Below are 72,089 nucleotides of genomic sequence, written 5' to 3' on the forward strand. Positions count from 1 at the left end.
CCATATAGCAATCTGATATTTCTCCGTAACAACCACACATCCACATATCAGACCGCTCATCTGGATATTTGAGCCACCTTCTCTGCCTCTCGGATCAATATGCGATCTCTATAAGTAAGCTTATAAAATAATTTAAACTAAAACAGTCAGACATTTATTAATTACAAAATTAGCAGCAACAGAACTCTGACGCAAATAGGAGGTTGATTTCAGCTGTTCAGTGATTTATTTCTTGTCACATAATTACATAATTTGAATGCAAATCAATATTTTATGTCCATATATTTATTTATTTATTTAGTTAAAAGCCATGTAAAAAGCAGGATAACGTACAGTCAGCTGGTTGTTTTCAGAAAATAAACCCCTTCAGGCTGATAAAAGACCCCTCCGCATCGCGTCGGGATCCTGATCACCCTAACGGGTTTATTTTGTGATAACAACCGGCTCATTATGCATCTTATGACAAGACTTGCCTGCAAAATAAATAAATGGACATGAAACATTGAATTGATTTGTAATTGTTTTATTAGCTTACTTGTAGAGATACACAGTGATCAGAGATGCAGGAAAGATGACTCGCAAAACCCAGATTAGCGGACTGATATTTGGATGTGCGGTTATTCCTCAAAGATATCAGGCCACTAGATGGCACCACTGACCAATCAGAAGTGAGTATTCCAGAGAGCCGTGTAATTAAATAATTTTATTTGCATAGAGACTTACTCCTACTTCAGGCCCAACTAGACACTGCATATTCCCATGGGTGTATAAGAATTTTTTTATAATTTAGTAAGTGTAGGTTCTCAACATAGTTTTGAAAAGTTTGTTGATGAAAATTGTGTGTTAATAAATGTTAATAAATTAGAAGCAATAAATGTGAGAGCAACAAAAACAACTCATCAACATCAAAGACCTGGAAACCAGAGAACCCCTCAGAGAAGTCCCACCACTACTCCATGGAAATATCTACACTTCAAACTCAAGGCTTTTTGCAGTGCACAGAGTACAGTCTCAGAACTTTGGCCAGAGGAATCATTGATCAACTGGAACAAACTATCCTTTCTATATTGGGATAAAATTAGTTCAATATTTCAGGCTTAAAAGTGCATTCAACTCATGACAACTCATATGAGATGAGGACATACATGAGTCATATCAGTAACCTTATAAAAGCTGTGTTATTCTGCATGGAGCAGGGGTGCCCTCATTGGGGCTGCCATCTTAGAATTACATGACCAGCTGTATACTACTTACTTAATCTCAGTAACCGTCTTTTTATTGGCCACTTTCACTCTTGGGTTAAATGAATCATGGCTGGTTGTGAATTTCTACAATGGCATCTGTAACTGAAAACAATTGATTTTGAATGATGCTGCATCCACACCACTAGGTACCCCTGTAAGTCCAAGATGGCACAAGCTAAAATTTACTGAGTGCATCTTTAAATTCTGGACCATTGTTCATTTGCTTAATTTAATTTTCATTTGCCTGGTCAAGCCAAGAACATGAATATTCAAATCAATATTCTTCCAAACCAAGTTTCACACACATGGCCCAAGGCTGTTACATTTATGTCAGCAGCAGATGGACCATCATGGTAAAAGTTAAAAATAGAGCAGTACAACAGAATCTGAATGCTCTAGATAACAACTTTAGTAAAGGTAGAGGGAACAACATTTGTAGAAAAACAGCTGTTTATACTTGCCAACTTCCTAAGCCTCAAAAAGGAAAGCAAAGCACATCAAGTCCTCTGTAGCGAGAAAGAAACATACAAGAGCTCTCTTAACCAATGTCAAATTCTGATTGTTTTTCAGAGCCCTGAAGCTATAGTAATTAGCAATAAAACATTCACCAGTTCCTGTATACTGTATATTTCTGTATATGATTTTTTTTTTAAAGATAAATATTTTTCAAACACAATGAGGAATTAAAATTTTACTACGCTTTGTAGTGTGCATGTAAAGATAAAAAGTGTGCACTTTAGTGTGCAATGTAAAAATAAACCTATAAAAAGCAATCTGGGAACAGCAAGTGTTTATTAAATAATAAATTATGACATTTACTTCTTGCCATGAAAATGAATTATAAATGAGGACCGACACATGTTCAGCTTGATATTTGGCATCAAATATCTCTCAACATTGTCTACATCTTCATATATTTATGCCTGTTAGCTAATGCAAAAAGGATGGATGGATGGATGGATGGAGGAATTTGTCGATGGATTAATAGGTTAATGGATGGATGGTTTATTGGGTAGGTGGATGAATAGATAGATGGGTGGATGGATGGATGGACGGTCTGTTATATTTTTGGAGTCATCCAAGTTCACACAAGTTCTTTTTACAGATATAAACTCTTGTGTTGTTTTAGTTGAGCTGGGGATGTCCTCTACCGACTGACCCTGATCAGACTTGTGGCATAGCAAGAGGATTTATTGAGTGGCAATGCTCTTTCACACTGCGGCTCTTGTTGTCTTTGGACGTTCAGACATGCTTACATAATATCTGCTCATGCTTGAAAGTGCACAGACCTGATTGGCTCATAATGACGGCAAGAACTTCTGACTGTATCAGGGAGTGCTATGGGACAGAGTTATGGGGGAATGTCTGATAGTGGGATTTGCGTTTGGGGTTTTTGTAAGGGCACTTGTTTAGTGTGGTATCGCTCTTTCCCACAAGGGCTCAATCCAGCAGCCCACTTTCCCACATGCAGTCTATAGATCTGCAGCAGTCTTGCAAGGAAGATTGGATTTTCCACAGAAATTCTCAATGTGGCATTTTTTTTCTAGACATAAAAACAATGTCCTCAATCACTTGTTTATATGCTTGTTTTGATATAGAAACATCACAAATAATGTACAAATGCGGTTGAAAATATTAAAATGTTAGCATAACAAGGAAACCAAGCTTAATAACCATTATAAGACTTTTAGCAGTTTCAAGAAAAGTTAGCTTAAAGGATAATTTGCCAAAAATGAAAATGTCCTCAGGCTATCCAAATGTGAATGACCTTCTTTGTTCATATAATTTAAGAGTGGATTTTCAATAAATGAAGAGGGAATTTTCATTTTTGGCTGAACTATTCCTTGAAGTGGATGTAAAGTACTAAGTGGTGTAGTCAGAGTAAAGGCAACATGATTTTACAATGTTTCTACAATAAGAATGGCACTACTTTTCTGTCAGTTGACATCTACCAAATAAAGTTAGTATCCTGCATGCATATAAAGATAGTAATCAAGGCAATGAAAATTGTGTAAAAAAAAAATCAATAAAAATGTTGGCATCACACTGCAATGCATATGTATTTTTTCAACAAACAGAATATTTTTGCTTTGAAAAACTTTACTCAAGTTTTCCATTCTAACTCATCACTGTTGAAACTGTGTTTGAATATGCACACGTATGCACTAAAGTATGCACTATTAGGTTTTGATGCTGTAATTCATATTTCATTTAATGCAAGTGTCAAAAATAAATCTTTTGTAATCTAAAAACAATAAAACAATGTTCGAGCACAAAATGTACTCTTTCAAAGTCAAAACAGCACGATGTATGTATGCTATTATTAAAACCATATGATAAAATAGCAGTTTATGATCAAATAAATTGATAATGAACAGTCTGAAAAGTCATAGCTTGTTTCTCCAGTGAAGAAAAACACACATTTCTATTTGGCCTTTCTTCTTTTTACCTGTTTCCAAAGTCAAGTTAAATTTGAATATAACTATGTTACAGTAAACTGAAACCATGTGGAGGCTACTAGAAATGTATTTACATATTGCACTGACATGCAACTTTCTTTATCCAGCAGGTATAAACTTATTGTCAAGCTAATTCATTTATGGTGATCATATGATCATAATGTTTCTCATTCCAAATACATATAAAATCAGAATCTAAAATCTCATTTTATTCATATTTCAGGAATATCATAAAAATGTCTTGATTTTGCATTGGAAAAAGATTTTGATTACAAAATCATGCTGTTGGTGGCACATCCCACTGAAAACGGAAATAAAATTAGGTGAGACAGAGAAAAGCTGTGTCAATATCATAAACGCTCACCCATTTTTGCCTGGTACCCTGTAAAACATACACTCGCATATGCTGGGTGTGGAATACACATCATAAAACCAAATACATTTTTCTGTGTTTGGATAAGATGATGTAAGAGCTGGAGATGTGGTTCATTAAAAACAGTAATATTCATTTTTCTTTATAACTCGACATGAAGCAGCTTCTTGAAAGTCTGTTCATCATGGCAAATAAGGCACAAATATGATTCACTTGATAATAAAAGCTGTTTTGTCATGTTTTGATAAAGAATATTGACTTCATCGAATAGTATCCTAATCCCAACAAAATGTAGATAGATTAATTATACAAGGTACAAGGCATAAAGTCACCATTTCAATGATTCTAATACATCGATAATGGTGATAATAGCACAAAACATCCAGTAAAGAAAGGCCTAGATATGAAAGTTTTTGATATAACTTTGAACTCATGCATAGATGTAGACCCATATATATATATATACAGTATATATATATTTCTGTTTCTATGGGCATCTGAGGCTCAAGTTCTTCAACCTTATTTGAGATGTTCAATAATGGAGATCTCGCCCCAATCAGGGCAGTCTGGGGTAAGACCGTTCAGGTAGAGGCTGCCGTTTTTGGTCAGAGTCGGGGGTGGTTCTTTCTCCAGTTCATCTGTGAAGTTAACGGACAAGGTCCTCTTGCATGGCATCATGTCCTGACCTGGATTTTGATCTATCTCTGATGACAGCTTGCGTTTGATGTATGACGCCCGCTGAAATTTGTCATAAATTTCCACGCTTAGACGGCGCCTTGTTTCTTTGAATTCTGCTGACACGTTGGCCGTCCATTCTGCAGCGTGAGCACGGAACTCTCCAACCTGGAAAAGAAGGAATACTTAGATGGGACCTTAATGCAAACTACAATCCAGTGTAACATTTATGAAAAATCTGTACTTTAAAAACAATTTCTGCTCATGAAATGAGAAGCACATTCAAATGCAGGCTGATCCAGCCACTGTACAACATGGAGCCTGATAGAAAGTCCCTTGTGCCTAATGCTTTAAGACTGTATAATTCATCAGTTATTTGAACAGGCAGCATTCACGGCAGCCAGTCATGTAAAATATCATATAATATTGACTCTTGTTTAAAATGTTTACTCTTTCCAATTTTCTGTATTCATAGTAACATATACCGTGTGAATTGTGGAACATATGTACCTTGTTATAATGCCATTCTAATGTCCTTTATGAGACTTTACAGTTTAGAATGGTCTGGTTGCCAATTTCCCTAATGGGATCAATAAAATAAAGACCTACCAACCAACCAACCATCAAACCTACCAAACAACCAAATAACCAACCAACCAACCATCAAACCTACCAACCAAACAACTTACCAACCTTCAAACCACAGCCTTCCAATCTACCACTGTACGTACCTACCTACCAACCAACCAATCTTTTTTATGAATTCACATGCTCAGTATTAAATATTTTTCAATTCAATTTAGAATTAATTGATCCCTAGCCTTTAACTATAACCACAACTATCGATGGCTGGTCCAGGATGGCTACAGGAGATATCTGCTTCTGTAAAAGTGCAGATGTCATCTTTTTCTTTCCTCACCACAGGTGATAGTAAAACAATACAAATAGCAGGTTTGCTTCTTAAGAAATCAATCAAGCATCTTTTATGAGCACTCTCCCGATGAGCAAAAGACATGAAATGAAATACAGAGAGCAAGAGGAAAGGCACTGGAAAGCAGGAAACAAAAAACTATTAGAAACCCACCCATCTCCAAAACTACTGTCTCATTATTATTTTCAGCTGTTTTTTTCCCTTTCTGAGCAAATCAGTGTAATAACGGGCACAAGCTCATCTTTTACCTTGTTTGTTGATGTGTTATCATAAATAAACACTCCCATTGCTATGTGCTTAAGTTTGTGAATGAATTTCAGGATCATAGTTTCAGTCGTAATTATGGTTTTGTTTGTTGATCCATTCAGTCTGTGATCAGTTCTGTAGTGTGCGCTTGGCTATAGTATGTGCACTTCTGACCATTTGTTTAGTGTCTCACTCTGTCTCTGCCACACACATTAGTGCCACTGCACTTCTGCAGTTTAAATTGAACTTGATTTCTTTTTTTTATTGATTCAGAATCGTTGGAGAATTGCAACGCATCAAATAATACATTTTATATCCAACTAAATTAAGTTATATTATATTGACTATTTTATTAAAATAAATAATCACTAAACTACCAACCAACCAAGCAACCTACCAACCAACCCACCAAACTACCAACCAACCCAACAAACCAACCAACCTAGCAACCTACCAACAGTTATATTTGATTTTCTAATTTATTACAATTAAATAAATGTTCAACAGATATTCTACATCGAAATATTCTCCAATATTCTATCTGCTTTGTGCTTGAAATCTCCAGATGAACTTTTACCAGGAAGCCCCCTAACATACATAAAACTACCACTTAAATTTATACTGGAATAATTGATTCCAGCCTAAAAACACCAGTTGTAGAGGTAGAAAAAGTAATAAAAAGAGTCAAACATATTAATATACAGTAACAACACAATGTGATATCAAAGTTAATAAGTAGTGCTTTCTTTTTACTTTATGAGTTGGTGGCTAACAGGAGTAGAGAAGTTCTAAACTGAGAAGCTTATTCATGATGCAACGTGCAGCGAGCTAAGACAAAAGTGTTCTACACTTGGCAGCATTTGAAAGACTCTGAAAAGAGATGTATTATAGATGAGAATCTGACAGCAGAACTGGGTCAGTCAGACCTTTCACTGACATTAAACTTGAACTTCCCTTCCTCTCCATTCCCAGTGAGATGTGTTTAAAGAATTCAGTGTGATCCATTTTCAAGTTCAGATTTACTGTACTCTGCTGTTTCATATAGTTAATTTCTGAGCTGAATGTAGAGATGTAGAGACCTACATTTCTTTTTGTGAAAGAAATTTTCTTGTGAGGGACAAATTACAACTCCTTAACATGAATCATGTGCTTTGTGATGCTAGTTAACATCAGAAAATTGCACTTTTATGATTTCACAAGAAAAGCACAATAGGTCCAGTGAAAAAGCCTCATTATGTGTTTCAAACAAAGAAGACCTTCTGTTCCTGTTATTCCAAGCACATTCGTCTCTGGTCTGAAGCCAATTTACATGCTGTTGAGTAATTAAAAGTTAAATACAGGGCGAATCAGTGATTGGCTGTCTTTACTCTGTGAATTACATAGCAAACAATGTCACAATAACATATAATGACCTTCTCAACATGAATTGGAAAATGTAATGTATGAAGCTTCATAAACCACATACAAAGGTGCTTCCACATAAACTCTGGTAAAAGTCTTTATTATTTTGATCTTTCATTCCAAATATGGTGGTGGTGTAGTGGTCTAAGCACATAACTGGTTATCTGGTAATCAGAAGGATGCTGTTTTGAGCCCCACTGCCACCACCATTGTGTCCTTGAGCAAGGCACTTAAGTCCAGGTTGCTCTGGGGGGATTGTCCCTGTAATAAGTGCACTGTAAGTCGCTTTGGATAAAAACGTCTGCCAAATGCATATACAACACAAGTTTTATCAAAAATCAAATATTGTTGTCAATATATATGTGGCACAATTATTGGCACCCCTAGAAATTCTTATGATTAAAATATATCTGAAGTATATTCACATTCATATTTTAAAATTTGAGTACACCTAGGTGACTAGGAACATTACCAATTTCCATCATTAGGGCAAAAATTAAGAAGTTCCAGTCAAATGGAGATGTTAAGAATCGACCTGGATGAGGACACGTGTCTATATTGTCTCCAAGCACGGTGAGGAGGATGGTTCGACTGGCCAAAAATTCTCAGAGGATCACAGCTTGAGAATTGTAAAAATTTGTTGTGTCTTGGGGTCAGAAAATCTCCAAAATTACAATCAGACATCACCCCATATAGCCATGTGGAAAAGTACCTCATGGCCACAGTTAAATATGGTGGTGGGGCTGTTTTTATGCCAAAGGTCCTGGACATCTTGTTCGGATACATGGCATAATGGACTCTATCAAATACCAACAGATAAATAAAATCAAAACCTGGCTGCCTCTGCCAGAAAGCTTAAAATGGGCCCTGGTTGGATCTTCCAGCAAGACAATGATCCAAAAGACACATCAAAATCAACACAAATATGGATCACTGGTTCTGCCATGGCCATCCCAGTCTCCTGACCTGAACACCATAGAAAGCCTTTTGGGTGAACTGAAGAGGAGAGTCCACCACGTGGACCTCGGTATTTTAAGGATCTGAAGAGATTCTGTATGGAGAAATGGTATTTCTTGCCATGTGTTCTCCAACCTCATTATTACGGTGGCCGAGAGAGCTCAACGTGCTGCAACCTAAAGAAGACGCATGCAAATAGAAAAAAACGCATGCAAATAGAAAAAAAATGCATGCAAATAAAAAAACATCTTCATCAGTTTCACAACACACGTGTGCTCCAAATACTCACAACACAACCAAATACAGAAACGCGCTGCAAAAGTTCACAACACAACCAAATACAGAAACGCGCTGCAAAAGCTCACAACACAACCAAATACAGAAACGCGCTGCAAAAGCTCACAACACAACCAAATACAGAAACGCGCTGCAAAAGTTCACAACACAACCAAATACAGAAACGCGCTGCAAGTAACACAGACCACAACGGAAATGTTTCCGGGGGAACCAAATAAGTGACGAACCCGGCTGGGACGTGCTTACAGCAAAGAACTGATATTGACAAGAGGTGAAAGCCTATATATATTTTTTTTATAAATAAACTATAATATTAAAATAATATTGTAATATATTGTATATAGAAATAATATTATAATATTATATTGTAATATTATTCTTTTTTATAGTTCTTCTACTCTTTGCTTACAGCTCAAAAATTCTACTTTATTTTATTTTATTTATTTTAACCTTTTTTTTCCGCAAAACATACAGATATTAATTTTTTATGACATACAACTTGTATACAATATACAAAATGTATTAACAATATGTTCAATGTCATCAGAAATGAGAAAAGAACAATGAGCTGAAAACTAAAATAAATAAAAAAGATAGAGAAGAAGAACATGAAGGAAATATATTAATCTTTACATTCTCTCCATGGCTCTGAGTTACACTATTCAAATTGTTTCATGTTACGTTTAAATTTTCATAAAGAAAAGTTTCATAAGAAGGTCTAGGTAATGTAGGGTCCAATGTTTTAAAGTTGAGACACTGACACACATTTTTAAAGTAAAAATAAATTTATTTGCAACCGTTATGTTAACAGCATTATACTTCTGTCCTCAGAACAGCTATTCAGCTGATGGACAACGTGCTGCGTTGTCATGGGAACGTCCCAGGTGAAAATAATTACGTTGGAAGTTGTCTTTCATTGCTCCCTTCATCAAGTGCGTTCAAAACGGCTACATAAATGGCACACTAGCGCCATGCTCACTCCAAAGTCCCACTTGAAGAGCTCTGCCGTCTGCCCTTCGAAGGGAGTAGGGCATAGGGATGCTCACGTGCAATAAGCACGTCCCAGCCGGGTTCGTCACTTATTTGGTTCCCTCGGAAACATTTCCGTTGTGCTCTGTGTTACTTGCAGCACGTTTCTGTATTTGGTTGTGTTGTGAGCTTTTGCAGCGCGTTTCTGTATTTGGTTGTGTTGTGAGTATTTGGAGCACACGTGTGTTGTGAAACTGATGAAGATGTTTTCTTAATTTGCGGGTGTTTTTTTATTTGCATGCGTTTTTTTCTATTTGCATGCGTCTTCTTTAGGTTGTAGCACGTTGAGCTCTCTCGGCCACCGTACATTATGCATTATAGGAGAAGACATTTCTTGAGGGGGCCAGAGATGAAAACTTGGTGGGAGCTAAAATTTTTTTTCAGTATTCATCGTAGCTAGCACTTTCATTGCAAGTAACATTTTCATTAAAACCCCCTTTAATACTTTGCATTTATTCATATTAAAAAGTCACAGGGTATACTGTATATTTAATTATAATTTTTTAAGGTCTGGCCATACATTCCTTCATTACATCTGACTGAAAAACAAACATGACTTATATTCATAATTAACAAATAATTTTGCTGTAACAGGTAAGGACGGGCAAGGAGGTGGCAGGAACCAGCTGAACAGTAAACAAAGTTTAATGAGAAACTGAACTTAAAACAAAGGTATACAAACACAGACAAATATGCAACGTGGCCACATGCTTCTCTCTCTCTTTCAACCGGCATCTCCAGCTGACCTTTATCTTGCTCTCCCGCTGATCAGCTGATTCAGTGCTGGCCGCGCTCCATCACGGCCTAGTGTTTACAAATTATGAAAACTGAGGAGAATCATTTAGATCTGCTAAAGCCCTCTAACTTTATCAATTCAGATATGAAATCAATGGTCATGTTTACTTAAGAAAGCATTTAAATTTTATTTTCTTTTTGGAAAAAAAAGAGATAAAATTTATATCTTTCCATTTTCTCTACAAAATATCATCATATTCAGTGAGGAAAACATTGTACTGCAAATATTGTGAATTTGCACACGATAACCAGTGCAGGATCCAGAGTTTTGTGCAGATAATCATTGGCAAAAGAAGAACAAACTGAGTAAATGCTGTTCGGGCTGGCTCACAGCTATATAGAACTAAATAATCAGGATATCTGCAGGTTCAGTTTCATGTTATAATTTTTTTTCCAAGCCCTACAGTCCCTGAACAGACACGATCATTAGACACCTCAAGAATAGTGAAAAAAGTTTACTTTTCAGCACATTTCCGTTGAACGGTCAGTTTTCCAAATTGAATTCTCTTTTGTTGCCTTATGTGCATATGTGCTGACAACATTTCTGTCATAACTGCGGTGATCATTTTTCTATCTTTAGATTTGATAGCACTCCACACAACTAAGTAATTTATATAAATACATTTGTTTGAAAAAGACTAGATCAAATGCTCACCTAAACTAGGTGATCCATACTTAGCAAAGCAGTGTTACTAAACTATAGCCAGAAAAGCTTGAACGCGTGCTCCGGTCTGGACAACTGATGATGGCTGAATGCTGTTGCGTGTGCCAATAAGCATTGTTAAACTCACCACTGATTGCTGTGGCTCACATCTACGAATGTCGAGTTCTGTTTAATTCCTCCAGACCTCAAGAGGTGGTGCTTAAATACTAGTGGATTATTGAAGTGTCAACTAGATAGGTCGAGAAAATATACCAACAAAGTCACGTAGTGACACTGACTGAGCCTCGAGGATAATAGCCACATTAGCTCAGCGTTCAGCCTCTTTCGCTTTCTTGCCTAATAGAGATTCCAGGCTGTCAGCTGCAGCTTTCTAGAGCAGCAAAGTATCATCTTCGCAAGCTGTGACAGCACACTTCAAAGCCTTTTGGAACCGGATTGGATTATTTTGTCATATTTTGACATGTAAGCTGTGTCCCAATAGTCTTCTCCCTGACGATGGCCATGATGTCTGTCCACCTTGTTTGGGAATTCAGCATTTGAGAATTTAGTCTATCATGGACTCGTGCTTGCACTGCAGGTGCAGGAGGCGGTTCTGTCTAGCTGGGTTAGACCCTAATTCAACGGTGAAACTCGGGAGTGGGAGTTACCCCCACCACACGGACTCGGAAACGTTGTGCGTTTCCGGCACCCCAAACCCCCCCCATTCTAAGAAAAAGTTAAATTCAAGGAGTGATTGTATGGAGGAGAATTCACTTTCTAAAACCATTTCTATCATTTCTTCTGAGATGTTAGAGCTAAAAAGTCTCCTTCAATCACTTCAGCCTGGGCTGCCACTCCTGTAACTATAACACAGGAGGATGAGGATAGTTCAAGTAAAATAATTGGGGAAGAGCTTCTTGACTCCCTTTTACTTTCATGTCATTTTGACTTGGAGGCACTCTCTACTAGTGCTTCAAACTCTGTTTTTTCATGATCAGATGGATGCTACTGTGTCTAGACTTTCAGCTGGGGGGGTTCTAGTCGGGATTCAGTTCAGTCATCAGGACAGGCTCCATCCTCTTCAGATAACACTTTGGCTGTGCTCCGGATGGCGGTTGCCCGTCTAGGGCTGGACAAGTCACTTGCCCAACCAGCCCAATCCAATGTCTTTTTTAGACAGTTCTAAGCTGCGTCGTCCTTTGCTATGTCACCACGCAAAGGTTTTGTGTCAGCATTTTCTAATGCCTTCACAGGGTCTAGTGCACCAAAGTGGCGATCAAAGACCACTCGTACACTAGCATCTATGGCTGAAGCAGATTCCATTGGGGTGGTCTGCCGTCTGGCAAGAGGTACCAAAGTATTCGGGCCCTCACGGCCAGACTGTGTAACAGCTTCAAGCCATCAGACTCCTCAATACTCAGAGACTGGACTGACACACACACACGTGTCCTGAGTTGCACTTTAATTATTGTCACTTTATACCTGGCTGCTACCTCAATAACTGCTATGTGCATAGAACACTATCTCATAGTATGTTATGTTTACATTTGGCATTTTTAGAAACTTCCATCTTTTTGCACTACTGTGTACTGGTCGGCGCTGCACTGTCTCTCACTGTGCCTATTCTCCTGTTAATATTTAGTAATTTCTTGTACTGTCCCATACTTTTTGCACACATTTGCACGAGCAGTTTATATAGGTATGTTATTTAGTCTCATGTGGTTCTGTTTGTCCTATGTTTTTTTATGTAGCACCATGGTCCTGGAGGAACGTTGTCTCCTTTCGCTGTGTACTGAACTAACTGTATATGGTTGAACGACAATAAAAACCACATGACTTGACTTGAGAAATAGAGCAGCCTGTCGCAGCCTTGGTGGTTTCACCTGATGAGGCCCTACGTTTGTGGTTGCACAGACTCGCTGCTGAAAAAGGCAAACACATCTTATGCCTATATAACCTGCGCCGAGATTACATACTGTCAATTACTCCTCGCTACCACCAGTACATTGGAGTCAGCAAACGGTGACCCCTCAATTTCTCAGTTCCTGCAGACAGCTCTTCTGACTATGGGCCATGTGACTCCTAAACTAGGTACACTTACCGCCACTCTTCTGAATGCCCTCCGCTAAGTACTGTATGGCTTGCTCAGGCGAAACTGCCTGAGACTGTAGAAAACTCTGCAGGACCACCCAATTGTTCCTGGGCACATATTTGGGCCTAATGTTCCAGAACTACTGGAAAAGAGGGTGAAATTGTGTAAGGCCACTCGCCAGCTGACACAGGTGCAGCGCAATCCTGCTTCTCAAAATCACCATCACTATACAATGCCAGAACAATGCTTCTGCCAGCATCCTACACCACCGCTTCAGAGCCCTCAGAGGCCCCGTGCTGCTGTTTTTGGCCTCCTCTTCAGCAGTTGCCAAGGGGACCACGCCAATACCCCCCACTGCCACTAAAAGTCACATCCATAAAGCCTGAAGTGCTTGGGCCAGCGACCGAATGTTTAATGCAACATATACAATACTGGAGGAGCACAACAGTAGATCCCTGGGTTATGTCTAACCTGAGCAGGGGGTATGCTCTAGTTTCAACACCGGCCCCCCAAGCTCTCAAGGATTGTCCCTACATTGGTCAGGGATGCAGTTCCTTCAGTGGCTCTCTCTCAGGAAAAAGGCAGCTTCCACATGAAAGGTATAAGTTGCAGCCATTTCTGCGTATCATGTACCAGTTAATGGTTCTACTCTTGGTTCCCATAATATTGTTTGTAGTTTTTTAAAGGGTGCGAGATGTTTTAAAGCCATCCCACAACCCCTATTTTCCTGTGTGGGATTTACCACTTGAGCTTGACTTTCGAGCCTTTACTGACGGTTGTCCTTAAGTGGGTATCTTTGAAAACTTCCTTTCTGTTGGCCATCCCTTCTACTAATTGAGTCAGTGAATTACATGCATTGTCTGTTAGTGAGTTATGCATGCATTGGTTGCCGGATGATTCTGGCACTGTGCTTCGGCCTAATCCATAAATTCATCCTAATGTTCTGTTTCCTCAGTTTGTAAATCAGTCCATTAATCTGTCTGCATTTCAGTGTTTGTCCCAATCAGATGAGTCGAGGGATCACCTCTTGTGTCCTGTACAGTGTGTGTGTATATATATATATATATACACATATACTACTGAACAAAAGTTTTGAAACTCATTCTTTATTATAATTTTTTTCCCCACAATTTAGAATAATAGTAAAGTCATCAAATTATGGGATAACATAAATGGAATTATGGGACTATGTTGGGACTAAACAAAATCCAAAATAAATAAAAACTGTGTTATATTTTAGCATTTTCAAAGTCGTCACCCTTTGCCTAGAATGTGCAGACATGAACTCTTGACATTTTCTCAACCAACTTCTTGAGGTATCACCCTGGGATGCTTTTTAAACAGTACAGAAGGAGTTCCCATCTATGTTGGGCACTTATTGGCTGCTTTTCTTAATTATTTGGTCCAAGTCATACATTTCAAAAACTTTTTTTAAAATTAAATTGTACTTTTAGAATGAAATAAATTAATATGGTGGCACAATTATATTTTTGTCTACAAAACTAATTTCAAACATTTAAGCAAACTCCTTCAGATCAAAAGATTGTTAATATATATATATATATATATATATATATATATATATATATATATACACACACACACATCATACACACGTACACACACACACACACACACACACACACACACATACATGTCTATCTATATACAGCACCGCAATCCTTTTATTTGAATAAGAAGCTGGTGATTAAAGGCCTTGATATACTTCCTACAAAATCGAAGACCGATTTTTTTGAAGGTGTTTTTGTGTTCACTTTGGTGTTTTGTAACAGCTCCCTGTGGCGAACTTTTAGGATAACTTCTATTCGATAGCAAAACTCCTTCTTACTGCTATTGGTACATGTCATCAGTAGGTGTGACCTGGAGCTCCACCAACCTTGATGCCAACCGCTAGTTCTGTTTATGTTGTTTAGTGAGTCAAAATTAGTCGACATGAACACATCGGCATGTATAGTTATTAGTGACATGATACAACTACATCTGTCCGATCGTTCAGATATTTTCCAAGACCATGTCATGCGATTTATTTTTGTTTAATTAATAAAAGAGCTTACTAATAATACCAATTGACATTTTAAAAACACGTCCACGCATGAAAGCCAGAACTTGAAACGACAAGCAAGCCTAATTTTAACTGCAGCATGACTGCTTTATGAAATGAACATCTCCCGAACAGACATTCAAAAATCATCATTTTTCATCTGAATCTACCAGTGAGGTCTATAATACCTGGAAAAATCTATCTAATAATATTTGTGATTTAAATGTTGCTTGCAATAAATTTTGTTTAGTCAGGGTACACGGTTATGCTGCGTTCCATTTAAGTTGGACGTGGGATATTCCTACTTGATATCTCCGACCATAAATACGTTCCATTCCCCGATATTCGGAACTGCAACGCTCCCGTTAGCTTAGCAGGTGTTTGGCTCTCATTAGAGATGTCTCCTAGCAACCCAACTGATAAATCGTTATCATGGTCAAAAGTTGTTGTTGAGCGGGTTGTTGTTTTCATTGTTGATGGGTTTTCGATTGAGGGGATAGCCAAACTGGATCGCGCAACCTTAAAGCCCAGGGCAGTCAAGGGCCCCTGGTACTCCAGGGCCCCTGTGCACTGGCCCCATTGGCCCAGTCGGTAATCCATCCCTGCCAACAGAGAAGGCTTTTCTGGCCAGGATATATATATATGTACATACATACATACAGTATCTTTTATTTGATTACCACATTTGCATTGTTTCATAGGAGTAGTTCATGCAGTCAAAACGATGTTAGACTTTTTGTAATATTTTTATGAATATTATGATATTTTTTGCTTCAAATCAAGTTGGTTGTGATTGCTACAATTCAATCAAGGATTGGTTTGGCTTAAAGCTCTTTATAGATGAATGTTTTGAAATCTTTATGGAGAAAATGAATGTGAAAGATGCTTCCGGAACCAGTGTGCTCTACTGCCTGAGAGTGTAGCAGTAAACACATACCTCCTCTTTGGTTTTCTTGGAGATGACTCGAAGCCAGTCACCAATCATACTGAGAACTGCAGCGAAGTAGGCTAGACCCACCAGGATCCAGAACCACACAATTGGCTTATAATATTCCAGATACTCAATCTCAGACCCTCCTAAAAGAGTAAGAGAGAAAATGATAGAGAAAGAGAGAGAAAAAGGAAATAATGAACTTGTTTTTCACCTCAAATCATTGGAAAAAAAAGCATATCCAAGTTCCAATAAGATATCGACGGCATTAGAAAAGCATTGTTTCTTTGTATGTACTTGGCTCTTCGGAAATGCTTTTGCAGATGGTTTAGACTCGCAGAAGTGTTTGAAGTCCAAGAATACAAGATCCAACTATGCGACAGCGTGACATTAAAAATACACATAGAAGTATTTCCATGTAGTTCAGGTCCTCTAATGTTATATAATATGCAGTGATCTACAAGTGCTGATATTAAGTAGAAAAACTATTATCAACATAAAATAAACATGAAAAGTAACTAGTTTAAGACACATCAAATGTTACCTTGTATCCAACAATTAAAATCATAAAACAATATAATATTTTTGACATGTCATTTTTTTTATTTAAATGATTTTCAACTAATTAATATTATAAAATAATATACATTATACATAATATAAAAAGTGTTTATAATTATTAACTAATTTAATTTGAAATTGAACTTAATGTAACTTTCTACAGCATGGGAGGAAGACAAGAATCTTATTCCATTTTGTACATTTTTACACAAACTGAATTGTTGACTGTATTTGTCAATTTCAACCCTGATACCCAAGTTATTGTGGCCTTTTTATTTGATCAAACATACATTTCTCTTTTATTTATCGAAAACGGTAACACTTTAGAATACTGTATCTTACTTAATGCATAACTAATAAGAAATTACTGCAGAAGTAATAGGTAATTCTTCATTAACACCTAAGTCACTACTATTAACTACTAAGGAAGATGTGTTAACTAATCAGTATGTAATAGCATTTTATAGTTGTGTTAAGTAACAATTAGCTAATCAATAACTATTGAATTCAGTCATGCCTCCTGATGAACTACTTTTAATTATCTACTAATTCAGCTTCAGGAGAAATAACTATTGAGTAACTACTAATGAACAGTCGATTAATTACAATTACAATCATATCATAACAATTAGCCATTACAATATTCAGGTTGTGGCCCTTTCTTCTTCCTTACTTCTAATGTTATTATTTATAATTTAGGATTTAATTTGCAATCCTGTAACCTTCAACTCTTTAATAGATTATGGCATATTTATATTATTATTATTTAAAAATTATTGTTTAATTTTTGTCTATTTAATGTTTATGTTTAGCTAAAACTTCAAGGTTTAAATTGATTTAGAGATTACCTAAGTTTCAGTTACAGGATTGCAAAAAAAAAAAAAAAAGAAGAAGAAGAAAAAGAATACAATAAAACAGCTCATGTAATATTTAGTTTGACTCCTTGAGGTTGATTATCAATCGGAAGATAAATTATTTCACGGATCATTTACTGAAAAAAGTAAGTTTCAGGCTCTATATTTGCATGTTATTTGTGGAAAGTGCCACAGGTAATGCACAGCAGTAATGCATTTTACTTCAGTTTGATGTGTTGCATTGTTTGTTTTCAATAACCAATGAAATTCAGACTGAGGCAGCAAAAGTAGTGACTTCATTCACCTGCCACAAAGTCCCCAAATCCAATAGTGGTTAATGTGATGACAACAAAGTAGATAGCTTCCAAAGCACTCCAGTCTTCAATGTGCTGGAAGATGAGGGCGGGGATGGCCACAAACAGCAGGCACCCAAACAGGATGAACAGGACTGTGGATGTCACACGGATTTTAGTTTGGCTCACGTTCCATTTCTGAGAGAAAAAAATCAGTCGAACAGAATGGAGGTGAGAATGGAAGGAGGCAAAGACCATTAAGTACATTATAATCACTGCAGAACACAGTTACACGATGTTTGACCAGACACCATCTGAAAACATTCACTCTTATGCAACACCTACCGATATAAAATCTAGTATTCACTGTCCTACATGAGACTCTTGCAGTATTAATAAATAATTGCTTCATTAAAAATTAATGAATTCTAAGGGACAGTTCATACAACAATAAGAATTTTGCATTAATTTACTTACCCTCATCTCATTTCAAATCCATATGAGCTTCTTTGTTCCAGGGAGCACACAAGAAGTTTGAAAGAATGTTTATCCTGATGTTTTATATAGAATGAAAGTGGATGGGGACCAGGGGCTGTCAAGCTCCAAAAGGATACAAAAAGCACCATAAAAGCAAAACAAACACATACACTATATTCCAAGTCTTTCGAAGCCATATAATAGCTTTGTGTGAGGAACACATTGAAATTTAAATCATTATTCAATAAAAACATTGCCTTGACTTAGTCACCATTCACTTTCATTGTATGGAAAAGAGCAGCTTGTGCATTCTGCTAAAAATAACTCATTTTGTGTTTCATAGAAGAAAGTAAGTCGTAATGGTTTTGTAAGGCATGAGGATGAGTTTCAGGAAAATTCAGGAAGACTGAATTTTTATTTTAGGAGTCAATTTCCCATAAAATTTCAAACTGTTCAAACTGTCATTTGACCCAGAAAACACTGCTGTAAAATTGTACTTGTGTTTTCTACTGTACTAGTGCTTAAAGGGAAAAAGATCAGATCAGCCATGCAGGACTTTATTTTTAATTTATGTTCTGAGAGATGTGCATCTTTCGTGCATAAGGCTGGAGCTTAACTGAAAGGACTAAATAATGTTTAAAGTAGTGATCGACCACTAGGGGTTTTTCAGTTGCCAATGCTGATTCTTCTATCTTAGGTCATATGACCATATTTAAAAACTCTGGTGCATCCCATGCCGTATGTCATAAATCATTATATCGTGAACACGAATTCGGGCACTGGCAAGGGTGTTCATCAACTGAAACCTGGGACACTGATGACTAAAACACAGAAGTGTTCATTAAAACACAGTTGGTAATAATTATCAACATTGCTCTACATCGTGCATTTTTGTTGTTGATACTAAAATATACAGTGCATTATGATAGGTAAATTACATTAAAAGTAATTACAATTAAAAACTGTATATATATATATATATATATATATATATATATATATATATATATATATATATATATATATTATTTTTATTTTTTTACAATTTACAATTTCTTTCCCTTTCATGCACATAATGGATGAAAGATAATTGCAAACAAATCCTCAGAAGACATGATGACATTTCCAGTAAGGGAACACAGTGTGCAATGACGCACCCTTGATTTTACACTGCATTCTGGGCATTTTTAGAGAGCAAAAATTTCAGTGCACTGGAACGATTTTGCGATTGGGACAGCCCTAGAAATTGCCGACTCCCTGGTTAGTGCCCTGACTACTGAACTACACTAGGGAGCTGATTGAGATGCACCCACACGCTTTACTTCAAGTAACCTGTCAGTGTTTTGTAAGAACCTTTAGGGAAATCTTTTTTAATATTATTTTCTTGCGGGGTAAAAGACGTAATAATTGAAAATACAATTTTTAAAAAGAAATAAAAAACTTGAAAAACTGATGTGAAAAGTATATGCGAAATATGTTCTCAAATTAACAAAAACATATTTTAACTGTTAATTGATACCGATAACCCAAAAAGCCAAATACAGGACGACTTAATCAACTTTCATTCCATAACTAGTTTAAAGAGTTTAAAGAGATAAAATACTTAATGCCCAAAAAATCCTTCTTTCAGGATATGAAGAAATTGTGTTTACTATGATCTAAACAAAGAAATAAACATACCAGAAATAAATAATTCACTATGGCAAATAAACAATAAACTGTGTTTTTCACAGTAAACAGCAACGTTCAACAACACGACTCAGCAGAAAATGAAAGTGTGTGCATGTGCAAAGCATGTAAACAAGAGGCACTTAAGTGATTACATTGAATCATCAAAAGTGTCAGTGTTCTGCAGCACAGAAGAAGCCCTATAGTAGTCAGCATGCATTTCTGCCAAACAATCATTATTGCGACACAGGGGATTATTGAAAAATACAATACAATTTCAAATTGTTTTCCTAACTAAATGTAATAATAGTGTTGTCTAGATGTAATCAGGTTCTTTTGTGAACTCATGATTCTATATTTTTATGGTGGTAAATTCACATAATTTGTTTCCCTAAAAATATCTCACATAATTGGTCTAATCTGTTGTATTTTTTTGTTTTGCCACTGTGCTGCTCAACTTAAGTTGAAAAATAATAATTTATGTTTATGTATTTCTTTGATACGTACCTGATATAAACTCAGGAATAAAAGTGTTGACGCAAGAAAATACTGCACAAGTAAAATGATTCACCGTATGAAAAAGTGATATGTTACAGTCAGCTGGTCATTATAACAAAATAACCCTGATAGTGATATAAGGCGCCTCCTCTTCATGTTGCGGTCTTGATCTTTCTATGAAGTGGAGGGGTCTTGCATCACACTGAAGAGCTTTATTTTGCAATAAAGCAGACTAAATATTAATCCTCTTTTTCAAACAAATAAATTAATTCAACTTATTCTATTATGTGCTCTGAGAGACACAAAACAAGCGTTGGATATTGATTGCCAGGGACAATGGTCAATAGTACAAAAATATTTGACCACAAAATGGCACAACTGATTAATCTAGTATTTCAGAAAGGTGTGTAATAAAAAGTAGTGATATTAAGTGATATAAAATATTTGTACAATCAATACTGATGTAAAGATCTGGTTTGCTTTGATGACACACTCACCACAAACATCTTTTCCACTTTGGCAATTCCTTTGCCGAATATGGTTCCCAGCTGATCGCCCACTCCAGCCAAGAGGAACCCAAAGAGTGGAATCCCCAGGAGGGCATAGATAATGCAAAAGATCCTGCCACCCTTTGTGTGTGGAGAGACGTTTCCAAACCCTGCAGTAAGAAGAAATGCAAATCGGTCAGGAGGTCTCTAATCCTAATGATTCTAGAGATAATATGTGGATACAACAGCAAGTGGATTGATCTGGCAAAACCAATAGATAGATTTTGATGACTTCATATTTATTTATGGACTATTTGGGACCTAAGACTAAGATTTATGTATTACTTAACTCTAACATTTTCATATATTTTGAGCCCTCTAAAATATTTATTATTTCCATGTGGAAAAAAGGTCTTATCTGGGAAGCCGTTTAATAATAACTTTATAATTACAACTTAATTTTTATAGCTCCTTTCAGTGATTTAGCACAATGTGCTTCAAAAAACATAAAACCAAAATACACAAAGTAAAAAACAACACATTCACATAATAATAAAAGAAAGTCTATACAAATGAGTTTTTAAAGGAGACTTAAAAACAGACACAGACTCGCAGATAATATCCCAGGGCAGTTTGTTCCATTATCGTGGGGGCTTCACTACAAAAATCACCTTTAGTTTTGTATCTGGATCTTGGAACAGCCAAATGTTCACGACAAGATTCATAAGTCACTTGTCTGTCTTGCGTTTCGTTGTCTGTCTTTGTGTGAACACGCAGTTTCAGTTGTATTCCCTGCCGTGCGCTCTTCGGTCTGACTTGTTTCATGTTGAGAACATGGTGTCTGGGTCCTGACTTCCAGTCTTCACGTTGTGCTGAGGTTCGGTCACTTTGGTCTAATGTGTCAGGTGTGTGTGTTGGTCGAACTCTTGTACAGGTGTCCTGTCTTGTTTTTGTCGCCTGTTGCGTGCATCACATGGCGTTTGCCTCGCGATGTACGTTAAGGTTTTGTTTAGAGTGAGAATGCGTGGCATCATTTTTTTTTTGCCATTTGTTGGCATGGGTGTTACGAATGGGCAGCGAAGGCAGACGAGGAGATGCGGATCCAAATGCAGTTCAATTTTATTAACCAAACAAACAAGGCAGGTACAAGGAAAATTCGGGAACAAAGGAAAAACCCTCAATGGGGAAATAAACACAAGACTGAGGAAACAGGTAGGGAACACATACCGGGCTAACAACATTCAACGAACGACAAGGAGTGAACAAAAAGCAGGACTTAAATACACGGTGAGTGATGACTGAATAAGACACAGGTGAGAACAAAATGGCAGTGATGATGGCAGGTGGATTCTGGGAAGTGTAGTTCTTTAACAATGACAAGTGAACACGAAGGCTAACAAAGAGACTAAGGGGCTACACAAGGGACAAAAGTGAAAACTAAGGAATGCAAAGGTGACAAAAATGGCAGACAAAGGGCAACAGTGAAACAAGACAAGGAATTCCTAACATAGCCCCCCCTCAAGGATCGGATTCCAGACGATCAAAATAACATAAAACAAAACAAAAAATGGGAAGAACAAATGTCCATTGACTGGGGGGGAAGCTTGTGGTGGGCAGGCAGACCAAGGGGAGCAACGAAGGGCAGACAGGCAGTCCAGGGGGCCACGAGGGGCAGACAGACAGTCCAGGGGGCAACGAGGGGCAGACAGGCAGTCCAGGGGGCAACGAGGGGCAGACAGGCAGTCCAGGGGGCAACGAGGGGCAGACAGGCAGTCCAGGGGGCAACAAGGGGCAGACAAGCAGTCCAGGGGGGCACAGAGGGCAGGCAGGAAGTCCAGGGGGGCACAAAGGGCAGGCAGGAAGTCCAAGAGGCACACAGGGCAGGCAGGAAGTCCTGGGGGGCACACAGGGCAAGGACAGGTTCAGGTGGTCTGGCTCGCTGGCCACAGGGCAAGGGTAGGTTCAGGAGGCCTGGGAGCTGGCCACAGGGCAGGGACAGGTTCAGGTGGTCTGGGAGCTGGCCACAGGGCAAGGGTAGGTTCAGGAGATCTGGGAGCCGGCCACAGGGCAAGGGTAGGTTTGGGGAACCTGGGAGGAGGCCACTGGACCGGGTCAGGAGGCCTGGGAGGAGGCCACAGGGCAGGGACCGGTTCAGGAGGCCTGGGAGCTGGCCACAGGACGGGAACAGGGTCAGGAGGCCTGGGAGGAGGCCACAGGACAGGGACCGGGTCAGGGGGCCTGGGAAGAGGCCATAGGACAGGGACCGGGTCAGGAGGCCTGGGAGGAGGCCATGGGACAGGGACCGGGTCAGGGGGCCTGGGAAGAGGCCATAGGACAGGGACCGGGTCAGGAGGCCTGGGAGGAGGCCACAGGACTGGAACTGGGTCAGGAGGCCTGGGAAGAGGCCACAGGACAGGGACCGGGTCAGGAGGCCTGGGAGGTGGCCACAGGATGGGAACAGGGTCAGGGGGCCTGGGCAGAGGCCACAGGACAGGGACCGGGTCAGGAGGCCTGGGAGGAGGCCACAGGTCAGAAACAGGGTCTGGGGCCCTGGGAGAAGGCCACCAGACAGGGACAGGTTCAGGAGGCCTAGCCGAGGGAGGTAGCGCCGTAGGAGGCTCTAGAGGCGGAGCCGTAGGAGGCTCGAGAGGCTTGAGAGGCGGAGCCCTGGGAGGCTCGTGAGGCTCGAGAAGTGGAGCCCTAGAGGGCTCGGGAGGCGGAGCCGTAGGGGGCTCTGGAGGTGGAGCCGTAGAAGGCGCTGGAGGAGGAGCCGTAGGAGGCGCGAGAGGCGGAGCCCTAGAAAGCTCTGGAGTCTCTGGGAGCAGAGCCGTAGGAGGCTCGTGAGGCAGAGCCCTAGAAAGCTCAGGAGTCTCTGGGAGCAGAGCCGTAGGAGGCTCAGGAGGTGGAGCCGTAGGGGCTCGGGAGGTGAAGCCGTAGGAGGCTCTGGAGGTGGAGCCGTAGGAGGCTCTGGAGGAGCCGTAGGAGGCTCGAGAGGCGGAGCCCTAGAAAGCTCTGGAGTCTCTGGGAGCAGAGCCATAGGAGGCTCGGGGAGAAGGGCCGTGGAAGACTCGAGAGGCTCTGGAGGCGGAGCCCTGGAAGGCTCGAGAGGCTTGAGGGGCGGAGCCCTAGAAGGCTCGAGGGGCGGAGCCCTAGAAGGCTCGAGGGGCGGAGCCCTGGGAAGCTCGGGAGGAGTTCTAGAAGACTCGGTAGGCGGAGCTCTGGAGAGCTCGGAAGGCAGAGCTCTGGAAAGCTCGGGAGGCAGAGCTCTGGAAAGCTCGGGAGGAAGAGCTCTGGAAAGCTTGGGAGGCAGAGCTCTGGAAAGCTCGGGAGGCTCGGAAGGCGGAGCTCTGTAAGGCTCGGGAGGCGGAGCTCTGGAAAGCTCGGGAGGCGGAGCTCTGGAAAGCTCGGGAGGCTCGGAAGGCGGAGCTCTGGAAAGCTCGGGAGGCGGAGCTCTGGAAAGCTCGGAAGGCGGAGCTCTGGAAAGCTCGGGAGGCTCGGAAGGCGGAGCTCTGGAAGGCTCGAGAGGCTTGAGGGGCGGAGCTCTAGAAGGCTTGAGGGGCGGAGCCCTGGGAAGCTCGGGAGGAGCTCTGGGAGGCTCGGAAGGCGGAGCTCTGGAAAGCTCGGAAGGCGGAGCTCTGGAAAGCTTGGGAGGCTCGGAAGGCGGAGCTCTGGAAAGCTCGGGAGGCAGAGCTCTGGAAAGCTCGGGAGGCGGAGCTCTGGAAAGCTCGGGAGGCGGAGCTCTGAAAAGCTCGGATGACGCTGGTTCTGGGACGGTCATGGCTAATGGCGCTGGCTCTTGGACGGTCATGGCTACTGGCTCTGGCTCTAGGACGGTCATGGCTACTGGCTCTGGCTCTTGGACGGTCATGGCTACTGGCGCTGGCTCAGGGACGGTCGAGGCTACAGGCGCTGGCTCAGGGACGGTCGAGGCTACAGGCGCTGGCTCAGGGACGGTCGAGGCTACAGGCGCTGGCTCAGGGACGTCGGAGGCTACAGGCGCTGGCTCAGGGACGTCGGAGGCTACAGGCGCTGGCTCAGGGACGTCGGAGGCTACAGGCGCTGGCTCACTGACATCGGAGGCTACTGGCTCGCTGACCGCTGGCAGGCGTGGCGCTGGCTCGCTGGCTGTGGCAGGCGTGGGCTCTGGCTCGCTGGACGTGGCTGGCGAGGCTACTGGCTCACTGGCCGTGGCAGGCGTGGGCTCTGGCTCGCTGGCCGTGGCAGGCGTGGGCTCTGGCTCGCTGGCCGTGGCAGGCGGAGACTGGTGAGCAGAGCCTTTCTCTGCTCGCTCGGCCGGGCGGACAGAGCTGGCAATGCTGGCTCGTTGGCCGTGGCAGGCGTGAAGGGACGAACCACGGGTGAATGGAGGGTTACCACTGTGGGAGGAGTGGCAGGGTTCTCCTCGATGACGCCCACAGTAAATGGTGAACCGCAGGCCAGCAGAGTCTCCTCCACGAACGCGTGGAGCGTCCAGCCACGCATTGCCTGTGGCAACCGCTCCTTGAGTGCACTGTTCAGGCTCGCCCGGAAAAACCCCACCAGGTCGGAGTCAGGGAATTTGGTGGCACTCGCAATCACGAGGAAATCGCGGATGTGGTCCTCCACCAGACGATTTCCCTGACTAAGGCTGAGCAGCTGACAGCTCGCATTTCGAACCGCTGGATCCATGTTTGGTCGTTCGTTCTGTTACGAATGGGCAGCAAAGGCAGACGAGGAGATGCGGATCCAAATGCAGTTCAATTTTATTAACCAAACAAACAAGGCAGGTACAAGGAAAACTCGGGAACAAAGGAAAAACCCTCAATGGGGAAATAAACACAAGACTGAGGAAACAGGTAGGGAACACATACCGGGCTAACAACATTCAACGAACGACAAGGAGTGAACAAAAAGCAGGGCTTAAATACACAGTGAGTGATGACTGAATAAGACACAGGTGAGAACAAAATGGCAGTGATGATGGCAGGTGGATTCTGGGAAGTGTAGTTCTTTAACAATGACAAGTGAACACGAAGGCTAACAAAGAGACTAAGGGGCTACACAAGGGACAAAAGTGAAAACTAAGGAATGCAAAGGTGACAAAAATGGCAGACAAAGGGCAACAGTGAAACAAGACAAGGAATTCCTAACAATGGGCTTATATTGCTTTAGTCTCTTGGCGATGTGTGCTCATGCCATTCCGGTGTTTTGTTGTCCTGTGAGAGTATGTGGCTTTGTTTTGTTTCTGTATCGCTGCATGTCTCTCTGATTGCTGTCATACCCCACCTCCTTGTTTGCCCGTTATTAGTTTATTAGCCTCACCTGTCCCCTGTTAACTAATTCCCCTTATTTTAGTCTCCTTGTGTTTGCTGTCCAGTGCCAGTTCGTCTCGTCTCCAGTCTTATGTGTCCTGTATTTCTAATCGGTCTGGCTTCCAGTCCCAGTCGGTCTGGTCGGTCCTGATTCCCCATTACCATCTGCCCCAGCCCTGGATTATAAATACTATATGTTTTCCCCTACGGGATAGTTTGTGTTTGTTTTTTCCACCCTTTGGGAGTTTTATGTTAGACATTTGTTTTTTATTTTTGTATTAAATAAAACTTTATTTTTCACTATTTGTGTTTGGGTCCTGAGCCTCTCTACTATCTACTATACAAGCTTGAAGAACATTTAAATTAGTCAGATCACTGGGATTCAACAACAAATATAACAGCAGGTCATCCGCATAGCAATGAAATCACAGTACCAAGAGGTAACATAGTGAAAACAATATTGGCCCTAACAGGGAACCTTGTGGACCACCACAATTAATTTTTGACACTACAAATTTCACTAACAGACACTACAAATTTCCTATTCGACAAATAGCCACCCCAGATTTTCCCACACATCTCTTCAATGTATCAATTAAAACTGAATGATCAGCTGTATTACACGTTGCAGTTAAATCAAGCAACACAAAAATTGAGCACATTCCGGCATCCTCCGCTGTCAATAAGAAATTGGTCAGTTTCTGTGGTTTTCTCTAAAAATTGACATAAATTTAAAAAAATATATATATATATGATGCACTACCTCCAACAGTTGCTTAGCTACAACTTTCTCTAATATTTTAGAGAAATAATAAAATATCAAATAATTTTGAGATTGTTCCATAGTTATTTTCAATGAAAGGATCTAATGAGGGCTTCATCAAAAGCGGTTGTACTATCGCAGTCTTTAACTCCTCTGGAACACATCCTGACACAAGTGAGCTATTTACTATAGACAACAAAGTTGGACCTATTGTCCCAATAACTTCCTTGAAAAGTCTTAAAGGGACAACATCTGTATGACAACTATATTTTTAACTGTTGTACAATCTTATAAACATCTTGCTCTGAAATTGGTGAGAAAGAATTCAACAAACTCTCCCTATAACTCGATTTTTTGGTCAAGGGGGGAAAAATTGATGCCTTTGAGACCTTATTAACAAAAAAAGTGTTACAATCTATCAGACAAAAAGCAGCACTAGACACAGAGTTGGTCAGATTATTAATTGTATTAAATATAATCCTAACATTATGGCAGTTATATGGCAGCTTTAACCGTCTTATGGTACAGCAATAAGGACCTTCATGTGCTCAAAGTGCTCAACGTGAACGTGAAGTTTAGTTGATTTCCAAGCATGTTCTAGCCTTCCTACACTTTCTTCTTATATTTACTTCTGACATAGTTCTTGTTTTGACAGGGGCAATTGAGTTTAATATTGTTTAGGGTATGATATCTCAAAAATGATCTTCGCTCTCCTCATTTGAATTGATATGTACAAAACTTCTTTCCTTTAAAGCAAGGGTGGGGAACCCTGCTACTTGAGGACCGCTGTCCTGCAGAGTTTAGCTCCAACCCTAATCAGACAAACCTGAGGTAACTAATCATGGTCTTGATTACTTGAAAAATGTAAGGGCATGTGTGTTTGATTAGGGTTGGAGCTAAACTCTGCAGGACAGTGGCCCTCCAGGAGCAGGGTTCCCCTCGCCTGCTTTAAAGGAACAGTTCACCCGAAAATGAAATTGCTCTCATCATTTACTCACAATCATGCCATCCCAGATATGTATGACTTTCTTTCTTCTGCAGAATATAAACAAAGATTTTTAGAAGAATATCTCAACTCTGTAGATCCATATAATGTACAGTATGTGAATGGTGTCCAAAACTAAAGTAACTTGTGGTGATGGTGGCGTGGTCGTGTGTCTGTCTGCGGGAGAGAGCTCCACCAGCTCAAAAGTGCAGGAGAGAGAGAGAGAGAGAGAGAGAGAGAGAGAGAGAGAGAGAGAGACTTGACTTTTAGGTCTTCTTTAATTGATCAATATAAACATAAGTGACCTATATTTAAAAAAAAATAAAAACCATTAAAACATCCATGTGTTTATATTTACCACAAAACAAAGGGATAGAAAAACAAAAACAAAAAATAATATAAATAAATAAAAAAACACTCATAAATTAAATACAAAACCTCCCTGATCATCAGCTTCACATATAAAACCATCAACTCCCCACACATGAAAAAAAGAATTAACATCATTAATGAGGCTAAAATACGCAAACTCCATCGTTAGTCTCTTCTTTATAAAACCTCTCATCATCAAAACAGTGTCCACACTTTCCCTCCCTTCTACTTTATTTCTTCTTGTACACCAAATAGCCAACTTTGCTGCACCGAACAAGAAGTTTAAAAAAACCACTTTGGATTTATATTTTGTTGAATATTTGGGACCAAAAATAAACAATTCTTGATTGAACTTTCCCAAAAGCTGCATACTCCAGCTTTCAATTAAACCCAAAATTTGATCTAAACGTGGACACTCAATAAAAAGATGAAAAACAGTTTCAGACACCCCACAGAAAGGACAACCCTCATCATCTGAGTCATTAAGGAGTGCTTTGTGTCTGTTTGTAGCTAAAATCCCATGCACAATTCTCCACTGAAGATCACCCACCCTCTTTTCAATGGGTCTTTTGTACAGGGACCGCCAGCTACCTTTCGGGAAGAGCCTGATTCAAACACCATAGACCATTTAGTGTCTCTTACATCCTTAAGATGTTGGAAATTTATGGTTTTTACACAAGCTCTGTAAAGTGTTTGTCTGCTCAAAATACTCAAGATATTTAGTTCTGGTATATCCATGGAAAGCAACTTGCTGCCATCCTCCTGCCAGTCTTCTTTTTTATGGAAACATGCAGTTCAGGAAAATGGGCATTATCTTTGGCATCACAGTTCACCGCAGGAGAAACTTTCATAAAATCCCTTATAGGAACAGGGAGGGCCTCCTCAAGATCATCCAACATCCTCTTGATAAAACGTTCAGACCTGAAGCCCACCTTTTGTGCCAATTCCTCTACAGATATCCAGCACAGTCCCCTGCGTAGATGGCATATTTTGGAGACTCCTGCTTTCAACATTGCCGACCTTACAGTGGCAGAGCTCAGCAACTCAACAGAGATAAGTGGATTGAAAAACAAAGGCTCTTCATATACCCACTGATTGGATCCTTCCCATTCTCTTGAAAAAGATAGAGTCTGCCAAGCTTGCAATACACTCTGGTAAAAACCAGCCAATCCTTCCAATGCTAGTCCATTAAAGGACATGACAAACCAGTGCTTATCCAACCCCATTCTTCTGTTTTTTGCAGCAAAGCACATGCTACGTCCATCCACTGCTGATGCTGCCCATATAAAAGACGCTGTGCCACTTGCAAACGGAAAACAGCAATCCTAGAACGAATGTCAATTAAACCTTGTCCTCCCTCATGAATTGGAAGGTATAGGACAGCAGCTTTTAGCCAGTGTTGTCCTGACCAGAAGAATTTAACAAGAGTCTTTTGAATATCTTCAATTATGTGTTTTGGAGGATCCAAAACCATCAACTTATGCCAAAGGGTGGAAGCTATAAGATTGTTGGCTATCAGGACTCTTCCCCTATAGGATAGCTGGGGTAGCAGCCATTGCCATTTAGACAAAGTTGCAAGCACTCCGTCTACTAACCCCTCCCAATTCTTCATCTTACATTCATCTTTACCAAGATATACTCCTAAAAATTTAAAACCGGACTTCCCCACTTGACATTTCCTTGTAATTCAGGTAAAGAGCTTCCTTCAGAACCACACCATAACGCCTCTGTTTTTTGCCAATTAAGTTTGGCTGATGATGCTCCTTCATAAATATTAAGAGCTTCCTTTATAACTTGAACATCATGCGTATTCCTAACCATAACAGTTATATCGTCTGCATAAGCGGAAAGTTTAATAGCTTCAGCTTCTGGCTTATTACTTACTAGAATACCCGTCAATTTACTTCTTAATAAACAAAGTAGAGGCTCTATTGCCAAGGTATATAACTGACCCGACATAGGGCACCCTTGCCTTATCCCTCTTTTCATTTGAATTGGTACACTCAAACCTCCTCCTATTTTAACCATGCTTACAGCATCAGTATATAATATTCTTATCCATGATAAAAAATGTTCTCCAAACCCATAACACTTAAGAACCTTAAAAGGTAGTGATGATCTACACGATCAAAAGCTTTCTCCTGATCCAGAGAAAGCAAACCAAAATCAACATTATATATTCCAGCATAATCCATGATATCTCTCATTAAAAACAAATTATCATAAATAGACCTTTTTGGTATACAATATGTTTGGTCTTTTTGTACCAATACATCAAGAACACCTTTAAGTCTGTTTGCCAAACACTTTGATAATATTTTATAATCGGAACATAGGACCGCTACTGGTCTCCAGTTTTTTAGCAGACAAAGATCTCCCTTCTTCGGGATCAAAGACAGAACTGCTCGTTGACAACTTTTTGGTAGAACCTCAGCTTTATAGCTTTCTTGTACAACTTTAAAAAAGTCTTTTCCGATTATTCCCCAAAAAGTTTTATAAAATTCTGCTGGTAATCCATCGATTCCTGGTACACGACCAGATGAAAGTTGATTCACTGCTTTTGTAACTTCCTCAAATGTCAGATCAGAGTCCAAGTTCTTTACATTTTCTTCATCCAGTACAGGCAAGTTGTTAAAAAGTTCATCTGCGTCAAAGTTTCCTGTGCACTCTTTAGCATATAAGTCCACATAGAAATCAACAGCAAGTCTCCTCATTTCCAAAGGATCTGAAGTAACATTCCCATCAGGTGTGCGTAATGCATGCATATAGTTTGTATGAACACACTTCTTATTCAAATTAAAAAAGAATTTCGTGGGGGCATCCATGTCATGTAAAGAAACAAAATGTGATTTTACAAGAGCTCTTTTTACCTTTTCATTTAACATATTACTTAACTCTTGTCTCTTCAGTCTAAAATCATCTTGTAAATTTACATCGTTTTGATCAATTAACTTATTTTGAATTTTTAAAATATCTTTCTCCAATTCTGCCATTTTATATTTAATTTTACAGGAAGTATGTGCCATAAATTGTTGACAGAAAAGCTTGATCTGCGTTTTCCCTATTTCCCACCACTGAAGCAGATTTTCATAATCATTTTTCCTTCAACCCAACAATTCCAAAACATTTTAAAATTCTCATAAAAATTTACATCTTGAATTAATTTAATATCAAACCGCCAATGAAAGAATTGTGGTTTTGTTTCTGATAAAACAACATTCACTAAAATGAGCTGATGATCAGAGATAACACAGGGTGTGATATATGCACCCATCACTCTATTACACTGATTATTATGTAAATAAAATCTATCCAGACGTGCCGCACTGACTCTATCTACTGCCACTTTAATCCAACTATATTGTCTCACGTTTTTATTTTTTTCCCTCCACACATCTACTAGCCCTAACTGAGTGATTATTACTTTCAAAACTTTAGCAGAAGGAGGATGTGGTTCTTCTCCAATCCTATCAATAACAAAATCAAGGGTGCAATTAAAATCTCCACCTATAATTAAAAAATCTTCTTGTGAAAGAGAAACAAGAGTATTTTTTAGCATCTCAAAAAGCTTAATTCTGTCCTTACCAATATTTGGTGCATAGATATTAACAAAGACAAAACACAAATCTTTTATTTTAGCTTTAATTAAAAGAAGTCAGCCCTTTTCCAATTCATTAATAGATAAAATATTTACATTTAATTCGGGAGAAAACAATATTGCCACCCCTGCACTTAAATTTGTCCCATGACTAAGAAAACACTGACCATCAGACCACAAACCCCAATCTACTTCATTATTTATATCACTGTGTGTTTCTTGTAGAAACATCACATTAATTTCTTTTAGCTTTATGCATTCTTTTTAACAATGACCATTTATTACTCAGCCCTAAGACCATTTACATTTAGGGACCCCACTCGTAGGACATCCATAATAAAATAGTGTAGGAAAGCAGAAATAAACAGAAATGTGAGAAGAATACCAGGAAAAGGATAGATACCCATCGTGCACTTATTTTAGTTTACCTTTCACGGCTCGGCATTTCGCCCTGCCTGGTTTTACTCCTTGCCTAATTGTTGTTATGTATTTTTTAATCGAAACCTTTTCTGCTGGGATAATTCATCTAGGGTGCAATCTTGTCTTACATTTATAACAGATAACACAAATTTATTTAAATCTGGAAAAAACTTATCAATTTCAACACTTTTACCCTTTGTCTCATCCAGAAATGCATTGATCTGCTCAACTGTATACAGATCACTTCCACTATTTGCCACATCAAGGTCAGCACATGACTCATCATCTCTACAACTCTCTACAGTTGCTTCTGACAAATCATCCATTTCTTCGCTTTGCCCCTCATGCGTCTCATTTTCCTGTACTAGACCACCACAAACATCACTCTTACCAACCCCACTACAACTTGGAACCTCAGCATCAATAACATCTTCCGAAACATTCGGTCTTACCTCGGTGTTCGTATCTGCCATTTCAGGTTGTTGCGGTGTACTTTCCATCACAACCTGCGGCTTGTCAGATGTTTCAGTTGGGCCTCCCTCTTCAACATTACGCGCTTTGTGTGGGCAGGTGAAGCGTTTGTGTCCAATATCCCCGCATTCAAAGCAACGCAAAGTCTCCGTACTAGCGTACACCATATATGAACTCTCTCCGTGAGAGATCCGAAACGATACATCAAGCGTTTTAGTGGGAGAGCTCAAAAACATGTAAACGTGTCTCCTAAAAGATAATACGTGTTTCAGTGCAGCGTTTTTACACCCCAAGGAATCTCTTTTATAGCGCCGGCAATTTTGCCAAATCTAGTCAGCTCTTTAATAATACTCTCATTGCCGACGAATGGGGAACATTTGAGATTACAATTTTCGATGCTGGTGCCGACAACGGTGTAATAGGCACATACGTTTCATTGATCCATATTCCGCTTTCAATTAGGTTTTTTACTTGAAATTCATTTTTCAAAAAAACAACGACTGCCTTATTCATTCTTGAAGCAGAACTAATGTTTTCATTGCCAACCTTGGCTCCTACAGCAAGGAGAACATCCTCAATAGAGGTATTCGCCTCCGGGGCACACCTGAAACCATTTCGGAGGGTTAGAGGCGACGCTCCCCGTGGGGGTAGACGTCATACTGCCTCACACACCACGCGATATATAACCTATAAAAAATAAATAAAAATAAAAATAAAAAACGTGCTCAAAGATGTGAAAAAAATAAATAAATAGATAAATAAGTAAATAAATAAATAAATAAGAAAATTCGAGAAAAAACGAAAAATCAGCTTGAAAAAAGCAGAACGCTCTCACACACGTGTCTCTCACACAGCACTCGCTCCCAACACGCACACCGGAAGTGAGAGAGAGAGAGAGAGAGAGAGAGAGAGAGAGAGAGTGTGAGTGCCCTGAGAGCACAAACTCGATGCTTGCTGAGTGTATTTGTTCTCTGAGTGTTTAAATAGTTTCTTTTGTTATCTGATTGAGTGTCTGTATCTACATGAATAGACTGCATTAAGTCACCCCAGAACCTGAGACAGAAAAATAAAAGTCTTGCCAGTACTGCTTCATTGTCTCCTGATTCCTCCATTGCCCAAGAGATCTTCTTAACATTAACGTTTTCACTATAAATACTGACATCAGAAGTCTCCTTGGCGTTCATGATTTCAAGCTTGACTTGACTTTCTAGTGCCATCTAGCACTCTGTGCATGCGTCAAGTACTAAAAAGTGTAATCTAGCTTGAAATCATGATGGTGCCTAGAGACTGCATTGATAAGATTTACTGTCAAAAGTGGTTATATTTTGGCCCGTTCTCACCCAAATCCGGTTAGATCACTTCAGAATACATGGATTAAACCACTGGAGTCTAATTAATTTATTTTATGCTGCATTTATGTGCTTTTCTTTGCATTGTATGGACCTACACAGCTGAAATATTCTAAGATATTGCTGAGATAAGTCTTACACATCAGGAATGGCATGAGGGTGATTTTTGGGTAAACTATCCCTTTAAGTCCAGATGATTGAGAGACTCCTTAGGGTACAAAGTGGCCCCCTAAAGTTGGAAACCTTTCAATACATAGGTGGTACTGGGGCTTTGATTAACTATCTGTCGATTTAACTCAAGTATGGTACAATAGTTTGCTTATTTTGCGGCACTTATTTGACAATGTTGACTACATAGGAGAATGCTGAAAAGTAGCATGGAAGTAGGTCTTTGTGTGCCCTGTTTCCCAGCCCATTTGACACAGACTGACAGATAATAATCACAACATATTTATGTAATATAATACTGAACTGGTTGAAACTTTATTATTTTGTTGCATCAAAATCTTCTAAGATATTGCTGACAATCTAATTAGTATTATTTCAGCAAATTTGGTCAAATAGCAAAACAATCAATAAATAAATAAATAAAAAAGATTCCACTTAGGATAGAGCACTCAAAAGAGTGATGAGGGTGTTTCAAAAGAGTTTAATTTGATTTAGTCTGCGGTTCTATGAGAATTTAGGTTGGGCACCTTATTTATCTCTCAGGGAACATTAGGGCTATATTACGCAGTGTCTCCCACTGAAGATTGCATTAACCTCTAAATTTAGCCAATGAAAAGACAGAGCAAAGCAGATACAAATTTTAACCACATGTACCGGTAATTGGGATGAATTACAGCTGCGTAAAAAAATTCATTTTAACATTAATTCAAGCCAAAAATATGAGTAACAAAAACAAATGCACAGTACTTAGACAAGGTCACAGTCAGTTGAGATAAATTATACATGACATCACATTCACCTATGAAAAAAATTACCCAAAGGAACTTTTTTATTTTTTTAACATTTCTTGGTTAAAATTCCAGACTCATTCTCAACCTCAATCTCATTACAATAATCAAGTTTGCTTCAAAGGATTACCCTTTTGGTTTATCTTAAAATTTAGTATTATTAAAGTGAAACTACACAAACTGATGGTGCTGGTTTGAGAAACTTTTCTGAGAATCAATGATTGGGGCTCTGTATGATTTTACCTGAAAGTTTTACTCAGTGCAGGAACAAGAGAGTGAGAGACAGAGGGAGATAAAGAGACATAATGAGAGAGAGAACACTAGTGGTTGTAGGTACTAATATACCAGGAATTTGAGCAATTATAAGAGCAAAAACTGAGCCACAGGACAGGCCCACCCTGAGTCAAGTGGAACAGTGGGGGACATTTTGCCAGAGCCTCCATCCAATTATGCTTTAATTTTCCTTGAGGCTTATTAACTGGAGTCAATCACTCCTCATACAATCTGTCCTCTTTGAAGTCTAATTAAATAAACAAAACCTTCAGAGCCATACAAATTGGTTCGAACAAAGACTAAATTAATTGCACAAAGCACAATGGTTACAAGTAATGTAATTTCTTCGCACAGTGTCTTTTGGAAAAGTGATGCACATCTGTTCACGGTTGGACCAAAATATCATACTTGTTCTGTCAGATTAACTATAAGGATTTTAATTCCTCAGCTGTAAAATCTGATCCACTTGTTCAGACAGTGTAGTCAATATCAGGTCCAACCAATCTACTGTATATTGTTTGCCATAAAAATGACAGAAGCATCAGCATGATGACAAGAGACATAATGGAGCAGTCCATGTCAAGAGAAAATGGGAAACTGGAAATTTGTCCATCATGACATCTCACCATGCACTGAACTCAAGAGGCACATTAAAAAAAAATATTATATAGTGAATGTAAAGTGAGCGAGAGTAAATTCAAACACATCTGTAGCAGACTGATCGCATTGTGAATTAGGCAACAGTAGGTTGACATTTTTGCTGTTAAAATTAGATATATCCATCTGCAGAGCCATACGTCACAGCATTTTCAGGCCGGAACTAATGACAAAACAACAATCATGGTGGAGAACATCTCCATGAAATATCTTTATAAATCTATCATTATTTGGTGAACAATGAATCTATATATTATTGCTTAATTTTTATCTGCTTACTACTCAATCTGTAGGTGTGTTTCTTGTTATTCTTATTACAGCTAGAATTTTTTGTCATGCTTTATTAAATCAAATATTATTCTGGGGAAATTTTGATTAACCTTCAGATGCTGTTGGCATTCCGATAAAGTCACTGATACTTTTTTTAATATTTCTGAATATGTATAGGTTTTCCCTTTGTTTTGTTTTATTTAGGCCTATGGGTTGTGAGTTTATGGAAGCTTACTAATACTCTTGAGTGCTGTAAATATTTTGTTGTGTTGGTCAAAGCTTCTGAAACTGAGCAATGCGTGTTGTGCATGATTTCCCTTGTAGAGGCATATTACCATTCTGAGAGGTCAAAAATGACCGCAGTTGCGGCAATGCAAAACCTATTGCAGCAATTTTCACTGCCCTTTTGCATGGCAAGTGTGTTTAAGCAGACAAGACTGGACAAATTAAGATTTCAAGGCAGTTGTCAATTTGTCATCTTGAGTTGTTTGTCAATAATGAAGCACAAATAGTAATGTAGTCTGTACTGAGCAACTACAGTTTTAAGGAGAGGAAATTTTGAAAATCATTCATTTGTTTGTATAAACAACAATGTTTACATGCAAAAGTGCCCACGCCAGTGGTCAGAGACACACCATCAACCACCAGTGCAACAGTGCTCATGTCAGCAGTCAGAGACACACCATCAATCACCAGTGCAACAGTGCCCATGCCAGCAGTCAGAGACACACCATCAATCACATGTGCAACAGTGCCCACTCGAGCGGTCAGAGACACACCATCAACCACCAGTGCAACAGTGCCCATGCCAGCAGTCAGAGACACACCATCAATCACCAGTGCAACAGTGCCCACACCAGCCATCAGAGAGACATCATCAATCACCAGTGCAACAGTGCCCACACCAGCCATCAGAGACACATCATAAATCACCAGTGCAACAGTGCCCACGCCAGTGGTCAGACACACAACATCAACCTTCAGTGCAACAGTGCTCACGTCAGCAGTCAGAGACACACCATCAATCACCAGTGCAACAGTGCCCACACCAGCCATCAGAGACACATCATCAATCACCAGTGCAACAGTGCCCACGCCAGCGGTCAGACACACAACATCAACCATCAGTGCAACAGTGCCCACGCCAGCTGTCAGAGACACATCATCAATCACCAGTGCAACAGTGCCCATACCAGCCATCAGAGACACATCATCAATCACCAGTGCAACAGTGCCCATGCCAGCGGTCAGACACACAACATCAACCATCAGTGCAACAGTGCCCACGCCAGCGGTCAAAGACACATCATCAATCACCAATGCAACAGTGCTCACGCCCGCGGTCAGAGACACACCATCAATCACAAGTGCAACAGTGCCCATGCCAGCGGTCAGAGACACAACATCAACCATCAGTGCAACAGTGCCCACGCCAGCGTTCAGAGACACAACATCAACCATCAGTGCAACAGTGCCCACGCTAGCGGTCAGAGACACAACATCAACCATCAGTGCCCACACCAGCAGTCAGAGACAAATCATCAATCACCAGTGCAACAGTGCCCATGCCAGTGGTCAGAGACACACCATCAATCATCAGTGCAACAGTGCCCACGCCAGCAGTCAGAGACAAATCATCAATCACCAGTGCAACAGTGCCCACTCCAGCAGTCAGAGACACACCATCAACCACCAGTGCAACAGTGCCCACGTCAGCAGTCAAAGACAAATCATCAATCACCAGTGCAACAGTGCCCATGCCAGCGGTCAGAGACACACCATCAATCATCAGTGCAACAGTGCCCACGTCAGCGGTCAGACACACAACATCAACCATCAGTGCAACAGTGCCCACGCCAGCTGTCAGAGACACATCATCAATCACCAGTGCAACAATACCCACGCCAGCCATCAGAGACACATCATCAATCACCAGTGCAACAGTGTCCACGCCAGCGGTCAGACACACAACATCAACCATCAGTGCAACAGTGCCCACACCAGCTGTCAGAGACACATCATCAATCAACAGTGCAACAGTGCCCATGCCAGCCATCAGAGACACATCATCAATCACCAGTGCAACAGTGCCCACGCCATCGGTCAGACACACAACATCAACCATCAGTGCAACAGTGCCCACGCCAGCGGTCAAAGACACATCATCAATCACCAATGCAACAGTGCCCATACCAGCCATCAGAGACCCATCATCAATCACCAGTGCAACAGTGCTCACGCCCGCGGTCAGAGACAAACCATCAATCACAAGTGCAACAGTGCCCACGCCATCAGTCAGAGACACAACATCAACCATCAGTGCAACAGTGCCCACGCCAGCGGTCAGAGACACAACATCAACCATCAGTGCAACAGTGCCCACGCTAGTGGTCAGAGACACAAGATCAACTATCAGTGCAACAGTGCCCATGCCAGCTGTCAGAGACACATCATCAATCACCAGTGCAACAGTACCCATGCCAGCCATCAGAGACACATCATCAATCACCAGTGCAACAGTGCCCACGCCAGCGGTCAGACACACAACATCAACCATCAGTGCAACAGTGCCCACGCCAGCTGTCAGAGACACATCATCAATCACCAGTGCAACAGTGCCCATGCCAGCCATCAGAGACACATCATCAATCACAAGTGCAACAGTGCCCACGCCATCAGTCAGAGACACAACATCAACCATCAGTGCAACAGTGCTCACGCCAGCGGTCAGAGACACAACATCAACAATCAGTGCAACAGTGCCCACGCCAGGAGTCAGAGAAAAATCATCAATCACCAGTGCAACAGTGCCCATGCCAGCAGTCAGAGACACAACATCAACCATCAGTGCCCACACCAGCAGTCAGAGACAAATCATCAATCACCAGTGCAACAGTGCCCATGCCAGCAATCAGAGACACAACATCAACCATCAGTGCAACAGTGCCCACGTCAGCAGTCAGAGACAAATCATCAATCATTAGTGCAACAGTGCCCATGCCAGCAGTCAGAGACAAATCATCAATCACCAGTGCAACAGTGCCCATGCCAGCAGTCAGAGACACAACATCAACCATCAGTGCAACAGTGCCCACGTCAGCAGTCAGAGACAAATCATCAACCATCAGTGCAACAGTGCACGCCAGCGGTCAAAGACACATCATCAATCACCAATGCAACAGTGCTCACGCCCGCGGTCAGAGACAAACCATCAATCACAAGTGCAACAGTGCCCACGCCATCAGTCAGAGGCACAACATCAACAATCAGTGCAACAGTGCCCACGCCAGGAGTCAGAGAAAAATCATCAATCACCAGTGCAACAGTGCCCATGCCAGCAGTCAGAGACACAACATCAACCATCAGTGCCCACACCAGCAGTCAGAGACAAATCATCAATCACCAGTGCAACAGTGCCCATGCCAGCAGTCAGAGACACAACATCAACCATCAGTGCAACAGTGCCCACGTCAGCAGTCAGAGACAAATCATCAATCATCAGTGCAACAGTGCCCATGCCAGCAGTCAGAGACAAATCATCAATCACCAGTGCAACAGTGCCCATGCCAGCAGTCAGAGACACAACATCAACCATCAGTGCAACAGTGCCCACGCCAGCAGTCAGAGACAAATCATCAATCACCAGTGCAACAGTGCCCATGCCAGCAGTCAGAGACACAACATCAACCATCAGTGCAACAGTGCCCACGTCAGCAGTCAGAGACAAATCATCAATCACCAGTGCAACAGTGCCCATGCCAGCCATCAGAGACACACCATCAATCATCAGTGCAACAGTGCCCACGCCAGCAGTCAGACTGTGGGGTTTTCAAGGTAATGGTGAGGAATATAGAGAAATCATGTTTTTGACATAAATAAATCTATAAATAGTATGCTTTTTAAGTATTTTTTGGAAGGAAGAATAAGTACACATGCTTTAACGTTTATTCAATTGGCAGATGCTTTTATTGAAAACAACTTGCAGAGCATTCAATCTTAGTTATAAATGTATGCATTTCCTTGGAATATCACCCTGTCACAAACTGCCTTGTGTTTTTCCCTCACCTTCAGTTCTGTTTCAATGACTATTTAGTTTCCCCCTTATTTGTTTATTTTGTTTATTTTTAGGATCCCATTAGCTGAAAGTCTGTGCCATCAGCTAGTCTTCCTGGGTTCCATTCTAAAAAATTACATTACAACAACAACAACACATTTCAATCATCACAGTAAACAATATATACATTCTATATATGTACATACATACACAAACACACACTCATACCTATATATAATCTAGTTTCGATTCATAAAACTAAATATAAATACCATGTTATTTACAATTACCTTAATCATAACATGTAAAATCCCACATCAACACATAACACCTTAGACTTCTTTTAAATGCCAGCTTATTACAAAGCTGACGAACTTCAATGGGAATGTTATTCCAGATGACTATTGCTCTATACAGAACGGTTTTCTTCATAAAATTAGTTTTTGGATAGGGGGTCATTATATGACCATTATTTGCCTTTCTGGTGTTATAATTATGCACAGAATTACAATACACTATTTGATTAAACAGAGAAATAGGCATTTTCATTGTCAATGTGTTATATATCATACTGCTTAAAGTAACTGTTATTCTTTGGTTTAAAGTGAGCCATGAAAGAGTAGAATACATCTGATCTCTACTTGTTTTAATTGAACAGGCTAGAACCTGTCTTGCTGCTTTATTTTGAGCAACCTGAATTTTTGACAAGTCCTTTTAGTTGCAGAAGACCACACCTCAGTGCATTATGACAAGTGACATAATATTGTTCATGGACTTAATTTCCCAGTATGCACCTGTTTGATTCCACTCACCTGCACACCATCTTCAACAGCTGTTCCATGTTCCCTCATTATTCATTTGTGTATGAATACCCTCTTGTTTCATTCACTCATTGTCAGTTCTTGTCTGTTTGTTTTGTTAGCACGTCATACTGCTGTTATGTTGAATGAGCTCCAGTGTTTTATGTTCATCATTGTTTCTTTTTTATCTTCTGAGTTCCTTACTAAATATTCTGCATTTGGATCCCCACTCTCTCGTCTCATCCTTCCTAGCAGCGTAACACGCCCTTGCTCTATCTCTACTGGTTGAAATGCTGGAGCTCTGTAGCTCAACTGGTAGAGCATGGATCATGTTTAACCTGGCATATGCGATCCTGTAACACATATGCATAGTACTTTTAATACCATTTGAAATTATCTTTTTATTATTGTTGTTTTTCAGTATGCTCAGCACATTGTCTTGGGTGCACCTTTTTTTTTTATCTCTAAGTGATATATTACCACTTCAAGTAATCAAATTGGACTTCATGCGGTTGTTGCAGTTGATATTTAAAAATGTTATTTTTTTCAGTCATCAAGTGTGACCTTCCCATTATAAGGAAAAGGAAACTTTGGAATTATCTCTGAAAGGTATCTCCCTATTTCCTTCCAGACAACACTAACCACACCCTGAAAGACAATTCAAAATCAGCCAAAAATGTATGTTACAGGACAGAAGACTTTGTTCAGAAGTCACTTCCAAGAAGAGAACAAGGCACTCCCAGCAGTAAGGAGGTGTGTGTCAAATATAGACATATATGTATGTATGTACATTACACACACACACAAATACACTATATATATATATATATATTAATTAGGTGTGGTTGCAAATATTAAAACCAACAATGACATTATTTTTACTCTTCTCTAATGAAAAAGTTACCGACAATTAAAGACCTCAAAACAGTTGTGAAATGGCGGCATGGGAATAAACAGAAGTTCAGGGACACAGGTGAAGAGCTTTGTTTCCTACAGTTGGAAGAAGAGGACAGGGAAAGGGCCATCCGCCATCTTTTTGAAAAACCAGAACTTTCCAGAGAGACCTGGAGATTTGTTTCCTGGAATTAAATGGCAAGACGGGCCTAAGAGTCAGTTTTTCTTTTGATGTGTTTTAAGTTGTCTATATGTTGTATAAAGGTTGATTGTTTCTGTTAAAATGTTGCTGTTGCTTACAAGTTTAAATTATTAATTTAGTTCCATTTTATCAATACAACATTTCTTATTAGTTTTCTAATTGTTCAATGGACATTTGTGCTATCCTTTGAAATTGAATATTTATTTTTAATTTGATGTGATTTAATATATATGACATTAAATGCCCATGCTTTGTTCCTTTAAGTACTATATGTAACATCATGTACATAAAGGAAATCATATTATCTCATATAAAATAGTCAAATGTCTAACACTTTAAAATAAATTTCCATTTGTTAACATTACTTTACTACATTTGTTAACATGAATAACAATGAGCAATACATTTTTAGCATTTGTTGATCTTGTTTAATATTAATTTTAACATTTACTAATATCTTTTAAAAAAATTAAAAGTTGTATATGTTAACATTAGTCCATGCACTATGAACTAACAAAGAACAATTGTGTGTTTATCCATTAACATTACCAAGATTAATAAATAATGTTTACAAATATAGTTCATTGTTCGTTCCTGATACCTACTTACAGTGAGGAAAATAAGTATTTGAACACCCTGCTATTTTGCAAGTTCTCCCACTTAGAAATCATGGAGGGGTCTGAAATTGTCATCGTAGGTGCATGTCCACTGTGAGAGACATAATCTAAAAAAAAATCCAGAAATCACAATGTATGATTTTTTAACTATTTATTTGTATGATACAGCTGCAAATAAGTATTTGAACACCTGAGAAAATCAATGTTAATATTTGGTACAGTAGCCTTTGTTTGCAATTACAGAGGTCAAACGTTTCCTGTAGTTTTTCACCAGGTTTGCACACACTGCAGGAGGGATTTTGGCCCACTCCTCCACACAGATCTTCTCTAGATCAGTCAGGTTTCTGGGCTGTCGCTGAGAAACACGGAGTTTGAGCTCCCTCCAAAGATTCTCTATTGGGTTTAGGTCTGGAGACTGGCTAGGCCATGCCAGAACCTTGATATGCTTCTTACAGAGCCACTCCTTGGTTATCCTGGCTGTGTGCTTCGGGTCATTGTCATGTTGGAAGACCCAGCCTCGACTCCATCTTCAATGCTCTAACTGAGGGAAGGAGGTTGTTCCCCAAAATCTCGCAATACATGGCCCCGGTCATCCTCTCCTTAATACAGTGCAGTCAGCCCTGTCCCATGTGCAGAAAAACACCCCCAAAGCATGATGCTACCACCCCCATGCTTCACAGTAGGGATGGTGTTCTTGGGATGGTACTCATCATTCTTCTTCCTCCAAACACGGTTAGTGGAATTATGACCAAAAGTTCTATTTTGGTCTCATCTGACCACATGACTTTCTCCCATGACTCCTCTGGATCATCCAAATGGTCATTGGCAAACTTAAGACGGGCCTTGACATGTGCTGGTTTAAGCAGGGGAACCTTCCGTGCCATGCATGATTTCAAACCATGACGCCTTAGTGTATTACCAACAGTAACCTTGGAAACGGTGGTCCCAGCTCTTTTCAGGTCATTGACCAGCTCCTCCCGTGTAGTTCTGGGCTGATTTCTCACCTTTCTTAGGATCATTGAGACCCCACGAGGTGAGATCTTGCATGGAGCCCCAGTCCGAGGGAGATTGACAGTCATGTTTAGCTTCTTCCATTTTCTAATGATTGCTCCAACAGTGGACCCTTTTTCACCAAGCTGCTTGGCAATTTCCCCGTAGCCCTTTCCAGCCTTGTGGAGGTGTACAATTTTGTCTCTAGTGTCTTTGGACAGCTCTTTGGTCTTGGCCATGTTAGTAGTTGGATTCTTACTGATTGTATGGGGTGGACAGGTGTCTTTATGCAGCTAACGACCTCAAAAAGGTGCATCTAATTTAGGATAATAAATGGAGTGGAGGTGGACATTTTAAAGGCAGACTAACAGGTCTTTGAGGGTCAGAATTCTAGCTGATAGACAGGTGTTCAAATACTTATTTGCAGCTGTATCATACAAATAAATAGTTAAAAAATCATACATTGTGATTTCTGTATTTTGTTTTTTAGATTATGTCTCTCACAGTGGACATGCACCTACGATGACAATTTCAGACCCCTCCATGATTTCCAAGTGGGAGAACTTGCAAAATAGCAGGGTGTTAAAATACTTATTTTCCTCACTGTAATTAACTAATGTTAATAAATGGAACCTTATTGATTTTTGTTTCCATTAAATTTCCATGAAATTGTTACCATTAAATGATTAAGATAGTCATCAAATTGAAATAACCATGTTTTAAATTGTATAAAGCAAAAAAATTTAAGAAATGACGCTTCAAAACTGTAGGTCCAGAAACTGCTGTGGCTCCATTAGCTCTGCCCTAACCTCTGGCCTTAAACTGCTGTGACATATGGCTCTGCAGATGGATACTATTGGTTGAAATGTGTCTATCCTTACCAAAATTAAAATCACTGTCCCCAGTGGATGAAGCTGGAGGTGTTGTTGAACATTTGGGAAAGTGTGAGCTCTTTTCTGAAATGTGAGTGGCCACAAAAGCAAGTTATATTTTTTTGTTAATGATGTACACTGCAATACATTCAACAGGAATGCATATTTTTTGTTAACTCTATCTCCTAACCCAACCCTAAATCTAACAGTCACTGGAGTTAAAAAACAAACATAAATTACAGCAAAAATTAAATCACTGAATCATGCTAACCATTTTTTTATTTTATTTTCTTTTAATCCCCATTCTTCCCAATTTGGAATGCCCAATTCCCACTACTTGGTAGGTCCTCATGGTGGCGCGATTACTTGCCTCATTCTGGGTGGCAGAGGACAAGTCTCAGTTGTCTCCACTTCTGAGACAGTCAATCCGCGCATTTTATCACGTGGATTTTTGTGCATGACACCACGGAGACACCGCATTTGGAGGCTCTTTCTGCTCTCCGCAATCCACGCACAATTTACCACGCACCACATTAAGAGAGAGAGAAACACTAATCGCGACCTCAAGGAGGTTACCCCATGTTGCTTAGGAGGCCTGGCTGGAGTCACTCAGCACACCCTGGATTCAAACTCATTACTCCAGGGGTGGTAGTATGCTCACAATTATTTAAGTAAATGTTTTTACTTCTTTGTTCCCATGACACTAGAACCAATGTCTAGAAGGTTGCTTGTGCAAAATGTTACCAGTAGGGCTGTGTTCAAACTTGAATTGATACAAAAATGTCTGATTGGGGATGGCATATATCAGTACTTTGGCTAAATGGGCTTGATTTTTAGGGTACATGAACTTTCAATAGCAACATGTCGATTTCCCATATGATCATGTTGGCTGTAGACACTACTGTCACTGTGCTTTGTGTATTATGTTATAAACACACCACATTCTGAATAGTAAATAAACTATTTGAAATCCAACTGTTCAGCCTAAAACATATTTCCCAAAAATATTTTTATATAATAAAATAAAGCCTAACAAAATCTAAATGAGCCCCTAAACCAACCCAACTCCAGTCTAAAAACAATTATGAATATAAATACAAAATATGACTGAATGAAATTGGCATGGAATATAAATACACACCATAACCCCCAAATAACTTAAATTATGGTATGATGCCCTCACCAGCAGATGACATTATAAGGACACTCAAAACTGCACGTGCTTATGTGTGAGCTTTTGGTAATGGGGGTAGATAAAGGGTATCGACAGGTTTTCATTCTAATGACAATAAAGGACCTTGCTCGGTCTATCTAGGTAACATAAAAGAAGGATTGCTTTGTCCAGTATTGATAAACAAATGAGCAGTTTATTAAGGGATAATGTACAGTCAGCCGGTTGTTATTGCAAAATAAACCTGACAGTGTGATCAAGAACACGAAGCAGAGGGGTCTTGTATCACCCTGCAAGCGTTTATTTTGTGATAACATCCAGCAGACTGTACATTATCCTGCTTATTTCATGGCTACAAACCAAATAAATAAATAACTGGTCTTAAAATATTGATTTGTGTTGACATTATGTAATTATGTGAAGAAATAAATCAGCTGAAAAAAATATGATTTCCATCTGAGTTATGTTTGTGTTTATTTTATAAAAATTACCATCTGACTCCTCATTATCCAGCCTATTACAAGACTACTTGCCAAGTAAATAAATAAATGGATATGAATCATTCATTTGAGTTAAAATGACCAGTTTAGCCCTGAAACTCTGTGGAAAAAACCGATAGGTTCTTTGAGCTTGTTATCTGTTAGCCAATTAGCTCGCTCACCTCTTACATGTTAAGCCAATCAGCTTGCATGGTGTAAGCTGGTTGGTCCTTTGACATGTTATTGGGTAACCAATCTACTTACGTCCTTCTCTTTGTGTAGTGTTTAAATTGCTCAAGACAAGCCTGTTTCACTGCAGTGTGCTGCAAGAGTTATTTCTGAAACCCACCTCCACCCCAGCTTCAACTGTCTAGATCTGCTACTTGAGGTTTGTTTTTTATAGTCTATTTGTTCAGAACATGCTTGATGCAGCATGTCTTGCGTTTTGTCTTTTTGTGTAGCAGCAGCTGCATGTCCTCATGCTTAACTGAGTATTTCTGTGTGTTTACTAGCAGTAGAAAGTCGTGTACTTGCTCTGCCGCAGCAGCAGCACCAGCAGCAGCGTAGCAGATCTATTCCACCAAGACCAATATCCAATCAATCTGTCATACCTACATAAATATTACAGAGAGTTGTAATGACTGAAGTTATTTTATTAGCTTACTTGTAGAGATTGCACAGAGATCCAAGAAGCAGAAAAGATTACATGCAATACCTAGATGACTGGTCTAAAATGTCTTAATCCCTGGATGTGCGGTTGTTTCTCATAGATATCAGACCACTAGATGGCACCATTGACCAATCAGAATAGATTGTAAATACAATGAATGAAAATAAAGTGAAAGAATAATTTCGAGAGTAGATGTCCACTGAGTTGTGTAAATGATTCTTTCAAACAGGTGAGGTTAATGCATCGAGTTTTAAGTCAACAAACGTTTTCCTCGTGATTTGTGTTAAAGGCAATAAAAATCATTGTTGTTTTGGCACCTCTAGTGCAGCACAGGTGTGCAAATGCCACCCAAAACGTAAGCAAAATGTGTTTTTTACACTTAATTATACTTTGTAGTATATATAAAATGTAACAATAAAATACTGAAACTTCGATGCATCAATGAACTATTAAATAGTCTGTTTCGACAGCATTGTGAGGTGTGACATGCAAATCATAAAATGTGAATTTGTCAGCACAGTTATACTGTACAGTATATTAATGAAATGTGCATATCCAGAAGGCACTAAATACACTCAATGTTATGATAGCCATGCGCAATAGAAATTACCTGACTGAATGAGTTATTGTCATGCAATTATTCTAAAACTCAGTTGCTCTTTTACTCTACTAAATGACCACCATCATCTGAGACATAGAGAACTGATGTGATGTAGAGCAGCCCAAGACCTTGACCTCTTTCCCCTCTCAATGGAAGGTCAAGCTATCAGAAATGCTTGTTTCATTAATTACACTTTACACTTCACAACCTAGTAAAGACATTGGAGGGCTGGGGGAGGGGAGAAAGAGCAGTGGGGGTGGGTTGCACTTTAATCCACTACCTGGAAATATTCCAGCAGATTTCAAAAGTGATGTACACATGTATTCAATAACGGTCAAAACTGTATAAATAATTAGTAACCATTCATTAATCATGCTTATTAAATAATGTTAACACAATTCCCTACACAACTTTAGTGATAAAATCAAAATATGCATTTGCTGATTATTTGCATCAATAATATGTTCCAACTGCAGAGCTTAGATAACTTTGTGATCTGCTCATTTGACTCAGGGCTGTGCACAAGATGTTTTGAGAAACAGTTGCCAAAACCAAGAAAAAGGGCATCCCCCTCCTTTACACATGCAGGCACGTCTGCAAAAGTGCAGCAAAAGTGATGACTCATGCCTGGCCCCTAATCAGGCCAATCAAGCCGACGAGAGGGATAAAGGCATCCGGAGGAGGCAGTTTGGGAGAGAGAGAGAGCTACAGGCAGCTGCCCCGTATGTGTTTATGTTTGTGTGTTTCAGTTTATTAAAGCATTACTTTGATGCTTCGTCCGGTGCCCGCCTCCTCCTTTCCATTGAGCCTGTTACACTAGATAAATGTTCTTTAATATATTTAGACTTGATTTAGAGAATTTATCTTTAATAAAAGTAAAGGTTTTCTTGTGGCACTGGCAACATTTTTTATCAGTCGGGTATTACTCTATGAGCAAAAATTATATTTTACACAAAACACTAAAACAATTATCCTTAATTCAGGTCATTGTAGAGCATCTTGTTACTCTAGTCAACTGGGCATGTTTTTCTGTTCCTTTTTCTCTCCACCAAAAGTCACAGACACATTTAAAGGTTTAATATTGATAAATACATTGAGTTAGGAAAGAGCAAATCTGTTACCTATAGTGGTGATGACAGTCCCTGCAAAGAAGAAGGAGCTGCTGAGGTCCCACATACTGCTCTCATAGGACAGGTTACCTGAGGGATTCACCCCTGCACGGATAGCTACCACCACTTTCTGAGGAGAAGAGTACAAGTATAATCAGGAATAATCACCAAGAGTGTAACCAAACACTGTAAGTTTAAAACAATTACAAGAGGAATGATCACAGAAGAAACTATTGTTGAAAAAACTGTACACCCAAAATAAAAAACTCATTTCATTGCCATATTATTATTATGAAACAAGAAAGGAATTGTGAAGCAGAGGGTCTGAGCAGCTCTTTTCCATCCAATGAGAAGACCGATCTGTGAATTCAGCAACACTAAGTTGAAAGTTCTTCAGCTGAAATTGGTCTGTGCTTACCGAATTTTGAACCACTGCCCCCAGTGGCCGAAGCTGGGATTGTTGTTGAATGTATGGTAAAGTGTGATCTCCAGATTCCAGGTAAATGTTCACAGTGGTACCAAGCGCAATTTGTATTTTTAGTTGTAAATGATGTAATACAGTTTCTTAAATCTGCCCCCTAACCCAAACCCCAACCCTAAACCTAACACCAGTGGAGAAACAATTGAATTTTGGAGCAAAAATGCACTCTCCGAATCATGCTTATCTTTGTGAGACAGTTACTTTCTGGTTTCCATGCAACCAGAACCTATAACACAAAAGTTGATCTCACAACACTCTATCAGTCATCTTATTCATGCTTGAGTTCCATTATAAAATAGCACCTTCAAATGCATCATGGCAGAGTTTGTCAATGAAGTCAAATGCCATTTTGGTTTCTTCTTCATGCAAAACTATTGTATGGCTTCAGAAGATTTGGAAAATTGATAAGGTTACTGTTTACAAACAAACAAACAAACAAACAAACAAACAAACAGACGCTTGTCTCCCGCATTTCCAGGTTATTTTGGCACTGCAGAAAATAACTGCTTTCATTGGTCACTTTGCTCAAATTGAAGGCCAAAAAGGATTGCGGGCTTGAAACACCCCATTTCCAAAAGATTATTGGAGATTTGGGCTTCTTTATATTTTCATCAGGATTGGTGGATCAGGACAAACTCTGGATTTGGCATAAATTATGATATTTCACAGATCACTGTCATTGTAACCGAGTCTGCTTTAATAAGACCTGTTTGCCCAACAGCTGCTGTTTGTAGATTTAAACTTTTCACTAATAAAGCTCACAAACTCTGACTGAAAACTCTTTTTTTATTATTTCCAAAGTGCAATCGCACTTCGCAATTTGGAAAAATGGCACGAGGCGGCGCAACTTGGTCAACAACATTGGGGCCGTTCTCATTTAGAATCACATAACACAACCCCCCACCCCCAACAATTTTGGGGGCATGTTGAAGCGGGTTTCGCCCAGGGCGCCAAACTACTAGAACCTCTACTGGTAAAGGACATGATTACTTAGAAGCTGGCAGTTTACTATATACCCTAGCTGAACCATACTATGTGTTACTGTATTTAACCTCAGTCGCTGTTGTGTGGCCAACCATAACACGTTTAAATTTGAAGCAGACTGCATTTCTCTGAATGAGCAGGATGGCTGGCTCTAATTGTCTGTATTTTGAGCTACTAACAAAAGCACAGCTCTGTTCTTTATTAGTGTTCCACTGAGACTGTGGCTTTTACGTCACACATTACTGTGCCAGCTGGGAGTGAAGACAGAAGTTAGTCGTTAATTTAATTCACTGTCAAATCCCTTATAGTAAATGGCTGCCTCAAATGTGTGTTCGATTGTGTGTGCAGCTGGTAGAACATCCTTGTACTGTACTGTTTCAGACTGTGACTCTTCCACAGAAAGGATCTTGACAAAATGTAGATCAATATTCCAGCTTTCTCTGATCAGTGTTCCCGACAGTGAAGTTCCTTAATACAGTGAAGCAGGGATTGTTTTCAATCCAAAGGAATTTGTGGCTCATTAAAGAGTTATTTCTATATCCTCTTTAGTCTTCTCTTACTTATCTGACACATGGCTGATGTTCATTACAATGGACAACTCTTTAAAAAACATTTCTAAACATCCAAACCAACATGGGTGATTACATATGACCCTTTACTATCATTCTACTTGATTGTTCTTTTAATAAACAATTCTCTAGAATATACTGTATATTGATCTTCTATTGCAGTGCACAGATGTGTAACACTGCAAAAAGAGAATGGGAACGATTATATACTTTATGAAGTAAAATAAAAACATGAAGATATTTTTCCTTTGTGACTGAATAATAGCATCAGATCTATAAGGAATTCTTAACAAAGACAATGTTTTTAAAGTGTCGATGGAACGTCACAGTTTTGCTGAACAGCTGCTGTGAGTCTGTGGAAGTTGTTCTGTTCTCATTTCATAAGTATGCTGTCCACGTCTTACATATTTTAGCAACTAAACTAAGCAGAGACAAGAGGTGGAGCTGTCCTTGGTCCTTAACTCATAATTCTCTCTCTCTCTTTGATATCACATGACTCAGGGTTATTCATTACATGTACATTAGGAGGGTTTTCTCAAATTCCAGTAGGTTACCATGAGTGTTTGAAAAAAACTCCACAGGAGAAGTAATGCCCATTCAAATATACCCAACTATTGAGTCAAGTGCATTTTGAATTCAACTTCTCATAAATATCAGGGCTAGTTTTCACACAGGGAAGTTGTCACAAGGACTATAATCTAAGAGTAATGATAAGATTTGGATTAAAAATTGCACAAATGCAGTGGCTTTCTATGTTGATTTTCAAACAAATAGTTTAAAACCCTCTTAATTTATCATATTTTTTTTGTGAATTCTACTCAACAAAGTACATTTTCAGTATCATTATATTTTTGGTTATAGTTCTGGTAAACAAGTGAAAATAATCAAACCACACTGTCATACATTCAGGTAAGGATTAACTATATTATGTAGGCAGGTTATGGTTTAACTGTGTTTTTAGGATAAAGGTATATTTCAAGCCAGGTCGGGGCATGTTGTCACAATTTTGGTGGGGTAGGGTGTCATGTGTTTTAAAGGAATATTCCCGGGTTCAATACAAGTTAAGCTCAATCGACAGTATTTGTACATAATTAGTGGCACAATTAATTTTGACATGCCCCTCCTTTCTTTAAAATAAAAGCAAAAATCTGGGTTTCAGTAAGGCACATTCATTGGAAGTGAATAGGGGTACATTTTTTTACACTTTTTCAAATGTATAGACACAAGACATAACCAGCAATATGCATACAAGCATGATTTCATAGTAATAAAATCACCTAGTAACCTTTTCTGTGTAAACTTATGGCCAATTTTACAACTTTGTTGCCATGATGTAATGTCAACAAATCCTAAAACCTTAAAATGACTGTAAAAATGTTCTTTACAACTCAATACATGAGTTTTAACAAAAGAATGAATGTAAGTGCTTTAAATTATAAGCTTCATGTTTCTGCCTTTAAACCCTATACATATTGGCCCCATTCACTTCCATTGTAAGTGCCTCACTGTAACTCAATTTCTGCTTTTTTTTTTTTTTTTAAAGAAAAGGAGGGATGAGGCAAAATTTACTTTTGTGGTAATAAATATTATGCCACAAATGCTGTCATATGAGCTTAACTTGTATTGAACCCGAAATATTCCTTTAAATGTCACATTTATGCAATCTATAAATCACAACATTTGTTGTGAACAATAGTTTAATATTTTTATTTTACCTTTTCCATTTTTGTTTTTCATGAATTGTGAAATTAATTTTGTGCCTCAAAGCTGTTTTGCTTTTTAAATTTGGCTAAAAAGCCTTTAATAGGCTGTTTAATGCAGGCACACAATTAAAGAGAGACATCGATTTTGTTTTAGTGCTGGTGGTGGTGAGATGACGTGGGAACGTGCCCCCCTCAGTGTTTACATGAAACCTAGCCACTGTTTTAATGACAGGTTCCACTGTGACAATTTACCCCATATAGAATTACAACATGCCCCACTAATATTTGCTTCAAACTGAAGATTCTGTCATTATCTTCCATGTTACCATGTTACTAGAAACTCATGGAACACAAAAGGAGTTATTAAAATGTCAAAGCTGCTTTGTCAACGCCGGGACCCCTTGCTCGCTAATGAAACACTGTACAACAATACTAACACATTTTACATGCAATAAAAGAACTGCTAACAACTGCCACTGGTGTTCCGTTAATTAAATAGGTGAGTGACATTTCTGCACCATAGTGCACATTTTCACAACTTAACCAGTATGTGTACACACGAGGTCAAAGTGAGTAAACATCTGCACATGAGCATGCAGGTCCTCCCAACCTGCATACATGAAACCCATATCATATAACGGATGCTCCCGAAGCCTCCGGCTTTCAGCTGGCTGCAGGAGAATCCAGCCAGTAGGTTTATGCAGTGTTCTATTGTAATTTATTGCAACGACCAAGAGGGGAATGAGGTCTCCTTTGGTTGAGAAATGTAGAATTATGGGCTGTCAGAGAGCCACAGAGTACAGGAATATATCTAGAGAGTATAGACAGTGTAACCGAACATACAAAATTAAACATTCCCTCAAATGTAACATGTTTTACACAGACTAAAATTTGCATTGAAAAGATAACAATGTGACTTTATATTCAATCTGCATATTCCAAGAAGGTAAATACAACAGGAACTGGCAGACAGAACCAATTCATGATTCAAAATCAGAGGCTGATTTAATTACCTCACAGATACAATAGCTCTGACTGAACTTACTACAGCTGAAATAAAAATAAAATGATTACAGCGCTAATTGGCAGAAACCTCCCTTAGGTTAGAACAGATAAAGCGTAGATTACAATCCATGATTGTTACATACTGTAAATGCACTTGGTGTGAACACATCGCTGTGAATACAGGTAAATTGTGACAACCGCCAAAGAGGGAAGGACACTTACACTAAACAAAAATGAAAATTCTGTCATTAATACTCACCCTCATGTTGTTGCAAACCCATCAGTCACCATTCACTTTCATAGCAGCTTTTTTCAATACAATGAATGGTTACTGAGACTGTCATTCTGCCTAACATCTCCTTTTGTGTTCCACAGAGGAAAGGTATACACTCAAAAACATTTATGTAACCAAGGGAACTTAAATTACCTAAGTTGGTTAACTATAAAATGTGACTTGTCAGCTTTTCTCCATCCATTTGCATTTGGACAGCATGAGCATTTTTTGTTTGGTTAACTAAAACTGGGAACAGGATTCTAGTTCCCAGCATGCTTTGCATCGACAGGGAGAGTAAATGTTAAAAAGGAGTGTTATTTGTGCTTGATGAACATATAGGGGGAGATTTGTTAGTGTTTTATGTTTTGTTATGTTGAGATTTAGAAGAATTCTGTAATTTTGTAGTTTTGTTGTTATATTTTGAGTATTCTGCATATTGCTTTATCCATTGGGCAATAGCTGTGAGAACCATATCTTAGTAACCAAGTTGCATGTTAAAATTTCCTGTCACTAGCTAGCATATCATTAAGAATTTAATCTAAGTTATTTTGACATGTTATATTTTCTTGGGTTTACTTTAAGTTATCAAGTTGAAATTAAGTGGTCATTTTTATTTAAGAAAACTAATTTCAAACATGTGGAACTACTGTTCATGAACGAATTAAGTTCAACCAAAGAGTTTTTATTTAAGGTATGGGTTTGGAACAACATAGGGTTATATTCACAAAACATGTTAAGAAAAAATTCTGGTCCTATTTTACTTCAAAATCCAAATAAGAAATTATATTTTGAATATAGACAATGAAGACTATTTTTGGGGTCATTAAGAATTATATTCTGTCCACTATGACATCATTTTCATGACAGTTAAGCACATTTACCCACCAATTTTCATTACCGCAATGGTAAAAATTATATTCATTACAGCAGATGTTCTCATTACAGCAACATGAAAAAAAAAATATTCAAGAGCATTTTTTACAGTGATGAAATCCTCACTGAAAACAATAGGAATAGTAAAAGGTAAAATGTCCTGACACATTACGGTAGTGAGAATTGGCCGGTAAAATGAGCTTAAGTGTCCTGAAAATAATGTCACATGCAAAACATCATAATGATCCTAAATAAAGGCTTCCTTTTCTTTAAGAAAATTATAATTGCATATTTTAATTTTATATTGATTTGGGTTAAACATGACCAGGACATATTCTTGACAGGTTTCATAAGAATCACCATTCATCTTTTATTATGCATATATTCTTCCATTACTCTGCATTAAATTATCCTAATATGTATTTACCCTGCATCTAGTGAATTGTTAAGGTTTGTACCTTGACCAGGTCCTCCAGCTCAGACACGTTGACACAGGCATGTCTGGAGAGGAAGTCAATTTTCTCATTTGCGATGAGGTACTTCTGCGAGCTCTCCTGTGGCTGTTCCAGGACTTTGAAGACTGTGGCTCCAATGATCAGGTACAGAACAACCAGCAGGAAAATCACCACCACTGTTTTCCACTTCATTACGGTGGTTATAGTGTCACAATCATCCTCCGAGTTGAATGCAATGGGCTTGGAGGAGAAGGATAACCGTGGTTTGGTGTTGTGTGTGGCTGATTTGGGGTCTAAAAGATCAGGTGCAGCCACTGGGGGAACAGAGAGAGAGAGAGCGAGAGAGAGATTGTAACATTGTGATCTTGACATCAGAGTTTGCATTCAAGGTATAACACCATTTTGGGAACTTTAAACTGAAACAGTACAGATTATAGGCTAATCATGGATATTTGTAGGCAATTTGGGAGCATAATTTTTTATTTAAATGCACACCATAACAGACTAGAAGTTGGTACTTCATCTGCCAGGATATGTTCTCGCGATCTTACCTGGCTTCTGCAGTGTTAAAACCCTCTCTAGCAAACCAGAGAATGTGAACGTGATGTTCTCTTCACTATTTTCAATGGGAGCTGTGATTTTACGCAAGGTAAGCAAGTTTGAGGACTAATTTACGGCTCCAGATTTTTCCGTTAAACAAATCTTATACAAACGTCTATTCACACCAGCACAGAAGATCCATTAATGATCTACTAAAGCACAGACCGATTCACGCAATGCATGTCCACTTCTGTCGCCTTCCAACGAAAGAGAATATCAGGAATTTTTTAGCAGAATGCCAAATAAACTATGCAAAACAATACAAGTTTTTTTTTTTTTTTTTTTTTTGCGAGGTGATACAATGTAGAAATCTTAAAAAAAATGACTCACTACTTTGTCAAATTGTGTCTTCTTCTTCTTGCAGCTCCTCATCAGCTGTTTTTAGTGTTGCTCCACTTGAGTTGTTGTCTTGTTTTTCTCATTAGCACACCGGCACTAACAGGGTGTTAATCATGACACCAAACGCGCTCGCGTCCCTCCATCTGCTCTTCTGGACAGTCATGGCGCTGTCGAGTTTTAAATCTCCATCCGAGCGGTCTCTTGGAATCCAGCGCTGGATTTCGTGGTTGAGCACTGAAGTGAGAAGGGAGTGTCCAGAGAGGGCTGCTCTCATCATGACCGCGCTCACTCACTCATAGGCGTGCTCTCCATAAGGGGGTGTTCACTCTGAACATTTCAGCTCTGTAGGTCCTCACAATGCAAGAATGGTTACCAACATTTTGAAGCTCCAAAAGCACATAAAAGCAGTTTAAAATGAATCCATAGGACACCTCCAATATGATTGGTGTGGGTTAAAAATAGATACATATTTAAGTCTTTCTTATTCTCCCCCCCATATGCACGAAGAATGTGAATCGCCAAAAACACAAGAAGAAGAATGGGAAGGAGACTTATCTATCCTTTTCCTTAAAGGAATTATTCGGGTTCAGTACAAGTTGAGCACAATCTACAGCATTTGTGGCATAATGTTGATTATCACCAAAAATAATTTCGAGTTGTCCCTCATTTTCTTTAAAAACAAAAGCAAAAATCAAAGTTACAGTGTGGCACTTAAAATGGAAGGGAATGGGGCCAATTTTTGGAGGTCTAAACAGAAATTTAAGTTGTTTAAATCACAATTTTTACAGTCATTTTAGGGTTTTAGTGTTTGTTGACATTACATCATCATGGCAAGTTGTAAAATGGCTTTAACTTTACACAGAAAAGGTTAGTGATTTATCACACTAAAATAATGTTTACACTCATATTGTTTATGTCTTGTGGCTATACTTCTGAAACAGTGAGTATTTTATTGTTCAAAAATTGACCTCCATTCACTTCCAATGTAAGTGCCTCACTGTAACCTCGATTTTAGATTTTTTTATTCTAAGAAAAAGAGGGACAAGTCGATATACATTTTTGTGTTAATCAATATTATGCCACAAATTCTGTCGCTTGAGCTTAACTTGTACTGAACCCGGAACATTCTTTTAAAGCAGCAGTGTTCCACGATTCGTAACGGATGCCTGTTTTCAATTTCGGGTCTCCATTTTGTTCACTTGCATCGGTGCATGTTCTTTGCTGATAACGATGTTTAGAGTACATTTGTAAAAACTATCCAAAAAATAAATATTAAATAAACCTTTTGCCTCCGTAGTTCAGGTACTTTAGAGTCTAGATGTTTTTTGACAGTGCCTCACTTTAGTGGGTAGATGACATAAAGTGATGGACCGAGGATATGTTTATATCTTTTAAGATGTTATGAAAACCAACAACTACACAAGTTGAGCCAAAAATTCATTTTTACTCCAAATTAACACTTAAATGTTCATTATTCTCTGTCTGGATCGCTCATTTAGGAGTTTCTTACATTTCTTGAGACCAGAAAGAGAAAACAGGCAATTAGAATCATAATGGCACTGCCAAATGTTTACTCTGACTTAAAAACTGATCTGTACAATTCGATACAGACACATTAAAAGCCTTTGCTATGGAACATTTTCACCATTATTGTCCAGGAACAATTATGCAGTTCATTGAACACAGATTGACCCAAAAAATTGGCATGTTGTCACATAATATGTGTAGTGCCACAATTGAAACTATTGAAGCTATGAAGTAGTAAAACTATTATGAAACACAAAACAAGTCATGAAACAGTAATGTACAAAATATACATGCATACAAATATTGTTACAACAATATGCAACATTAATTCATTCATTCATTCATTCAACAAATGTGGCCATACATTTTCGGTTACAATCTACCTTCACAGTTGGCCCTTGCCTGAATGCACGTTGGTGTGGTTTTATTGTGTTCACTTGTTTACCCAGCAGTGTAAAAATATGATGATACTGGAATTTTAGGTTGGGGGACAGAATTCATCAAATGTATTCTAATTTAAGAGGGTTTTGAACTAGGTAAGCACTGCTAGTGAAAACTGCCATTTGTGTAATTGAAGTTTTTACTTGTCATTGTTACTGAGATATAACCCTATGACAACAGTGCTGACCTACAATAGAATTGTTTGCCAAGTTACATTCCCTTTATTCTCTGATGAGCAGCTGAGAGATATCTTTTCAAATTTGTTATGTGCAGCTTTTCTCCTATGAAAAATATGTCAATGTTAAAAAAAACTATTTAATTATAAAACCCAGTTTAAGGTTGCTTAACAGCATGATTTTCATATTTCTATACACGCTGCATTGACAAATACATATTTCAAAAAGTTTTCCTCTAATGTGTCATTCATGTTCAGACTATCAGTCAGTAAAACAAAATTTCCATAATGGCTTCTTGATGTGTGGAATGCTCCAGCTGTGAATGCATTAACGTCATACATTCCTAATTTATTTCCTATTGAGATGGAACTTGCTTGAGGGGTGCTTGAGGGGTGGTCTACTATGCATAATATATCTATACATGCATGAAACAATAGAGAGTTGTATATAGCAAATTATAATATCCATATACAATTGGTTTGCAATATACATTTGCATGCATGTTGTTATATTATGTAGAAGTGTAAGCATTTAGGTAGATTTAGAATGTTTAACTCTATACTGCTTCCTGATTATGTTAACTGCAAGCTGTTAGATATTTTTTAGCCAGAGATGATACATTGAGTTATCATGTTTCATGTGGAGACATCACAAGTTAAAAGTACAAATGAAAAAAGTACAGATGTGTTGCTTGAAAAAAAAAAAAAGACACTTCCGTTTCCTTTTCCCCTTTGCCATTGTCTTTTCACCTTGACAGTCACACTTTCTCACAGTGAGGTAAGGTAATGATGGGTCCTTTGGGCAATGTCAAATCTGCATCAAAGGCACATGTGCACTCTGAATCCTTACTAATTCTATGTTCACATTGTTCAAGCTTCCTCCATGGGTCTCTGCTATTCTTTGCCAAAGTGATTTTGGAATCAGCATAACAAGCTTAATAATGCTGGAGTGGATCTTATTTCAAACAAGCTAATATTGATCAACCTTTGGCAGTGATGTGAACATGTGAACAGAAAACCTTACTTTTAAAACGATCATGCGGGAAATCAACACGTTGCTTCCGATAGTTCCTGTACCCTGAATTTAACCCATTTTGTCTAATTACTGAAAAGCGCCTTCCCTCATCTGCCATTTTTGCATCAATTCAAATGGAATAACCTCTTGTGCTACTGATGCATTAAGCAAGCAATCTATGATAAATGGGTTCTGGTCCCATGGGAACCAGGAAGTAAACACATTCACAAAAACAATGGCGAATGCAAAGGTTGCATTTTTGCTTTAAATTACATGTTTCCTCCACTGTCTGTATAAGGATTAGGATTGAGGTTTGGGTTAGAAGGTGTAGAATTAAAAAGAAATATGCACTCCTGTTGACTATGTTACATCTTTAGGTAAAAATACAACCTGCATTTGGCATCACTCTGTGGACATTTCACATGGAAATTGGAGCTCACACACGCATACAGTATATGTTCAACAACACTTCCAGCTTCAGCCACTGGGGGATGTTCTTAAAATGTTGGTAAGCACAGGTTGATTTCAGCAGCAGAACTTTCGACCTACTGTCACAAAATCTGTTAGGTAAGAAACAAAAGGCATCTATAGTAAAAACGCTTCATTCATTACAGTATGAATACTATATTAGGCAAACCACAAAAATGCATTATATTGCATTTTCCTAAATGTGGAAGAAAAGTAATCTAATACAAGTTTCCATTTGTTTTGGCTAAATGTATGCAAACTGCTGAGAGGTTAATTTGGCTCAAGCTAAATTAAATACTCTCATCATTTACTCGCCCTTCTGGCATCCCAGATGTGTATGAATTTCTTTATTTTGTAGAACACAAATGAAGATTTTTAGAAGGATATTTCAGCTCTGTTGGCCCATACAATGCAAGTGAATCGGTGTCAAAATTTTGAAGCTCTGAAATCCAGATAAAAAGTGCATAAAAGTAATCCATATGACTCCAGTGGATAAATCCATGTGTTCAGACACAATATGACAGGTGTGGGTGAGAAACAGATAAAAAATAAAAAATGTTGTCATATATTTTCTTCCCTGCCCAGTAGACTGCGAATCACCAAACACAGAAGAAGGAGAAAGTGAAAGTGAAGGAGAAAAGGACATACAAATTTATCTGTTTCTCACCCACACCTATCATATCTCTTCAGAAGATATGGATTTAACCACCAGAGTCGTATGGAGTATTTTTATGTTGCCCTTAATTTGGAGCTCAAATTTTTGGCACCCATTCACTTGCATTATATGGACCTACAGAGCTGAGATATTCTTCTAAAAATCTTCATTTGAGTTCAGCAGATGAAAGGAAGTCATACACATCAGGAATGGCATGAGAGTGAGTAAATTATGAGAGAATTTTATTTTTGGGTGAACTATCCCTTTAAATATAATATAAAATCAACACATTTCATCTGAAGGATGTCCAAGTATATCTACTTTCAAACTATGCTGACATTTCAAAAATTGAAGGATTGGCATTATTAATATTATCAAGCATATACATCTGCTGTCTCATGGTAATGTTGAAGCCTACAGTGCATGTAACCATTTTCAAGAAGCAATGATGCAGTTATATTGAGTAGGAAGGATAAACTGTGACCTTTGACTCCAGTCAGATTAGTTTAAAGACATGCACATACAAAAGCTCTCATTAAGCAAACGGAAGTGCCCTGAATCCTGCAGAGGAACAGTATGTTTACACTATACTGGGCATCTAATTTGACATAATGTTTGTGGCAAAATTGACTTACAGTATAATCTTGTTCCACTCAGTCAATGACCGGAAAAGTACCATTAAATATGTGATCCTATTCAGTGGCTTCATAAGGCTTTAGGACTACCACAATTAGCAATGAGCACATTTTAACCAATTTGCTACCACTTCAGTTGTATTTGAGTGTCTGAAAGTATTACAATAGAATGTGTTAAAATTTGGACTGGTATCTGTATGTTTGCTAACAGTGTGCCGTTGCTCAGCTGTTTCAAACTTCTTTTTGGCTCTGAATGATGAACAAAGAAGCACTTCACAGTGACTGTGCCAGGGCCATTAAAAGTTGTTCCCAGAAGTCCCTGTGTGACATGTCACATTTGCTAATATTGTTATTTATTTAATGTTTATTTTCCTTTTTTATTATTAATTATGTAATTGATGGTGTTTATGTAACATTTTAAGTGGTTTAGTTAATATTTACTACACCATTTTAGTGTCATTTTGTTATCCTGATAATAATTTGTCTTTGTGTGGGTGACACTTTGCACTGTCTGCAAATTTTGATGAACTTTAAATTATGAATCGTCCTATTTTACCACATCAGCATAGTAAATAACGCAGACTTTAAAAGTTCAGGTAGGCTGGTATAGTAACATTATTTCAGTCAATAATACAGTTATGGACTGTAAAATATACAGGCACCAAAATGTCATTCCATAATGCCTGAAACATTGTCACCACATTTTTTACTGTGAATTACTGGCAACCAAAGAAGCCAGTTGTTTTAAATATTAATTTAAGCGTTCCATCTCCAGGATGATAAATATAAAGTTTAGTTCACTGAGCATTTTGGTTTAAGCTCATGACTAACATATGTATTATTATTGGCATGCACCATTCACTACACTTGACTACTTGAAAAAACACTTGGGTCAAATGTCAGAATGCTAACTGTCAGTGTGCATCTGTGACTTACAGGGAGAACATCCACCAGCTTTTAAAAATAAAAAAGTGCCCATTCATTTTTGGGGCTCACAGTATATAAATAGAGGACAGTTCTCTGATCTTAGCTAGATAAGGTCGTTCTAATCCACATGTTACATAACATTGTGTGCTGCAGCAGCCTCTTGACCCAGTGTGAAAATATTAAGCTTATGTTTGCCATGCAAGTGAATGAGCTTATGCTATGCCAAAGAAAAACACTGGCAATGCATGACAGGATCACCATAAAGTGTTGACAATGGGAAAGTTCTCATGAGCAAATGTTGGTATTCTTGGTATTTGAAAAATGTTCTGTCCATGTCCATGTCAAAACACACTATCTTAAAACTGGTGCTGGTTGCAAAAGTGAAATACTTGTGATTAGTTGGTTATTTTGTTTGAAGTTATATGTTGGTAAATATTATTCATTATTATTCACATAATATTTGTTTTGTTGAATGGCCCATGACTTTAAAAGGATAGTTCCCCCAAATATGAAACTTCTCTCATAATTTAATCACACTCATACCATCAGATCTGTATGACTTTCTTTCTTCTGCTGAATACAAAGATTTTCAGAAGAATGTTTCAGCTCTGTTGGTCCTCACAATTTAAAAATGTTAAGCTCCAAAATGCACATTTAAGGCAGCATAAAATAATCCACATGACCCCAGTGGTTAAATTAATATCTTCTGAAGCAATATGATAGGTGTGGATGAGAAACAGATAATTATTTAAGTCTTTTTTTGCCATAAATTATCCTCCCTGACTAGTAGGCGGCAAGATGCAAAGGGAATGCAAATCGCCCAAATCATAATAAGAATGTGAAAGTGAAAGTTGAGATTGATAGTAAACAATAACATAAATATTGATCTGTTATATGAATAAAAAAACTGGTGTCTTATGAATGACTTTTATGCTACCTTTATTTGCTTTTGGAGCTTAAAAGTGTTGGTACCCATTCACTTGCATTGTATGGAACTACAGAGCTACGATATTCTTCTGAAAACCTTTGTTTGAGTTCAGCAGAAGAAATAAAGTCATACACATCTGGGATGTCATGAGGGTGAGTAAATGATGTGAGAATTCTCTCTCTCTCTCTCTCTCTCTCTCTCTCAGATCTCTTTTTAATCTGACCATTTTTAGAAAATTCATCTGCACTTGATGTGAATTTTAAGTAAAAGCAAACATTTCTGTTTGAGCAGATGGACTGTAAATAGCATCTGACAAGCTGTCTCTTTTTTTCAAGGAAAATCTGTAATGGGTGGCATCCTTGAAACAGTCAACACAAAAATAACACACAAAGATACAACTTCAATGTTAAATCTCATCTTGCCATTACGGTCATATATTCATCACACTCCAGCAAAGTAAAACTGCTGGAATAGAAGTGTGCTTACACAATTAGCCATTAGGTTTGATAGAGTTTAAGAGCCTCCTTTACTTGCCAATGCAAATTATAATGTCCATCAAGAACAATTATATTGGCCTGCACTGCAGAGCAATGCAAACAGAACAACCCTCCTATCAGGACACTGATAGCCTTGAACTTAATGTGAAAAAATTAAATAAAAACATCTACAGAAAAAAATAGCTTTAATTGGGCCCTAAATTCTAACAGATTTTTCTTGCTTGTTTGGTGCTAAGGAGCAGATGGTATCTAGGAGGAAATATCATCATTCAGACACATGTTGATTTGCCTATTTCTAACTGAGCAGAAATATATGAGCCTTTTCATGAACCCTGAAGTTACTGTCACTCTCTGCTTAACTACAGCTGCATTGGGGAATTCTGAAGTATAGGAGATATCGACAAGGCTGGACATTTGCTGTCACCTCTGGGATTGGAAGGGATGAAGTGTTGGCAGGTGCTGTTTGACTGTATGTTCCAACTACAGTCAAGGAAAATCCCATGACAACTGAGAAAATTGCTGATGGGCAAGTTTGTAGGTGCAAGATTTTCGGTTGATATCAACTTCCATCAAACAAAGCTATCATATGGGTTCAGGAGACTTGAATTATAGTACATGAGTCATATCAGTTTTATGATGCTTTCTGGGACCTTTTTGTCCTTTTGGAGATTGACAGCCTGTAGTCCCCATAAACTATCATTGCATGATGGAGAGCAGTGTGAACATTCCACAGTGTGGAGTGATGGTGGTGTAGTGGGCTAAAGCACATAACTGGTAATCAGAAGGTCACTGTTCAATCCCCACTGCCACCACCATTGTGTCCTTGAGCAAGGCTCTTAACTCCAGGTTGCTCCAGGGGATTGTCCCTGTAATAAATGCACTGTAAGTTGCTTTAGATAAAAGCATCTGCCAAATGCATAAATGTAAATTCCTAAAGACTTTTCAGTTTGTGTTCCAGAGAAGAAAAAAGTCATTTGGAAGGCTCTATGAATGCAAGTAAATGAAGACATAATTTTACATTTTGAGTGAACAATTCCTTGAAGTTCATTAATTTGAAATGTAAATGATGACAGAATAAGTAAATTAGGTATTTTTAAGGTAAAAAAAAAAAAAAAGTTAATAATGGCAGATTATTTTGGTCACTTTTGGGTGAATTATCCCTTTAAATATCATTGTCTCTCACATGCATGTCTACAGTTACTCTCATCTCATTTTTTCCCCCTGTATTTCTCTCTGACATTCTTAATGTCTTCTCTGACATCATCTTTTATTTATTCCCTTTTTTCCTCTGTGTATTTTAGGCAGTCAGCTGGCAGGAATCCCAGTTAGAGGTAAGAGGTTGCAAGTGTTTAGATTAATTAAATATTTCACTACCCCATTACTAGGGTACAGTGTTTTCTATTTATAGCTTGGATTGATGAACTGGCTCAGCATCAATCGGTTTTCTCCCCAGATCTTGCTGACTGAGAGTGTGGCAAAGGGAAGCATTATAATGAGAGGCAGAAATAAAATATCAATGAGATCTTGAAACAGAGGCTGCACAAGGGAAAGGTCTTGAGAGCGTTTCCCCTCTGACTTTCAGTGTGCAGAATGTAAACAAATAAATATGCGGTGGACCACGTTAACTGTAAACCCTAGAGATAACAATGTCTGTTATGTTTGGAACATCAATATCAAAAGTTAAAAAAAAGAAAAAAGAAACTTTTTTCCTTTCCTTGTAAAAGATACTTTTAAAGTTTTAAAAATAAATCAATTTAAAGCCTCCTCAATACTGTAGTTTAAATGTGTTTAATATTTTCTCCTATTAAACCTTTTTTCTATAATTATAAGACATTTGTAGGTTATTGACTCAACCAATGGGATGCGTTTAGGGTGGGACTATCTGTTTTTCGACCAATGGAATACTGGGGAAATGTTCAAGGAAACCTATTTGTAAACAGTCATTATTTTTGTAATTTCATTGACTCTAGTCTCTGAAATTACACTTTAAAACATTACTGTTTGAGACAATTTCTGTGGTTTGTCCTGTACCTGAAATCATAAATTGTCTTTTCAAACATGTCACATCCCTACAAGGGGAAAATGTCAACCAGTCGGAGTACATTTGATTAATGTTTAATTTATAAACTGAACTATTCTCTTTGATTTTGAATTATGTGATTCATTCCAGTGTGATCTTACAAGGTCATGTCTTTCTTGCAACTGCAGGGTACATCAAAGCCACAATAATATACAGCATATATAAACTCAGCAAAAAAGAAATGTCCTCTCACTTTCAACTGCTTTTATTTTCAGCAAACGTAACATGTGTAAATATTTGTTTGAACATAAAAAGATTCAACAACCAAGACATAAACTGAACAAGTTTCACAGACATGTGACTAACAGAAATGGAATAATGTGACCCTAAACAAAGAGGGGGTCAAAATCAAAAGTAACAGTCAGTATCTGGTGTTGCCACAGCTGCATTAAGTACCGGTACTGCAGTGCATCTCCTCCTCATGGACTTCCACCAGATTTGCCAGTTCTTGCTGTGAGATGTTACCCCAAGGGACTTGCAAGTTTCCAGACATTTCTGGGGGGAATGGCCCTAGCTCTCACCCTCTGATCCAACAGGTCCCAGACATGCTCAAAGGGATTGAGATCCAGGCTCTTCGCTGACCGTGCCAGAACACTGACATTCCTGTCTTGCAGAAAAATCACGCACAGAACGAGCAGTATAGCTGGTGGCATTGTCATGCTGGAGGGTCATGTCAGGATGAGCCTGCAGGAAGGGTACCACATGAGGGAGGAGGATGTCATCCCTGTAACGCAAAGCATTGAGATTGTCTGCAATGACAACAAGCTCAGTCCGATGATGCTGTGACACACCGCCCTAGACCATGACGGACCCTCCACCTCTAAATCGATCCCACTCCAGAGTACAGGCCTCGGTGAAACACCCATTCCTTCGACGATAAACGTGAGTTTGACCATCATCCCCGGTGAGACAAAACTGTGACTCGTCAGTTAAGAGCACTTTTTGCCAGTCCTGCTTGGTCCAGTGAAGGTGGGTTTGTGCCCATAGGCGACGCTGTTGCCGGTGATGTCTGGTAAGGACCTGCCTTCCAACAGGCCTACAAGCTCTCAGTCCATCCTCTCTCAGCCTATTGCGGACAGCCTGAACACTGATGGAGGGATTGTGCGTTCCTGTGTAACACAGGCAGTTGTTGTTGCCATCCTGTACCTGTCCCGCAGGTGTGATATTCGCAACAAAAATCCTGTGCAGGTGTAACACGTGGTCTGCCACTGCGAGGATGATCAGCTGTCCTGTCTCACAGTACGGACATTGCAATTAATTGCCCTGGCCACATCTGCAGTCCTCATGCAGCATGCCTAAGGCATGTTCACGCAGGTGAGCAGGGACCCTGGGCATCTTTCTTTTGGTGTTTTTCAGAGTCAGTAGAAAGGTCTCTTTTGTGTCCTGTTTTTATAACTGTGACCTTAATTGCCCACCATCTGTAAGCTGTTAGTGTCTTAATGACTGTTCCACAGGTGCATGTTCATGGAAAACTTTGTTTAAACCCTTTACAATAAAGATCTGTAAAGTTATTTGGATTTTAACAAAATTATCTTTAAAATAGTGTCTTGAAAAGGGGACGGTTCTTTTTTGCTGAGTTAATATACACATTATTAAAAAGCACTACCTTCTCTGCTGTATTTTGGGCTGTAGCATGTCACTGTGTATTAACAGTTTTATGCAGGTGCTACAAAAGCTGTGCTAACATATCAGACTGGAAGATGTTTGGAACCCAATCATTTAATATATTGGCAACTGAGACAAAAATCTCCCCAAGGCATTTCAGCCTGCATTTGTCTTTCACTAATGGATGGCTCATGTAAAATCACACCAGATTGTAAGCAGTACATATTAATTATCATCAGAAACCTTGACTTTGATAAAAAGTGAGTGGTGATTGCATCAGGCTGCTAATGCACCAGAATTGACCTCAAAATAGTACATATCTGCCTTTCTTTGTCCATTGAACGCAGAACATTTATTTCAGGAAAAATGCCTCCTTTTGTACTGGGAATGTTCTTGGCCTCAGGTGTTAAGCAGATCTATGCAGTATTTTAAATGTGGTAGAGATTTGCTGAACTTCAATTTCTAAAAAATTAAATGACATGCATTACTGTACATGGGTAAAAATTATTCAGTGCACTGGAGATTATTTTTCTCGCTATGCATTGCAACAACAAAAAAAAAAAATAAACACTCTCTGCATTTACTACCTATAATGGGTTTCATCGATATGTAGCCTACACTTATTTTCTAATTCATGCCTTTTGATAGTGATCCTACAGCCGTTGTTGCAACATCAGCTAAGCTATTGTTGTAAATTAAATGATGTAAAATGAACTCATTAATAAGATGGATGCAGCTTTTCACTGAACTGATTTAGAGATGCACAAACAAGCATTGTATTAACTCATTATATTAACAAATAATTAAAAAAAACACATTTGTGCAAAACATAACAATTCCATCCATTTCACTTTTCTCAACCAAAAAGATTGAAACTGGAGTTTAACAGCTGAAGTATTGATTTACGAGTCCTGGGTGGAATTGTTAGGTTGGAACATTAACTAAATGAGAATCATATCCCTGGCTGGAGGATTGTGTCCATTAAAAACAAAAATAAATTGCATTAGAAAGTCTGCATCTCCCATATCAATCTCTACAGATGAAACAGCTTAATGTTTAGAAGCTGTATTTATCATTCCTTACCAACAGATCATTGTAACCCTTGGTGCGAGTAGACTGCCAAAAGCCAAGTTTTAAATAACACAAGTACATAAACACCCATTTTTACGGTAGGACAAACTTTAGTCAAGTAGTCAGAAAAAACACAGACAAACAGTAAATATGGAGTGATTAGTTTGTTTCTATGTAAAAACCCAAGTATGTAGCATACACAGTTTTCCAAGGATGATTGATTTAAGAAGAAATACCATATGCCATTTAAACAGTATGATACACTGTAAATATGGAGTGATGTTCTAATGATTCTATATTAAAAATGACAATATGGAGTGATGGCTGTAATGATTCTATATTAAAAAAGGAACAAAGGAAATTAGGTAAATAAAATACATACTAGAAGGCAAAACAGCTATTTTTATAAAATTGTTAATGATAACACATCAGTTTTGTAGTTCAAATAACCAACAACATAGACATTTTGAGATGTAGGAAAATGAGAAATATGAGAGAAAATTAGGATACATATAATATAGTTGCCCTCGAATATTACTTACAAAGCTAAAAAGCCAGTGCATGCATTGAATGCCATCAATATACATTCTGCAGATTACAGTTTATTCAAATATACACAGCATCACTGTAATCACTGAACTTGGCAGTTGTCATTTTGTTTTTCAGTGGCATTGACCCGTTCCTGTTTCTCAGGTGTCTTCTTGATGCTACGTGAGCGCCTGGTTATTTTCTGCTCTGCAGCTGCCAAAGGGCTTTCACAGTTCTTTTCTCGAGGACTGTTGGTGAGTGCAGTTAATACAGCTGTGCTGCTCTGTGAAGTCTTGGGCATCAGGACCTGAAAGTATATGAACATGATATTAGCAGAGTGCAATACTAGACTGTCAAGGATAGCCTGGAGCAATATCAATGTTCAAATCATCTCATACGGTACATCGCTCAAGGGGATGTGCCGGGCTGTGGACAGGTTAAAGTATATAAATATAAGAGCATGCAATCAACCAATTTTCTGCCCTGCCCAAACCTATACACTTGACATGTACTTTTGTGAGAAGAACCAGTGCTGAATAGTGATTGAAAATTGGTTTTGCTGCAAGCCGACTAAAGGTTAGTTCATCCACTTTTGCACTCTGCTCATGGTTTGCATCGGTTACACTCCCAAGTTAAACTGTTGATCGAGAACTTCAGTTTTCACTGTTGAAATAGTGCTGTCAATTGATTAAAAGCTTTAAAATCAAATTAGTTACATGATAAGCTTAATAATTAATACAATTAATCCCATTTAATCACTATTTGGTGAGAAAAGTTCATAAATTAATCTAATTTAAGACATTGAAGCAGACAAGAAAAGCCTTGAAAAGACAATTCAAAAATGGGTATCAGAAGTCAGTATACAGTTTGTTTTATAATTCATATCATGATTGAACATGACATGAGCCTATCACTGCTTTTAGTCCATTCTGCAATCAAATTGTAAAAGGGATAGTTCACCCAAAAATGAAAATTCTCTTATCATTTACTCACCTTCATGCAATCCCAGATGTGTATGACTTTCTTCAGCAGAACACAAATGAAGATTTGTAGAAGAATCTCTCAGCTTTGTAGGTCCACACAATGCAAGTGAATGTAATCAGACTTTTGTAGCTCCAAAAATCACAAAGGAAACATAAAAGTAATGGATAAGATAAGTAAGGAGATTTATTTTTACTATAAATCTCCACTTTCACAAACTAAACAGGCACCACATGTAACTTTCAGATGTAAAAGTGAAAGTGGAGATTTATAGTAAAAAGGGCTTAAATACGGTTCTGTATCTCACCCTTACCCATTATATCGCTTCTGAAGACATCGATTTAACCACTTGAGTCTTATGCATTACTTTTATGTTTCCTTTGTTATTTTTGGAGCTACAAAAGGTCTGATTACCATTCACTTGCATTGTATGATCCTCCAGAGCAGATATATTTTTTCTTAAAATCTTAGTTTATGTGAGGGTGAGTAAATGTTGAGAGAATTTTCATTTTTAGGTGAACTATCCCTTTAACTTAACAGCTCTTTAATTAAAAAAGTCACTCCAGGGCTACATGCAAGTAGGAGTAGAGAACTTTGCCTTTCGTAAAAACCTACCGGTAACCATATTCTCGAACAGATGCTGGGCATCATCTCTATAAAGTTGGTAAAGGGTAGGTCTGGGACCTGAGAGAGTTATTTAGCAGCATGTCGTCTCTGCCTCCCTTTGAATTCTTGACAGTTAAATGGGAAAATCTCCAAGAAACGGTGACCCCAGGTAAGGTGACATAATCAGAGCTGCAGAGAAAGTTTGCTAACAGGCGAGCTTTAATGCCTCAGAGCACTTAAAAGTCTTTCAGTCTAATCTAAAATGTCGTGCACAGGTTTAATTTGAAAATGCTTTCATGGTCAGTAACTTTAAGAGCTGCATCGTGGCATCATTTTCTGAGGATCTATGTTGCCCTCCTGTGGCTAAAGACTGATGAACGTCTGAATGTTTTTGGCCACAATGAGAGTTTTTATGGCATATAAACTTCTAAAGTCTAGTATTCATCCACTTTCAGAGATTATTCTTAATTTAATATATTCACCATTCATTACAGTGTTGCCACACCTGATCAGTACATTTCCATTACTTTTCCTGTCATTTATGATACAAAAATGATTTAATGATTAATGATTTTATAAAGAATTATCTAAAAAAAAAAAAAAAAAAAAAAAAAATAGCCAATAAAATGAAACTGATATGTATTCACTTCCAGGACTGGAAAAATAATTTAATTGACTGGCAATAGAAGTATGGATGTGCATGGAGCATTGCCATTGTGAGATTAATATCTTTATCATGTTTTAAACTTTTCATGGCATGGAATAATGCATAGTACTAGTGCAAGTTTTCCAATCTTTCATCACTTGTTACAAGGAAAATACGATAAATAATAATGAACAATATAAATATCTTTCCATTTAAATTATGAAGAAACTATCCCTGAGTCCCAAGTCAAGTCTCAAATCTTTGAGGTGGAGTCCAAGTCAAGTCTCAAGTCTTTGAGGTGGAGTCTAAAGGCGGGTGCACACTACGATTTTGGCCACGATTCTGCCGTCTGAGACAAATTTCGGGACTCGTCACAGGGCAAAATCGGCAATCTTACACCGTTCAGTGTGACATGTTCACAGACAGCCGATTAATAGCCTTTGAGATGATCTTCAACCTCCGACGAAGTTCTGGCAGTGTCAGAAATGTAGCATCGTAGCCGTATAGTGTGACTGCTATTGCTACGGAATGAGATATTCTGCTCCTCTCTCGCACCCTACTTGGAAAGAAACCTGCTCCGCATTTGCACCATAGAAACATTTGTGCCCAGTTATCTCTCTACTGAAGCACTTTCAATGTTTTTTCTTTTCATTTTATATTAAATGTTTTAATAAATAAATAAATAAGCAGAAAATAATTGGAAAAAAGTGTAATATGTCAGCAATATGAAAGCATTATTCTCTGAATTAAATAAATAGCTTAAAAAAATGAAAATAATAAATAAATGATTGCATTTTCTCTTTTTTCTTTACATTTATCATGCATTTTCTTTACAACGTTATTATTACTATTTTACTTGTAATAAATTTACTTTAAACATCTGTAAACGTATTTAGTTAAGATTCACATCACTCCAATTTTATTTATAAATAAATAAAATAAAACAGAAAGATTGAACAATATATACTGGGAATCTACTTCACGTTTGTTCATCCATAGGGAATTTGCAAGCGTGATATATTACCAGCCTTTATGAATTTTCTAAAGTTTGCGTGGCCGATAACTAATCTAAACGAGGAGAAAGACATACTATAACCCACCTTTTTTTGTTTTCTCCAATGTGAATGGAGAAGTTTGTAATTTTTCATGCCACAAGTCTTTATATTTCTACAATTAATATTTG

General features: G+C 38.7%; 2 protein-coding genes across 3 annotated transcripts in view; both read right to left on the reverse strand.

Annotated features, from left to right (window-relative positions):
• Window positions 1-2,589: 2,589 nt before the first annotated feature.
• kcnk2a (potassium channel, subfamily K, member 2a) lies at window positions 2,590-56,339 on the reverse strand. Its single transcript, XM_052153204.1, has 7 exons — window positions 56,113-56,339; window positions 55,186-55,496; window positions 48,851-48,968; window positions 20,984-21,144; window positions 17,855-18,041; window positions 16,142-16,281; window positions 2,590-4,919 (listed from the first exon to the last, which is right to left on the reverse strand). Coding segments are annotated over exons 1-7 (1,242 nt in total). The 5' UTR covers window positions 56,114-56,339; the 3' UTR covers window positions 2,590-4,595.
• Window positions 56,340-68,247: 11,908 nt separating this feature from the next.
• LOC127662078 (centromere protein F-like) overlaps window positions 68,248-72,089 on the reverse strand; it is a 25,575-nt gene continuing 21,733 nt past the window's right edge. For both annotated transcript variants that reach the window (XM_052153046.1, XM_052153045.1), the window contains one exon: window positions 68,248-68,980. In XM_052153046.1, the coding sequence (XP_052009006.1) occupies window positions 68,777-68,980 (204 nt within the window). In that variant the 3' untranslated portion in view covers window positions 68,248-68,776. The remainder of the gene's footprint in view (window positions 68,981-72,089) is intronic.

The sequence above is a fragment of the Xyrauchen texanus genome, chromosome 22, assembly GCF_025860055.1.
Source record: "Xyrauchen texanus isolate HMW12.3.18 chromosome 22, RBS_HiC_50CHRs, whole genome shotgun sequence".
Lineage (NCBI taxonomy): Eukaryota > Metazoa > Chordata > Actinopteri > Cypriniformes > Catostomidae > Xyrauchen > Xyrauchen texanus.

Bases quoted from the DNA above. Each gene is read 5' to 3' on its own strand.
- kcnk2a (XM_052153204.1), bottom strand. The intron at 48,969-55,185 runs GTACAAACCTTA...TCTTCTCCTCAG, and splicing joins AGCTGGAGGACCTGGTCAAG to AAAGTGGTGGTAGCTATCCG. The intron at 18,042-20,983 runs GTGAGTGTGTCA...TTTTTCTCTCAG, and splicing joins AAGTGGAAAAGATGTTTGTG to AAATGGAACGTGAGCCAAAC.